The sequence below is a fragment of the Mustelus asterias genome, unplaced genomic scaffold (genome assembly GCF_964213995.1).
Source record: "Mustelus asterias unplaced genomic scaffold, sMusAst1.hap1.1 HAP1_SCAFFOLD_2165, whole genome shotgun sequence".
In the NCBI taxonomy this organism is placed as follows: domain Eukaryota; kingdom Metazoa; phylum Chordata; class Chondrichthyes; order Carcharhiniformes; family Triakidae; genus Mustelus; species Mustelus asterias.
In genome coordinates this window covers 1-63,137 of record NW_027592110.1, presented here as the reverse complement: position 1 = coordinate 63,137, position 63,137 = coordinate 1, and the positions used below count along the sequence as shown (strand labels likewise).

The window sequence follows — 63,137 nt, the reverse complement described above, 5'->3', positions numbered from 1 at the left end:
GTAATGACAAAATAATGTTGGACCTGACTAGCTATAGCGGCAGTTTGCTGAGGAGATGAGATGAACCATTATGAAATGCCTATTGTAAGTTCATGTTTCTCATTAGGCGCAACGTAGTTGGTAGCATTCTCACCTCTGAGTCAGGTGGTTATGGGTTCAAATACCACTCCAGTGACTTCAGACTAGAAATCCAGATTGACACAAGGATAAAGTACTATACTGTCAAAGGTGCCGCCTTTCGGATGAGACACAACCGATTCTTCCCTCTTGTTCCGGTATAAAGGTTCCTAGGGCAGCATTTTGAAGTGTCCTGTGCCCTGTCTCGTATTTATTACAGTAAGAAGTCTCACAACACCAGGTTGGAATGCGAGTGGAGAGAGGGTTAAGCACGGGTGCTTACCCTGTGCTTAACCCCCTCTCCACTCACACTGTCTGTACCTTTAAGAATTGATTGCCTGTAAAGACTAGCATTCCAACCATTACTTTGTAAATTGAGTTTGTGTCTTTATATGCCCTTTTTGTGAACAGAACTCCCACTCACCTGATGAAGGAGCAACGCTCTAAAAGCCTTTGGCTTGTGCTACCAAATAAACCTTTTGGACTTTAACCCCTGGTGTTGAGACTTCTTACTGTGCTTACCCCAGTCCAACGCCGGCATCTCCACATCGTATTTATCACTCAGTTAATACAGAGTATTGAGGTCATGAAAGGTACTATAGAAATATAATTCTTTGCTTTTTTTTATCTCTACCCTTTGAGATTAGAGATTTGGCAAAATAGGGTTTTGAATCAAGATTCATTCTCAAGACAAAAGCTGGTTTTATTGTCTTAAGCATTTTCTTAGGCAAACCTGTCATCTACTTTACCCAATTTAAAGGGAGAGAGAACATTCCCTCAGTACCAAATAGCATTGGCTCTGTGTGGAACGTGTATTGTTCTGCTTGGAAGTCCAGCTGATAAATGAAAAATCAGCGGGTGTAATATTTATAATGCAGTGTCATTTGGATGAATAAGTTTTCCACTCTGCAAGTTTCTGTTTGTGATAGACCTGTTTATTGACTGTTCATCTAATTTTTTCTGTACTAGATGGACAGTGGGTGATGCAGCATTTATATTCAAAGACAGCTACAAGAGTAGGTCAGAGGCTGGGAATTCTATGGCGAATGACCGATCACTTAAATCCCCAAAACCTACCTATAATCCGTAGGCAGGAGTCAGAAGTGTGAAGGAATATCCTTAATTTGCCTGGATGAGTGCAGTCCCAACAACATTCAAGAAACTCAGCACCTTCCGAGGCAAAGCAGCAACTTGATTGTCACTCCATTCACCACCCATAAATTGGCAGCAGTGTGAAACATACGCAAGATGCACGACAGTATCTTTTCAAGGCTCCTTTGCGAGCACCTTCCAAATCCATGACCTCTAACACCTAGAACAACAAGGACAGCAGATGGAAGACAACACTAGGAGGGGCAAGAGTAGACCACATGGCTCTTCGAGCCTGCTCTGCCATTCAGTTTGATCATTGCTGATCTTGGGCTTCAACTCAATTTCCCCGTCCATTGTTGGTGTACGTACCACACAGACTGCAGCTGTTCAAGAAGGCTGCTCACCACCACCTCCACCTTGAGGGTAATGGATGCCGGTCGGTCGAGTGATGCCCACGTCCCATGACCCTCCTTTTTGTGGGGTGCGAAAAGTGGAGTTGTGACCTATTCAAATCAGCGATTAGTTGCCTTTTTGCATTGTTCAACTGTATAAATATAAACTATATAAATATTCCCCAGTGCTTCATGGATGGAACCAATCATATTTTTAATCTCTCAAAATTGAACAGGTTTTGACTTTTTAAACTTGGACACTCTTGCTTTGGCTTTGCAATATCCTCTGAGCAAATGGAGCAATTTTAGCATCAGGGTAGTGGCAGCAAACCATTGGAAATGCTATAGAATAGAGGTTATTCTCTACTAAGCTATTTCAGAAATATGATGGTAGATACATGGCTGCGTTTACCATCAGATTGTAACCACCAAGCTTCCTCCTCTGGCCCACACAAACATTCTACTAACTTGTGCTTTTAACACTTTTGTATCGAGAGTTGGATTAACATCAGTCGAGATACAGTCAGTAACACAGGGTGCTGGGGGAGAGAGGATACCGAGTGACAGTGTGAGGGAGCTGGATTAACATCAGTACAGACACAGTCAGTAACACAGGGTGCTGGGGGAGAGGGGTTACTGAGTGACAGTGTGAGGGAGCTGGATTAACATCAGTACAGATACAGTCAGTAACACAGGGTGCTGGGGGAGAGGGGTTAGTGAGTGACAGTGTTAGGGAGCTGGATTAACATCCGTCGAGATGCAATCAGTAACACAGGGTGCTGGGGGGAGAGGGGTTACTGAGTGACAGTGTGAGGGAGCTGGATTAACATCAGTACAGACACAGTCAGTAACACAGGGCGCTGGGGGAGAGAGGTTACTGAGTGACAGTGTGAGGGAGCTGGATTAACATTAGTGCAGATACAGTCAGTAACACAGGGCGCTAGGGGGAGAGGGGTAACTGAGTGACAGTGTGTGGGAGCTGGATTAACATCAGTACAGATACAGTCAGTAACACAGGGTGCTGGGGGAGAGGGGTTACTGAGTGACAGTGTGAGGGAGCTGGATTATCATCAGTACAGATACAGTCAGTAACACAGGTTGCTGGGGGAGAGGGGTTACTGAGTGACAGTGTGAGGGAGCTGGATTAACATCAGTACAGACAGAGTCAGTAACACAGGGCGCTGGGGGAGAGAGGTTACTGAGTGACAGTGTGAGGGAGCTGGATTAACATTAGTGCAGATACAGTCAGTAACACAGGGCGCTGGGGGAGAGGGGTTACTGAGTGACAGTGTGAGGAAGCTGGATTAACATCAGTACAGATACAGTCAGTAACACAGGGTGCTGGGGGAGAGGGGTTACTGAGTGACAGTGTGAGGGAGCTGGGTTATCATCAGTACAGATACAGTCAGTAACACAGGTTGCTGGGGGAGAGGGGTTACTGAGTGACAGTGTGAGGGAGCTGGATTAACATCAGTACAGACAGAGTCAGTAACACAGGGCGCTGGGGGAGAGAGGTTACTGAGTGACAGTGTGAGGGAGCTGGATTAACATTAGTGCAGATACAGTCAGTAACACAGGGCGCTGGGGAAGAGGGGTTACTGAGTGACAGTGTGAGGGAGCTGGATTAACATCAGTGCAGATACAGTCAGTAACACAGGGTGCTGGGGGAGATAGTGGTTACTTAGTGACAGTGTGAGGGAGCTGGATTAACATCAGTCCAGATCCAGTCAATAACACCAGTTTCCACATCCTTCCTCATTACAGGAAGGATGTGGAAAAGATTGAAAGGTAGCAGAGGAGATTTACAAAGATGTTGCCTGGATTGAGTGGCATGGCTTATGAGGATAGGTTAAGAGAGCTCGATCTTTTCTCCTTGGAGAGACGTAGGATGAGACGAGACCTAATAGAGGTATATAAGATGTTGAGAGGCATAGATCGGGTGGACTCTCAGAGGCTTTTTCCCAGGGTGGAAATGGTTGCTAGGAGAGGACACAGGTTTACTGTGTTGGGGGGATAGGTACAGGGGAAATGTTAGGGGGAAGTTTTTCACACAGAGGGTGGTGGGCGAGTGGAGTCGGCTGCCGTCAGTGGTGGTGGAGGCAAACTCAATCGGGTCTTTTAAGAGACTCCTGGATGAGTGCATGGGACTTAATAGGGTGGAGGGTTATAGGTAGGCCTAAAAGGTAGGGATATGTTCGGCACAACTTGTGGGGCCGAAGGGCCTGTTTTGTGCTGTAGCTTTTCTATGTTTCTATGTTTCTAAGCATGACCAGTGCTAAATTTGAGGCTGTCAAGTATAGTACTATACACATTTGTGTACTATCCTGTATGTAGAAATATAGGTTCTGTTTGAAGATCATTTTTGAATTTACGAGCACAAAGTGAAATCTCAATTACAGTGACAATGATTTAATAGCACCACAGCAGAGAGGGTTGTCTTTATTCTTCTTTCCCCACCTCACCCAAATGTTACTCAGTTGCCCAAATTACAAAGTAATAACAGGTGAAGGGCTGTTTTCCAAAGACACGTACTGTTCTGCCTCAATAAAAACAAATCTGCAGCCCCCACCAGGAGAACTGTAGATTGACTGTCGATTAAATGAGATGTGTTTGCACACTCTTGTCACGTTAATTCTCAATGTTTATTTTCTTATTAACATTTATTTTTCTTGTTCGACAGATTTGATTATCTGCTGCAAAAGACCGAGCTTTTTGCCCACTTTATCCAACCTGCTGCACAGAAAACTCCAACGTCTCCTTTTAAAGATGAAACCCGGGCGTCCTCGATTAAAGAAAGATGAGAAACAGACGCTTCTGTCGGTTGGACGGTAAGATATATTCCAGGCAATGTGTTTTTGGATTCATGATGCAAATTCTGAGAGATTTCAACTTGGAAAGTGTTCCTGGCGTTTGAAGGCCAAAGAGGCGTTAATGTTGGGGTCAAAGTAGAATGGTGGAAGTAAAGCTTTCATTCCTCCTTGAGGTTTTGGGGCCTCGGCTTTCAGTGAGTTGGATATAAATCTTTACTGCTTCATACACATTTGCATACTGGGTTAGGAGCAACCACAAATTGGGATCATATGATGGAGTTGCAAAGAGGGCACAGCCCAGTGAGTGGGCAAAGCTGTGGCAAATGTCGTTCAGTGTGGAGAAGTGTGAGGCCACCCACTTTGGAACTGAGAAAGACAAATCTAAGTGTTTTCGACAAGAGAGATTAGCTGTGGAGGAGCAAAAGAGATTTGAGTTTCCATATATACAAATAACACGATATTACTGCGCTGTTACAAAAGATAATGGAAGATGCTAAGAGGAAGCTGGCATTTATCACAAAATAGATTGGGATGAAAAAATGAGGAAGCTGCACAGAGCCTTGGTCAAACCTCAGCTGGAAAACTGCCTTTGGTTCTGGGAAACGAACCTCAGGAAAGTAATATTGGTCTGGCACCGGAATGCTATCTGGTCTTAGTGTTAGGTTATGAGAACATAACATGTTCCAAAATTGGGCTTTGATTCCGTTGAGTTTAGAGTAACAAAGAGTGACCAAATTGAGGTGTTTAAAATGATTAGGGGATTTGATAGGGTAGATACAGAGACTAATTTCTTTTGAGGGAAATCTGGTTCAAGGGGGCATATCTTAAAATTAGAACGAGGTTAGTTAGGATTGAAAGTGAGGGCTATTTCGTTCAACTTGGTGGAAAGCTCTGCCCCAAATGGCGATGGGTGTTAAATTTTCTGAATGGATTTTTTTCTTTCTTGGCTGCACTATCAAGTGATATGAAGCAACAGCAGGCATGATTTAATTGAATAAACAGATGTCTGAGGTTGCATGGCCGACACCTTTTCTCTGCCTTTTTAAAGTTGAAACAGCATCTTAGTCAATAAGTGTTCAAATATCCTGCATCCGTATAACAGGCGTGGAATTCCTGTCAACCTTGCAATAAAAACACTGATGTTCTTCAATGTGTCACATGTATGATTGAAGAGTCTGCTGACAACTATTGGCACAAAAGATTATACATGTGTTATTACCTAATTAAATTAAAAAGTACTAATATGCTGTGTAATCTACCAGGGTCTTCGAAGAGTATTTACATAACAGTAGATTTCAAAGTTTATGTTTGGAATCAACTTTAAATTAAAACAATGGCCATCTGCATGAATTGCAAATTTGAATCTTAGTTCAATACCATGCTGTACGTAGGGCATGGTGGCACAGTAGTTAGGGTGGCAGTGTGGCAGTGGTTAGCACTGCTGCCCCACAGCGCCAGGGACCCAGGTTCGAGTCCCGGCTTGGGTCACTGTCTGTATAGAGTTTGCACACTCTCCCCGTTTCTGCGTGGTTTTCCTCCGGGTGCTCCGGTTTCATCCCGCAGTCCAAAGATTAGGGTTAGGTGAATTGGCCATGCTAAATTGCCCCTGACTGTCAGGGGAACTAGTGAGGGCAAATGCATGGCATTATGGGGATAGGTTCTGGGTGGGATTGAGGCCGGTGCAGACTCCATGGGCCAAATGGCCTCTTTCTGCACTTTAGGATTCTATGTACTAATCTTCACCACAAAAGTGATGCACAATCTCCAAAATAATGTGTACGGTGCTGTTTATTCTGAAGTGATTGTGATTTGAAATTGACTGCAGTAACAGCTCTTTTAAAATGGTTTGGAAAGTAATAGTAACCCCTCGCACAAAACAATTCACTTTTAATTCTTAGCTATCGGCATCGTCGTACGGAACAGGAAGAGGATGAAGAGCTACTGTCAGAAAACAGCAAGACAACCAATGTCTGCACAAGGTTTGAAGAATCCCCATCATGTGTGTAAAGCCATTTTATTCATTATTTCATACATGAGTTAATGTAGCTCAGTTTTCACTAACTTTTCCCAATTGCTTTCACATTTTCAGTCACCATTCATCGATGTGCAGTATTCAATTTTGTCAAAATTAGACTTGTGGGAACATTTGAGACTGTTGTAATTAAATCTCCCAAAAACAGCACCTCCCGTTCTCCTGGTTTAATTGGCTGTGTTTATTGGCATAAGGGGTCTTTTTAATGGAACAATCTACTAATGCTGACAGACACCACGGACTCACTCCAACCTAACTTGTAATCTGACATAATATTTTCTGACTGGATATTGTCGATATTGAGTATTTTGAGGTCAGATACAGCATGAATAAAATGCAGGGTAAAGCTGAAAGATCTCCCTCATGTCAGTGTGACATGTGTTTCAAACATGAGCCTTTCACCTTGTTCTTTGTTTTGTTCAGCTTTGCCCTCTCAACCAGTGCTCCCAAGGAACTGAGTTGAAACTGCTGCAACTTATTTTTCTTGGGGTCCTAGCAGCCATTTTAACATGTTAGTGTGCGCCACATGTAAAGCAACCATCTGTTTTCATTTGGAATAATTGGATTATCATACAGATTGCGTCCATGTAACATGCTGTCCTTTTGGTGTTGAGAATCATGTATAATCAGTTCCTTACCCTATGAAATGGTAAGCTGAATGATCTGTTCTCCCAAATGGCATTTCCCCAATGAAAGAACAAAGAAAAGTACAGCACAAGACAGGCCCTTCAGCCCTCCCAGCCTGTGCCAATCATGATGCCCTTACTAAAATAAAGAAAAACCCTTCTGTCCTTATTTGGGTCTGTATCCCTCTATTCCCTCCCTATTCATTTACACATTGAAATGCCTCTTAAATGTTGCTCATGTGTTTGCTTCCATCACCTCCCCTGGTAGTGCATTCCAGGCATCCACCACTCTGTGAGAAACTTCCCCCACACATCTCCCTTAAATTTTATCCCTCTCACTTTGAACCTGTGCCCCCTTGTAATTAACACTTCCACCCTTGGAAAAAAGATTCTGACTATCCACCCTGCCTATGCCTCTCATCATTTTGTCCACCTCTATCAGGTCTGTCCTCAGCCTCTGTCTTTCCAATGACAAGAATCCTAGGTTATTCAACCTCTCCTCATAGCCAACACCCTTGAGACCAGGCAACATCCTGGTGAACCTTCTTTGCACTCTCTCCAAGGCTTCCACGTCCTTCTGCTCGTGTGATGACCAGAACTGCACGCAATGCTCCAAGTACTCATAACATCTTTAAAATCACAGTAATGTCCATGCAATGATTTCTTACAAAGCAGTCAAAGCCCAGTAAACTGGTTCCTCACCATCATTCCTTCTCTCTACCCTCCCAATCTTGCTCATACTTGCCTTAGTGAAGTTTAGGTGCTCTGTTTCACAGTTTATGTTTCTGTATATACTTTGGCCTTGTTTTATTGGTCAATATAGCTGCTATAGAATGGCAGTAGTCGTGGTGAAAATCACCACCTTTGTTTGGGAGCCTTCGTCTGAACGCTGACACTCTTTATCCAAACATTGAGACCCTAATACCAAATGGATTGTGCTGCTTGCTTTTTGTTGTCTCAAGCTATCATGGTGCTCTCAGTTCAATGGTTCCTGAAACACTAATACTTTTCCTTTTGGTCATGGCACTGATTTCATTTCCCCTTGAGCAGTCTTCTTTGCAGACTCTTGCAACGGTTGAAGCCTCTAAATGTTTGGGGTCTCTTCCACAGATGTAAAAGGAGGGAAACTCCGCGACTATCAGATCCGTGGACTGAATTGGCTGATTTCTTTATCTGAGAATGGCATTAATGGTATCCTGGCAGATGAAACGGTATGAATACACATTGATTGTAGACATAACAATTGTTTGGTGGAGGCATGTGAGATGTTTAGTTTAAAGGATATAATAAGATAAATGCCTCTGTAGTGTACTGGTTAACACGTTCGCCTCACGTGAAATGTTCCCGGTTCAAAACGGGGCGAAGCATTCATTATATGTATTCACGACGCAGCTCGGTAAAGCACTTGGGGTGAATGGGATCAAAAGTTATTCGTTGGGGCGGGGGGTGGGGGAAGCAGGATGAGGCTATTGAGTTGGAAGGTCTGCCATGATCGTAATGAGTGGCGGAGCAGGCTCGAAGGGCCAAATGGCCTCCTCCTGCTCCTATCTTCGATGTTTCTAAATAGGGAACAAGTATCTTCTCCCGGATGTTCGAGGGTGTACCATTCAAAGATTAGCGGAAACTTGGAATGTTTGTTTTCTCCTCCTTCCTGCCAAAACCTAAGTGGAACTGATTCGCTTCAGATCAGCCATGATCTTGTTGAATGGCGGGGCAGGCTCGAAGGGCCAGATGACCTACTCCTGCTCCTATTTCTTATGTTCTTATGTTCTAAATGGCCGCAGTCTGTGTCTTAATTTGTCCACCTGCCCACATTTTGTGAGCACTATATTCACCATATGTGTGCCGATGCAGAGTCCAATTGGTGATGTCTGCTCCTCTAACCCTTCAAACTGCTGTTGACCATTCCTGATGCTCAGTGTCACATCTGCCTTACACTGCGAAGCGTATTTAACATGCTTGATGTTTCCTTGAGAAGAACTGTCACCTTGTGTCACAATTCTAAACTTACATTAAAAGCATGTTGGGGTGTGAGCTTACTTTATAGAGTCACAGAGTCAAAAAAGTTTACAGCACGGAAACAGTCCCTTCGTCCCAACTTGTCCATGCCGCCCTTTTTTTAACCCCCTATTCTAAGCCCGATCGCCCGCATTTGATCCATATCCCTTTCTTCCCATCGTACCCATGTAAGGATCTAAATGCTTTTTAAAAGACAAAATTGTACCCATCTCTACTACTACCTCTGGCAGCTTGTTCCAGACACTCACCACCCTCTGTGTGAAAACATTGCCCCTCTGGACACTTTTGTATCTCTCCCCTCTCACCTTAAACCTATGCCCTCTTGTTTTCGACTCCCCTACCTTTGGGCAAAAATGTTGACTATCTCGCTGATCTGTGTCCCTCATTATTTTATAGACTTCTATAAGCTCACCCCTCAGCCTCCTACGCTCCAGGGAAAAAAGTCCCAGTCTATCCAGACTCTCCTTATAACTCAATCCATCAAGTCCAGGTAGCATCCTAGTAAATCTTTTCTGCACTCTTTCTAGTTTAATAATATCCTTTCTATAATAGGGTGACCAGAATTGTACACAGTATTCCAAATGTGGCCTTACCAATGTCTTGCCCAACTTTAACAAGACGTCCCGACTCCTGTATTCAATGTTCTTACCGATGAAACCAAGCATGCCGAATGCCTTCTTCACCACTCTGTCTACCTGTGACTCCACTTTGAAGGAGCTATGAACCTGTACCCCGAGACCTCTTTGTTCTGTAACTCTCCCCAACGCCCTACCATTAACTGAGTAAGTCCTGCCCTGGTTCAAACTACCAAAATGCATCACCTCGCATTTGTCTAAATTAAACTCCATCTGCCATTCGTTAACCCATTGGCCCAATTGATCAAGATAATTGGAGATAACCTTCCGCACTGTCCACCATGCCACCAATCTTGGTGTTATCTGCAAACTTACTAACCATGCCCCCTATGTTCTCATCCAAATCATTAATAAGAACAAAGAACAGTGCAGCACAGGAAACAGGCCCTTCGGCCCTCCAAGCCTGTGCCGCTCATTGGTCCAACTAGACCACTCGTTTGTATCCCTCCATTCCCAGGCTGCTCATGTGACTATCCAGGTAAGTCTTAAACGATGTCAGCGTGCCTGCCTCCACCACCCTACTTGGCAGCGCATTCCAGGCCCCCACCACCCTCTGTGTAAAAAACGTCCCTCTGATATCTGAGTTATACTTCGCCCCTCTCACCTTGAGCCCGTGACCCCTCGTGATCGTCACCACCGACCTGGGAAAAAGCTTCCCACCGTTCATCCTATCTATACCCTTCATAATTTTGTACACCTCTATTAGGTCTCCCCTCATTCTCCGTCTATCCAGGGAGAACAATCCCAGTTTAACCAATCTCTCCTCATAGCTAAGACCCTCCATACCAGGCAACACCCTGGTAAATCTTCTCTGCACTCTCTCTAACGCCTCCACGTCCTTCTGGTAGTGCGGCGACCAGAACTGGACGCAGTAACTCGAAATTTGGCCTAACCAGCGTTCTATACTTCTGCATCATCAGACTAGCTTTTATACTCTATACCCCGTCCTATAAAGGCAAGCGTACCATAAGCCTTCCTCACCACCTTCTCCACCTGTGCTGCCATTTTGAATGATTTGTGGACTTGCACACCTAGGTCCCTCTGTGTTTCTATACTCTTGATGGCTCTGCCATTTATTGTATAACTCCCTCCGACATTAGTTCTTCCAAAATGCATCACCTCGCAGTTATCTGGATTAAATTCCATCTGCCATTTCTCCCCCCAATTTTGCAGCCTATCTATATCCTGCTGTATTGTCCGACAATGTTCATCGCTATCCGCAAGTCCAGCCATCTTCATGTCATCCGCAAACTTGCAGATAACACCAGTTACACCTTCATCCAAATCATTATATTTATCACAAATAGCAGAGATTCCAGTACAGAGCCCTGTGGAACACCACTGGTCACAGACTTCCAGCCGGAAAAAGACCCTTCGAATGCTACCCTCTGTCTCCTGTGGCCAAGCCAGTTCTCTCCCCATCTAGCCACCTCTCCTTGTATCCCATGAGCCTTAACCTTCTTAACCAACCTGCCATGTAGGACTTTGTCAAATGCCTTACTGAAATCCATAAAGACGACATCCACAGCCCTTCCTTCGTCAACTGTTTTTGTCACTTCCTCAAAAAACTCCACCAAATTTGTAAGGCACGACCTCCCTAACATAAATACTGCATCAGAATCTGAGACCAATAGACTGTAATGTTGCACGAAAGGATCGTAATCTGAGTACAATAGACTGCAATGTTCCAATAAAGGATCAGAATTTGAGAAAAACAGACTGTGATGTTCCAATCGTTGATCAGAATCTGAGTACAATGGACCGGGATATTACAATGATGGATCAGAACATGAGAACAGTAGACTATAATGGTCCAATACTGGATCAAAAGCTGAGAGCAATAGACTGCAATGTTCCAATACTGGATTGGACTCTGAGAATAAAACAGAATGCAACTTTCCAATAATGGATCAGTTTCTGTGAACAAGAGATTGTAATGTTCCAATACTCGATCAGAATATGAGAACAATAGACTGCAAAGTTCGAATACTGGATCGGACTCTGAGAACAATAGGCTGTAATGTTCCAATAGTGGGTCAGAAACAAAGAATATTGGACTGTAATGTTCCAATCCTGGTTCAGAGACTGTGAACAATGGAAAGGGATGTTCCAATTATGGATCAGAATCTGAGATCAATACACTGAATTGTTCCAATACTGGATCGAAATCTGAGAACAATAGACTGCAATGGTCCAATAATGGATCAGAATCTGAGAACAATAGACTGTAAAGTTCCAATACTGGATCAGAGTCTGAGAAAAATAGTCTATAATGTTCCAATAATGGATCAGAATCTGAGATCAATAGGCTGCAAAGTTTCAGTCCTGCATCAGAATCTGAGAAAAAGAGACTGCAATGTTCCAATACAGGATCAGAATTTTGGAACAGTTGTCCGGGTTGTTCCAATACTGGATAAGAATCTGAGACAAATAGACTGTAATGTTCCAATACTGGATCAGAATCTGAGACAAATAGACTATAATGTTCCAATACTGGATCAGAATCTGAGACAAATAGACTGTAATGTTCCAATAATGTATCAGAATTTGAGAACAACAGACTGTGATGTTCCAATCGTTGATCAGAAGTTGAGATCAATGGACTGCAAAGTTCGAATACTAGATCAGTATCTGGGAACAATGGACCAGGATGTTCCAATCATGGATCATATTCGGAGAACAATACACTGTCATGTTGAATTACTGGATCAGAGTCTGAGAACAGTAGACTGCAATTTTCCAATAATTGTTCAGAATCTGAGAACTATAGGCTGTAATGTCCCAATATGGAGTAGAATCTGGGAACCAATGACCGGGATGCTACAATACTGGATCAGAATCTGAGAACAATAGAATGTAATATTCCAACACTGTATCAGAATCTGAGAAGAATGGACCGGGATATTACAACGATGGGTCAGAATCTGAGATCAATACACTGTAATGTTCCATGATGGATCAGAATCTGGGAACAAAAGACTGCAATGGTCCAATACTGGATCAGAATCTGAAAACAATAGACTATAATTTTCCAATACTGGCTCAGAATCTGAGAACAGTAGGCTAAAATGTTCCAATAATGGATCAGAATCTGAGAACAATTGACTGAGATGTTCCAATAATGAATGAGAAGCTGGAAACAATGCACTGGGATGTTCCAGCAATGGATCGGATTCGAAGAACAATACACTGTAATGTTCCAGTCCTGGATCAGAACCTGAGAACAGTAGACTGCAATGTTCCAAGAATGGACCAGAAGCTAGAAGCAATGGACCGGGATGTTCCAATAATACATAGAACATTACAGCGCAGAACAGGCCCTTCGGCCCACAATGCTGTGCCGAGCTTTATCTGAAACCAAGATCAAGCTATCCCACTCCCTATCATCCTGGTATGCTCCATGTGCCTATGCAAAAACCGCTTAAATGTTCCTAAAGAGTCTGACCCCACTATCACTGCAGGCAGTCCATTCCACACCACAACCACTCTCTGCGGAAGGAACCTACCTCTGATATCCTTCCTATATCTCCTACCATGAACCCTATAGTTATGCCCCCTTGTAATAGCTCCATCCACCCGAGGAAATCGTCTTTGAACATTCACTCTATCTATCCCCCTCATCATTTTATAAAACTCTATACAGTCTCCCCTCAGCCTCCTCCGCTCCAGAGAGAACAGCCCCAGCTCCCTCAACCTTTCCTCATACGACCTACCCTCCAAACCAGGCAGCATCCTGGTAAATCTCCTCTGCACTCTTTCCAGCGCTTCCACATCCTTCTTATAGTGAGGTGACCAGAACTGCACACAATATTCAAAATGTGGTCTCACCAAGGTCCTGTAAAGTTGAGGCATAACCCCACGGCTCTTAAACTCCAACCCCCTGTTAATAAAAGCTAACACACTATAGGCCTTCTTCACGGCTCTATCCACTTGAGTGGCAACCTTTAGAGATCTGTGGATATGGACCCCAAGATCTCTCTGTTCCTCCACAGGCTTCAGAACCCGACCTTTGACCCTGTAATCCACATTTAAATTAGTCCTACCAAAATGAATCACCTCACATTCATCAGGGTTAAACTCCATTTGCCATTTTTCAGCCCAGCTTTGCATCCTATCTATGTCTCTTTGCAGCCTACAACAGCCCTCCACCTCATCCACTACTCCACCAATCTTGGTGTCATCAGCAAATTTACTGATCCATCCTTCAACCCCCTCCTCTAAGTCATTAATAAAAATCACAAAGAGCAGAGGACCAAGCCCTGATCCCCGTGGCACTCCGCTCGCAACCTGCCTTCAATATGAAAATTTTCCATCGACCACCACCCTCTGTCTTCGATCAGACAGCCAGTTACATTTCCAATCGGCCAACTTTCCGTCTATCCCACACCTCCTCACTTTCATCATAAGCCGACCATGGGGGAGCTTATCAAACGACTTACTAAAATCCATGTATGTGACATGAACTGCCCTACCTTCATCAACACACTTAGTTACCTCCTCAAAAAATTCAATCAAATTTGTGAGGCACGACTTGCCCTTCACGAATCCGTGCTGACTATCCCGGATTAATCCACATCTTTCGAAATGGTCGTAAATCCCATCCCTATGGACCTTTTCCATCAATTTACCAAGCACCGAAGTAAGACAAACCGGTCTAAAATTACCAGCGTCATTTCTATTCCCTTTCTTAAACAGAGGAACAACATTCGCCATTCTCCAGTCCTCTGGCACCATCCCCGTGGACAGTGAGGACCCAAAGATCAAAGCCAAAGGCTCTGCAATCTCATCCCTTGCCTCCCAAAGAATCCTCGGATATATTTCATCAGGCCCAGTGGACTTATCGACCTTCAGTTTATTCAAAACTGCCAGGACTTCCTCCCTCCGAACATCTATTTCCTCCTGCCTATTAGCCTGTAACACCTTCTCTTCCTCAAAAACATGGCCCCTCTCCTTGGTGAACACTGAAGAAAAGTATTCATTCATCACCTCGCCTACCTCTACTGACTCCATACACAAGTTCCCACTACTGTCCTTGACGGGCCCTAACCTCACCCTGGTCATTCTTTTCTTCCTCACATAAGCGTAAAAAGCCTTGGGGTTTTCCTTGATCTGTCCCGCCAAGGACTTCTCATGCCCCCTCCAAGATCTCCTAAGCCCCTTTTTCAGCTCGTTCCTTGCTAACTTGTAACCCTCAATCGAGCCATCTGAACCTTGTTTCCTCATCCCTACATAAGCTTCCATCTTACTTTTCACAAGACATTCCACCTCTTTCGTGAACCATGGTTCCCTCACTCGGCCATTTCCTCCCTGCCTGACAGGGACATACCTATCAAGGACACCCAGTATTTGCCTAATCGCATCATAATTACCTCTCCCCCAATTATAAATCTTGCCCTGTCGTACGGCCCTATCCCTCTCCATTGCAATAACAAAATACACCGAATTGTGGTCACTATCTCCAAAGTGCTCTCCCACAACCAAATCTAACACATGGCCCGGTTAATTTCCCAGTACCAAATCCAATGTGGCCTCACCTCTTGTCGGCCTATCCACATATTGTGCCAGGAAACCCTCCTGCACACACTGCACAAAATTTGCCACATCCGAACTATTTGACCTACAAAGGTTCCAATCAATATTTCCAATCCATTCCGATTCCGTTCATGTGGCTATCTCGATAAGTCTTAAACATTCGCAGTGTGTCCGCCTCCACCACCTTGCCCGGCAGCGCATTCCAGGCCCCACCACCCTCTGTGTAAAATACGTCCTTTTGATATCCGTGTTAACCACCCCCCCCCCCCCACACCCCTCACCTTGAACCATGACCCCTCGTGAACGTCACCACCGACCTGGGAAAAAGCTTCCCACCGTTCACCCTATCTATGCCTTTCATAATTTTATACACCACTATTAGGTCATCCCTCATCCTCCGTCTTTCCAGTGAGAACAACCCTAGTTTATCCCTGCTCCTTAAACACTCTGTCCATGTTCCTCATAATCTTGAACACCACGATCAGGTTGCCCCTCAGTCTTCTCTGCTCCAACGAAAACTGCTCAAGCCTATCCAACCTCTCTTCATAAAACCTTGAGATAGAAGAACAGATTTCGGCCATTCGGCCCATCGAGTCTACTCCGCCATTCAATCATGGCTGATATGATTCTCATCCCCATTCTCCTGCCTTCTCCCCATAACCCTTGATTCCTTTATTGGTCAAAAACCTATCTATCCCTGTCTTAAAGACACTCAATGACCTGGCCTCCACAGCCCTTTGTGGCAACGAATTCCACAGATTCACCACCCTCTGGCTGAAGAAATTCCTCCTTATCCCCGTTATAAATGATCGTCCCTTTACCCTGAGGTTGTGCCCTCTGGTTCTCGTTTTTCCTACCAGTGGAAACATCCTCTCCACGTCCACTCTATCCAGGGCTCGCTGTATCCTGTAAGTTTCAATAAGATCCCCCTCATCCTTCTAAGCTCCAACGAGTACAGATCCAGCGTCTTCAACCGTTCCTCATACGACAAGCTCTTCATTCCAGGGATCATTCTTGTGAACGTCGTCTGGATCCTTTTCTAGGCCAGCACATCCTTCCACAGATACTGGGCCCAAAACCACTCACAATGCTCCAAATAGAGCCTTAGACAGCCTCAGAAGTCCATCCCTGCTCTTGTATTCCAGCGCTCTCGACATGAATGCTAACATTGCATTTGTCTTCCCGACTGATAACTGAACATTTAAGAAAAACTTGGACGGGTTCATGGATGAGAGGGGTGTGGAGGGATATGGTCCAAGTGCAGGTCAGTGGGACTAGGCAAAAAATGGTTCGGCACAGACAAGAAGGGCCAAAAGGCATGTTTCTGAGCTGTAATTTTCTATGGTTCTATGAACCTCCACGTTAACCTTAAGAGAATCTTGAACAAGGAGTCCCTCGTCCCTTTGTGCTTCTGATTGCCTTCGCATTTCCCCAATTAGAAAATAGTCTATGCCTCCATTTCTCCTTCCAATGTTTATAATCTCACACTTTTCCACGTTATATTCCATCTGCCACTTCTTTGCCCACTCTCCCAGCCTATCCAAGTCCTTATGCAGTCCCCCTGCTTCCTCAATACTATCTCTCCCTCTGCATATCTTTCCATCATCTGCAAAGTTGGCAACAGTGGCTTCATTTCGTTCTTCCAAATCGTTAATGTGTATTGTGAAAGGTTGTGGTCCCAGCACCGACCCCTGAGGCCAAACACTAGTCACCGGCTGCCATCCTGAAAAAGACCCGTTTATCCCCACTCTCTGCCTTCTGCCAGTCAACCAATCCTCTATCCATGTCAGGTTCTTACCCTTAACACCACGGGCTCTTAAATTCTTGAAAAGTCTCCGATGTGGCACCTTGTCAAAGACCTTTTGGAAATCCAAATAAATCAGGTCCACTGGTTCTCCTTGATCTAACTTCCTTGTTACCTCCTCAAAGAACTCTAACAGATTTGTCAAACATGACCTCCCCTTGACAAAGCCGTGCTGACTCAGTCCTACTTTATCATGCACTTCCAAGTACTTTGCGATCTTATCTTTAATAATGGACTCTAAAATCTTGCCAATGAACGAAGTCAGTCTAACCGGCCTATAATTTCCCATCTGCTGCCTCCCTCCCTTCTTAAACAGCGCTGTTACTTCAGCTAATTTCCAGTCGTCTGGTACCCTCCCTGCCTCCAGTGATTCTTTTGCTTTTATGCCGTCCTTTACTTTCCTCGTCAGCCATGGAAGCTTCGTCCTCTCTTTATCAGGTTTCCTCCTCCTTGGGATGAATTTCTGTTGTGCCTCTCGAATAGCCCCCCCCACCCCCCCCCCCCCAAAACTCCTGTAATTGCCGTTCCACTGTCTCCCCTGCTCGGCTCCCTTTCCAATCAACTCTGGCCAGATCCTCCCTCATGTCTTTGCAGTTACCTATATTTAATTGTCATATTCTTGCATCTGATTCCAGTTTCTCCCTCTCAAACTGCAGGGTAAATTCTATCATATTGTGGTCACTGCTCTCTCAGGGTCACTTCACCTTAAGTTCCCTAATCAAATCTGGCTCATTACATATCACCAACTCCAGAATTCCCGTTTCCCCAGTAGGCTCTGTCACAAGCTACTCCAAAAAAGCATCTCTTAGACATTCCACAAATTCCTTTTCTTGGGAAACACTACCTACCGGATTTTCCGAGGCCACCTGCATATTGAAGTCCCCCATAATTATTGTAATATTGCCTTTTTATGTGCCTTTTCTATCTCCAGATTTATTTTCTGCCCCTCATCCTGACTACTGCTTGGAGACCTGTACATAACTCCCATCAGGGTCTTTTTACCATTGATTCTCCTCAACTCTACCCACAGAGATTCTGTCCCTTCTGATCCTGTATCGCTTCTTGCTATTGATTTAACGCCATTCCTTACGAACAATGCAACCCCGCCTCCTTTGCCCATCTGCCTGTCCTTCCAATAAGACACCTATCCTTGGATATTTAGATGCCAGCACTGCTCCCCTTGCAGCCACGTCTCTGTGATGCCCACAACATTGTACCGGCCAATTTCAATGTGCGCAACAAGCTGACTGTCTGTCCCAGTGACCCTCTCACACTCTCCTCAAGGTGCTGACTGTATGTCCCGGTGTCCCAGTGTCCCCTCTCAAACTTTCCTCCGTGCTGACGTTCTGTCCCGGTGTCCCACTGTCCCCCGCTCACATTCTCCTCAAGGTCCTGACAGTCTGTCCCGGTGTCCCAGTGTCCCTCTCTCACACTCTCCTCAAGGTGCTGACTGTCTGTCCCGGTGTCCCTCTCATACTCTCCTCAAGGTGCTGCTGACACTGTTCAGGTGTCCCGCTGTCCTTCTGCCACACACTCCTCAACTCACCCTTGCCTCCTTACAACCTCAGAACAGAAAATGCTGAGAAAGATGTGAAGCTTGTTGATCAGCTTCTTCTGTACATAACACTGAGAGATAGTTCTATCTGACGCCTCAGATTTTACTGTACATGACACTGAGAGATAGTTCTATCTGAAGCCTCAGATTGTACTGTACATAACACTGAGAGATCGTTCTATCTGATGACTCGAGCTAAGACTGTACTGTACGTAATGCTGACAGATTGATCCGTGTGAAGTCCTATACTAAGATTGTTCTGTCCATGAGCTGTACATAAGATCTGCTACAACCTGGATTAAGCAGACTATATCAACCCTGATTGACGTTAACTTCATCTAAAAACCACGAACCTGATACCCAGAAGACAATAAGATATAAGAGCAGAATGAGGCCATTCGGCCCGTCGAGCCGGCTCCACCATTCAATTCTGGCTGATAAATTTCTCAAACCCATTTTCTTGCTTTCTCCCCGTAACCCTTGATCGCTGTACCAGTTCAGAAGCTATTTATCTCTTTATTAAATACATTCAATGATCTAGCATCCACAGCCTTGTGTGGCAATGATTCCACAGATTCACCACCCTCTGGCTGAAGAAATTCCTCCTCGTCTCTGTTCTGAAGTAAGAAGTCTCACGGTAGCAGGTTACAGTCCCACATGTTTATTTGGAATCACGAGCTTTCGGAACGCTACTCCTTCATCAGGTGAGTAGGAAACTGGTGTTGTGAGACTTCTTACTGCGCACACCACAGTCCAACAACGCCATCTCCACATCACATTTCTAAAAGGCCATCCCTTCCCTCTGAGTCTGTGCCCTCGGGTCCAAGTCTCCCCGACTCATGGAAACATCTTCCCCAAGTGCACTCTATCCAGGCCTTTCATTATTCTGTAAGTTTCAATTTTATCCCCTTCCTCATACTTCCAAACTGCATCGAGTATGGACCCCCAGTCCTCAGACGCTCCTCATGCGTCAAGTCTTTCATTCCCCGAATCATTCTTGTGAACCTGCTCTGGACCCTCTCCAAGGCCAGCACATCATTCCTTAGAAACGGGTCCAAAATTGCTGACAATATTGTGAATGCGGTCAGACCAGTGTCTTGTAAACCCTCAGCAGTCCACCCCTGCTTTTGTATTCTCGTCGTCTCGAAATTAACGGTCGCAGAGTGATCTCTGCTGTACCGAATTAATATTGACCCTACATGATTTCCAACTTTCCATACGTCCCTGACCCTCAACACCCCATCGAGGCTGTAACTGTTCTACTTTGGGTATAAAAAGTGTTGGATTGAAGGGGGTTAAGTGAAGCTGCTTGTTTAGTGACTGGAATTGATGTGAGTCTCCATGGATCCGATTAGTGTGCCTGGAGGGAATTCCCTCTTCTATTAATAAGGGATTCCGTTCAATGTTTTGTCCCATTGAGTCAGCGGGAGCGGCAACTCCGACACCAACAGAGATCAGCGGCTGTGGAGAGAGAGAGAAAGAGGGAGAGGAGAGATCAGACTCTGGGAGCAATGGGTTGGAATCTTCCAACAATGGATCAGAATCTGGGAACAATGAACCGGAATGTTTCGACAATGGATCAGAATCTGGGAACAATGGATTGGAATGTTTCAACAATGGATCAGAATCTGGGAACAATGAACCGGAATGTTCCAAGCAAGGACAGGAGTTTATTCTATTGGATTTCTCAGTTTACTGCTGATGATTCGTGGTTGACATCAGCTGATCGGTTTGAATATCTACTGAGGGTGATTCAATGTTTTTACTATCCCCTCCTAGCGATTGTTGGTGTTCCGGGTAAGTCTCTGACTGGAATTGGACCGGCCCGACCGCCACGGGAATCGGAGCAGGCGAAGGGCGGAGGATGGGAAGGTCTGTTGAACACGGGTGGGATTTTGCAGCTTGGGGACGAGTGAGGCTGGAAAGTCCCGTCCCCTGTGTCCAGTTCCTAATTCTAGAAAGGCTGTTTAACTGTATTGATTTTCTTGTCATTTCCTGGACTGGGTTTGCTGCTCTTGTTGAATCTCTGTATCCAGTTATTAATTCTTTCAGCCACTGACAATTGTCTCAGGGTCTATGGGCTGGGTGTCTTCTGAGTGCTGTGACTTTCATAGACATGTGACCTCAAACACTATTCCTTCGTGCGTAAAATATTGAGACAGAATCCTTTTCACCCTCTGCATATAACACCAGTTCACCGACCCGATCACCAGGCCGCAGAATCAATTTTATTGGTCATATCTGCACAGCAGAATCTCACAGAGAGAAAACATAGTTCATTAAATTTGAAATTTATTCATCAGTGTCCAAGTATGCGAACATTAACATTGCAATGAAGTTACTATAAAAATCCCAGAGTCACCAAACTCCAGCGCCTGTTCAGGTACACTGAGGGAGAATTTAGCACGGCCAATGCACCCAACCAACACAACTTTCAGATAGTGGGAGAAAACTGGAGCACCGGGAGGAAACCCACGCAGACATGGGGAGAACATGCAGAATCTGCACAGACAGTGGCCAAGCCTGCAATTGAACCAGGACCTCTGGTGCTGTGAGGCAGCAATGCTATCCCCTGTGCCACCACAAGCTCTCCGAGAGCAACAGGAACACAAACACACAGACACACCCAAAACACACATACATTAATACACACATTTGTTGATAGAAGCAATCAGATTTAGACACTTCCTCCCACTCACACACAAATTCAAGAACCAAAATTGCTGCAACGCTCCAGAATAACGCACACTTAGGAACACTCTTCAGGTACTGTGTTGCTCACACACACACGCACACACACATATGCATACTGGTGCAGACAATATAGACACACGCAACACACACACGGTCGGGGGGCAGGATAACAGCTACTCCCTGTCCATTGATGGTGGGGTGATCAAGTAAAACCGCGTGACAGCTTGGAACTCAGGTCCACGTCCCATTTCTCACCTCTTGCAACCTTCACCGGCAATGGATAAACAGCGGATTCAGTCTCCTGCCCATTTCCGGCAAGAGGCTGAATAAATTATTTCAATTTATTTTAAAACAAATTTAAATGAAATTAGCGAGCCTGGGATGGAATTGTGCGCCACACTTGCCTTTGCAGCCTCACCGGGAGAGGTTGGGTCCGTTGAGGAAAACAGCTGGCCACATATATGAGGACGAGTCATGATGACCTCGCCGGGAGAACTGAAGGCCATTGAGGGCACCGGGCAAGGTCGAGGGCAAAAGTAGGTGCCCCTTTGGCAATGCCCACCGGGCAGTACCAGGGAGTGGGGCATGAGGTTGCGGGGTCTACAGGGGCGGAGGCTGAAAGTAGCGGGGCCGACTCTGAACGTAGTTGCTGGGTCGGAGAGGGTCCCGTTACCACTCTGCCCGCTGTCTGTGGGGTGGGGTGGTCCCCGGTGCCACTCTGCACGTGATTGGTCTTGGTAGGAAGGGGGGCATCACTGCCTCTCTGCATGCACAGTGGGGCAGGGTGAGGGTCTCGCTGCCTCTCTGCATGCACAGTGGGGTAGGGAGGGGGTTTCGCTGCCTCTCTGCATGCACAGTGGGGTAGAGAGGGGGTCTCGCTGCCTCTCTGCATGGACAGTGGGTTAGGGAGGGGGTCTCGATGCCTCTCTGCGTGCACAGTGTGTTAGGGAGAGGTGCCCTGCTGACACTCTGCATGCAGTTGGTGTGGGGGAGTGGGGGGTGATTGGTCCAGGTGGTGGGGAGGGGGCTGGGTCTATATCTGGTCGGGGGCTGCTCAGAAAGTGCTGAGGACCCCCGGACTACCTGGGGGCAGCTGTTGTGTTGAAACGAGCTGCAGCAGCAGAGAGCAGACAGCTGTCTCTCTCAGACTAGGCAGCTCACTGCTGGCTGCAATTGCGTATTTGCAACCACATAGGTTTGGGAGGTGGTCGGTATCCCAGCCAGCGCTGTGAGAGCTGCAAGTGATGGGGCCACTGCTGTGGGTGGTCCAACAGCCATCGAGTTTTAACAGCACGAAATGAGGCCATTCGGCCATTATGTCTGAACTGGTCATCAAACACCTATCCAATCGAATCCCATTTTCCAGCACTCGATCCCGAGCCTTGTCATAGAGTTTACAGAATGGAAACAGGCCCTTTGGCCCATCTTGTGCATGCCGCCCTTTCTTTTTAAACCCCTAAACTAATCCCAATTGCCCACATTTGACCCATATCCCTCTTTACCCATCGTGCCCATTTAACTATCTAAACGCTTTTTAAAAAATAAAATTGGACCCGCCTCTACTACTGCCTCTGGCAGCTCGTTTCAGACACTCACCACCCTCTGTGTGAAAACATTGCCCCTCTGGTCCCTTTTGTATCTTTCCCCTCTCACCATAAACCTGTGCCCTCTAGTTTTAGACTCCCCTCCCTTTGGGAAAAGATATTGACTATTGAGCTGATCTGTGCCCCTCATTATTTTATAGACCTCTATAAGATCACCCCTCAGCCTCCTACGTTCCAGGGGAAAATGTCCCAGTCTATTGAGCCTCTCCTTATAACTCAATCCATCAAGTCCCGGTAGCATCCTATTAAATCTTTTCTGCACTCCTTCTAGTTTAATAATATCCTCTCCGGTGACCGGAACTGCACACAGTATTCCAAGTGTGTCCTTACCAATGTCGTGTACAACTTCAACAAGGCGTCCCAACTCCTGTATTGAATGTTGTAATTTTGTTCATATCACTCAGTTCCGTCTCTGCTCTAAGGTAAAGAACCCAGCCTAACCAGCCTCTCCTCATAGCTGAAACTCTCCAGCCCAGGCAGCATCCTGGTGAATCTCCTCTCCACCGTCTCCAGTGTAATCACATCCTTCCTGTAGTGTGATGACCAGAGCTGTACACAGTTCTCTTGCTCTGGTCTAACCAGCATTTTATACACTTCCATCATCACCTCCCAGCTCTTATATTCTATGCTGCGGCTTCCAAAGGCAAGTATCCTACATGTCGTCTTAACCACCTCATCAACCTGTCTTGCTGCTTTTAGGGATCCCCATATATGCACCCCAAATTCATTCTGGTCCTCTGCACTTCCTCAGTCTCGACCGGACATGGTGCATTTCCTTGCCCGGATACTCAACCCAAATGCATGGCCTCACATTCGTCAGGTGTAAATTACATTTGCCCATTTGACCAGCCTTTCAGTTTCCTCAGCACGGTGGCACATTGGTTAGCACTGCTGCCCCACAGCGCCAGGGACGTGTGTTCGATTTCTGGCTTGGACCACATCTGTGTGGAGTTTGCACATTTTCCCCGTGTCTGCATGGGTTTCCTCTGGGTGCTCCAGTTTCCGCCCACAGCCGGAAGACTTGTGGGTTAGGTGGATTGGCCAGGATATACTGGACTTAGTGTCAGGGAGAATTGCTTGGGTAATTGCATGGGGTTCAGGGGATATCGCCTGGGTGGGATTGTGCTCAGTGCAGACTCGATGGGCTGAATGGCCTCCTTCTGCACTGTAGGATTCTATGATTCCTGCAATCTAAGGCTTTCCTCCTCAATATTTACCACACAACCAATTTTTGTATCATCTGCAAACTTACTGATCACACCTCACACATTCATGTCTAGACCATCAATGTACACTACAAACAGCAAGGGACCCAGCATCGATCGCTGTGGAACCCCACTGAACACAGGCTTGCAGTCACAAAAACAACCTTCCACCATCACCCTCTGCCACTCAGCCATTTTGAATATAATTTACCAAATTGACCTGGTTCCAGTCGGAATCACTTCCTTGTTCAGTCTTCCATATTTGTCAAAAGCTTTTCTGAAGAACACGTAGACTACATCGACTGCACTTCCCTCATCTCCTCATCCAGTCACCTCCTCAATATATTCCAGCGAATTGTTAGACATGATCTCCCCCTGTCAAAGGCACGCTGACTATTGTTCATAAATCCTTACCTCTCGAAGTGGAGATTAATTCTGTCCCTCAGATTGTTTTCCAATCATTTCCCGAACACGGATATGGTGATGATGGTGTCCTGGGCGTGATCTTGGATATCTCCAGGGCACCTTGCAGAATCGCAGTATGGCACAGTGGTTAGCACTGCTGCCTCACAGCATCAGGGATCCCATTTCAATTCCTGGGATTCCATCAGCACCAGTGAAGATTCTTTTTAAAACTTTGTTCCATTCTCACATATCGCCTGTTGGGATTTCTCCTATTACAAGAACGTGTGGTGTTCCTCAGGAAAGAATCCACTGTGAGCAAGTCCAGTTTCTCGCAGCTCCCCAATGTCCACATTCAGCCTTGTAAATTCAGTCTCGATCACAGCCGTCCCGTGTACTTCATCAACCTGCATAAGTTCATTTGTAAGGTCAGGGCACATCGTGCTGATGTTTCAGCTTGAGATGCAAAAGACTGATTTGATTTGATTTATTATTTTCGCATATAATAAATATGTGATCCAAGCCGGGAATCGAACTCAGGTCCCTGTGAGACATCAGTGCTAACCATTGTGCCACCATGCTGCCGACTCAAGAACAGCTTCTTCTCTGCTGCCATCTGACGTTTTAATGGACCCACATCGCATTCAGATGATCTTATTCTACACCCTAGCTCTGAGTCCAACATTACATTCTGCACTTTCTCCTTCTCTATGTTCAGGGTTACAGTGTTACAGAGTTCAGTGTTGGGCCAGGGAGATGGTGTCTGTGGACCTGTTGGGGAGGTAGGTGAACTGTAGTGTATCCAGGAAATCTGGGAGGCCGGAATTGATTCATGCCATGACTGTCCTTTTGATGCATTTCATAACATTGGATATACAGTGAAAAATGTTGTTGCTTGAGTGCCATACAGACAAAGCATACTGTACATAGAGAAGGAGAGAGTGTAGAATGTAATGTTGCAGTCAAAGCTAGGATGTAGTAAAAGATCATCTTAATGCAATGTGGGTCCATTCAAACGTCTGGTGGCAGCAGAGAAGCTGTTCCTGAGTCGGCAGCATGGTGGCACAATGTTTAGCGCTGCTGTCTCACAGGAACCTGAGTTCGATTCCTGGCTTGGATCACTGTCTGTGTGGAATTTGCACATTCTACCCGTGTCGGCATGGGTTTGCTCCGGATGCTGCGGTTTTCACCCACATTCCAAAATGTGCAGGCGAGGTTGATTGGCCATGTTAACTGCCCATTAGCGTCCTGGGATATGCATGTTTGGGGGATTAGCAAGGTACATCTGTGGGATTTCGGGGATAGGGCCTGGGTGGGATTGTTGTCGGTGTAGACTCGATGGGTCAAATGGCCCCCTTCTGCACTGTAGTGATTCTATGATTCTCTGAGTCGGTTGGTCCATGTCCTCACACATTTTTTATCTTTTTCTCTGATGGAACAAGTGGGAAAAGTTGATGTCCGTGGTGCGCTCTTCCTGAATTAGGCTGGTTACTTTTGTGAGGCAACGGGAAGTTTGGACAGAGTTAATGAGTGGGAGGTTCGTTTGAGTGATGGACTGGTCTGCATTCATCAAGCTTTGAAGTTTCTCGCAGTCTTGGACAGAGCAGGAGCCATACCAAGCTAGAATGTTATTTATGGTGCATCTGTAAAAGTTGGTGAGAGTCGCAGCTGACATGTCTGTAAACCTCTGAGAAAATAGAGGCGTTCGGAGACTTTTTTAATTATGGGGACGTCATGGAGGAACCAGGAAAGGTTTTTCGTGATGTGGACCCTAAAACGTGAAGCTCTCGACTATTTCAAATTCATCCCATTGATGGAGATAGGGGCATGTACTCCACTAGGCTTCCAGAAGTCAATTTGCTTTGTTGACATTGAGGAAGAGATTATTGTTGTCGCCCCAGTTCAACAGATTCTCTGTCTCTTCCTCCGACCCACTGCAGGTGTCATCAGCAAACTTGGAAATCGAGTTGGAGTAGAATTTGGCCACACAGTCACCAGTGTATAAGGATTATAGTAAGGGGCTGAGGACGCAGCTTTACGGGGCACCGCTGTTCAGGATGATTGTGAAGGAGATGTTGTTGACTGTCCTTAATTTTGCTGTCTATGGATTAGGAAGTTCAGGATCCAATTGCAGAGGCAGGAGCCAAGCCCAGGGCCACGGACTTTCGACATGAGTTTCGTAGGACTAATGGTGTTGCAGGCTGAGCTGTAGTTGATAAACACGAGTCTGTGTTCCAGGGTTCACTGTCGGGCCAGGGAGATGGCATTGTGGACCTGTTGTGGATGTCGGTGATCTGTCGTGGATCCAGGCAATCTGGGAAGCCGGAACTGATACATGCCATGACTAACCTTTTGATGCATTTCATAATATTGGATATCAGAGTCACCGGACGATAGGCATTAAGACAGCCTGCTTGGCTTTTCCTTTGGACCTGGCCTTTGTTTGAGTTTTACCTGGTGCATCGATTGGCAACCTTCCTGCCGAGAGAGGACTCATGCAGCTGCACTGGTCCAGTAGCCCAACGTGGGACAGCAGTAATCGCACTGAGTATTATGAACGATAGCTATTCGCTGAACCCTGAAGCTTTCTCCCACTCTTGAAAGCAAACACTGGAAGTTGTGTTCTGTGCCAATCGAGTGTGAGATTGCTATTTCTTCCTGTGTTGTGCTAACAGTGGCCACAATGCTATGATCTCCTCTCCAGGGTACAGTTCTGTGTAAATATAACAGAGATTCTGTGCTGTCAAGGCATCAGGATCTCCCTCTGCCAATTGTTAGTATTGTCCCGAGGCAAGGGTCAAACCAGCCCTCTTTGGTCCCAGCTCTGTTGCAAGGGTTGTCAGTGAACTGTCTGAGAGACGACAGATTACCACCTACAGGACTCCATTCTGGATTTTCTGTCAGGGTTCACTCCCTCATCCTTGTCGCTGAGTGAGGGTTAATGTTGTGGACTCTCCGGAAAGCTCTCTCCCAAATGTATACCACTGTGTTGCTACCATGGAGCAGCACGGTGACACAGTGGTTAGCACTGCTGATTCACAGCGTCAGGGACCTGGGTTCAATTCCAACCTTGGGTCACTGTCTGTGTGGAGTTTCGACCTTCTCCCCGTGTCTGTGTGGGTTTTCTCCGGATGCTCCACTTTCCTCTCACACTGCAAAAGACGTGCTGGATTTAAAACAAAACGATTTAAGTGACTTTATGTGTGTACATTCTTTTTTATTTCAACCCATCCTCAGTCCAAATGGTACCTTCTTTCCCTGAATCCTGTCTAATTTTATTCTTTATTTCCCTTCCTGACAGTGAACATCATCACAATTGTGACACTGACGAGCAGAAACTGTGGTCTGTCCAAATGTGTGACTCGCTATCTGGTGGCCATGTCAGCGGGGGATCTGCTGGTCGTTATCCTCGACCTGATATTCAGACACATTCCCATTCTTTATCCGGAACAGTTTGATTTCCTGTACTGGGTCCCCGTGTGTAACATCCACGCCGTCCTGCTTTATGCAGTCACTGACTGTTCTGTCTGGTTCACCGTCACTTTCACCTTTGATCGATTTGTGGCCATTTGCTGCCCCAAGCTGAAGAGTAAATATTGCAGTGAGAAATCGGCGGCTGTGGTTCTGGGAACAGTGACGGTGCTGAGCTGTTTAAAGAACATTTCCTGGTATTTTATGTTCTTAAATAGATATCGGCTGGGGAACGAACCCTGGTTTTGTGATGTCACAATGGATGTGATGGAATCTCCGGTCTGGGGACCAATCGAGTTCCTCCACAACATTCTAACCCCGACTGTCCCGTTCGCCCTGATTCTGCTGCTCAACGTTTTCACCGTCAGACACATTTTAATGAGCAGCAGAGCCCGCAGGGGACTCCGGACTCACAGCAGTGGGGAGAATCCCAGAGACACAGAGATGTAGAGTCGCCGGAAATCCATCATTTTACTGTTTGTTATCTCAGCCAATTTCATCCTCTTATGGTCGACATTAATGGTTTATTCTATATGGAGTCGGATGTATTATTTGGGATATCGGTCGGTATGGTTAGATTACTATGTTATGGAATTTGGTTTCATGTTCCAACTCACAAGTTGTTGTACAAACACTGCCATTTATGCTGTGACACAGACCCACTTCAGGCAGCAGCTAATAAATCTGCTGAAATATCCCCTTACTGCAATTCTTCAACTCATTAAACCCTGACAGGAAACTACAACTACAAGACCCCTGACCCTTTCTATTGGACTTTCAAATATAAATAACAAATAGCCTCACAGAGACAGAGAGAGTGACAGATAAAGGGAGAGAGAGGGCAGTGAGAGCAAAACTGGGAGTGATAGAGAGACGGAGGTTGACAGAGAGAGGGACGGGTACAAATACATGGAGCGTGACACATTTTGAAAGAGTTTCTAACAGATACAGGGAGAGAAACAGAGAGAGCGATAGAGAGAGAGAGAGAGAAAGAACAGAGATAGATAGGGACTCTCCCAGAGCGAGAAAAACAGGGATAGAGATTGGGGGAAATGGGGATGGAGATGGACAGGGAATGAGAAAGGGAGACAGATGGAAGGATGTAGCGAGAGAGGGAGACTGAAACGGAAAGGGAGACAGAAAGAGAGGCAGAGAGAAACAGAGACAGAGACAGAGAGCGTCAGCGAATTTGAAACAGTGAGACTGAATGAGTACAATGGACACAGCAAGAGCAAAAGAGAGAGCGAGGTAGAGAGAGAGAAAGACAGATATAAGAAAAGGGGGACAGAGAAGGAGAGGGAGAAGGAGAGTGAGACTGAGAGGGAGGAGGAGACACGGAGGAAGAGTGTAAAGAGGTGAATGAGGGAGATGCAGAGAGACAGTAAGAGACACAGAGAAACAGGCAGAGAGACAGAGAGACAGAGAGTGAGAGATACAGAGAGAGGCATGCACAGAAAGACAGAAAGAGACAGAGAGAGAGACGTACATAATGACTTTAACGATAACCATCAGGTGGAGTTATTGGAATATGAGCTCCCTGATTGAGACAGTTAATGCTGTCCAATCCGGGAGCCCTGCAGACGTATATAATATGGTGTGTCTAGGTTACCGGAACTCAGGGTGTGTACACTCTGGCTGTGGATGTGATGGACTGGTGGTTTTGTCACTCGACTATTAATACAGAAACTCAGCTAAAGTTCTGTGCATCCGGGTTCGAATCCCGTCACAGCAGATAGTGGAATTTGAACAAATATATCTATAATTCAGAATCAGCTGGTGACCATAAAAGCATTGTCGATTTTCGGAAAAACCCATCTGGTTCACCAATGTCCCAGGGAAGGAAATCTGTCGTCCTTATGTGGTCAGGACTAAATGTGACTCAAAGTGGTTGACACTTAATTGCCCTCTGAACATGGGCAACTAGGGATGGGCAATAAATGCTGGCCGGCCAGTGACACCCAAGTCCCAAGAGTGAATACAAATACTTTGTACTGGGAAATGTTAAACAAACGGTAAACTGTTTCTCACAGCTGGATAAATACCCAATCCCTCTGATCGAGCACCTAAACTCAAAGCTGGCAGGAGGATTCTCGTTTCCAATTATGAACTTATTCACGTGCACTTATACTGAAAGCTCGATGAGATTTCCCAGCGATATTCAACAATTCATACTCAGAGGAAGTTTAATATTTATAAAGTGTCAAATGCAGGCTTACATTAACACTGCAATGAAGTTAATGCGAAAATCGCCTAGTCGCCACTCACTGGTGCCTGTTCGGGTAACACTGAGGGAGAGTTTTGCATGGACACTGCACCGAACCAGCACGTCTTTCAGACTGCGGGACAAAACCGGAGAAACCAGAGTAAACCCACGCAGATACGGAGAGAATGTGCAGACTCCGCACAGACATTGACCCAAGCCAGGAATTGAACCCAGGTCTCTGGCGTTATGAGGCAGCAGCGCTAACCACTGTGACACCTTGTCTACGGTGATAGTTTGGGCAAAGAAATTCCAGAAGGACCTGCATGACGGTGCGGCCCATAATATTGGCCCATATCCAGCTGTGAACTTTATTACTGTCCGCCTACCATTATTGATTGGAACACCTTCCAGGAGGCCGAGTCGTTCAGGTAGGTGCCTTGAGTTGGCTACGATTAACAGACACTTGTCATATTCCCAATGGAAGAGATGGTAATCATGAACTTTCTCAAAACTCTCCCAGTGGCAGCCAATAATATTCGGCTGTGGACGTAAGATTACCCATTCCTGAATGAATTGAAGCAGCGAGTGCTGATGGGGGAATCCAAATGGCCATTACAGCCTGAATTGCACCCATATTGGAATGGAAGAGAGCAGCTGACTGTGGAAGATGGCACACGCCTTTGGGGTTCAAGAGTGTCATCCTGAGCCAGGGTCACCAACCCATGGTGAACTTTACCATGGCCACCCAGGAATGGCAAACTGAAGATCCTCCAAGTTGCCATGTCTGGTGGCCAGGTATGGATACGAATATTTGCCCGTGGGTCAGTGTTGACAATATCAACAAGGGCAGACGTACCACCAAATACTACTCTTCACACTTGGGAATGGCCAGGACATCCGTAGACGTGGCTGCACACGGAGAGTGCCGGTCCGTTCATGGGGTCTATGTTCCTGATAATGGTAGATGCTGATTCAAAATGGATGGCCGTACACAGGGTGAGTTACTCAAACACAAGGACAAGAGTGGAGAAATTTCATACCTCTTTCATGACACCCGGGATCCCGCAGGTGTTTGTTTCTGAAAATGGACCACTCTTCATCAGTCAGGAATTTGTGCATTCGATGAAGTTGGACAGAATTTGACACGTTAGGGCAGTGTCATATTACCCATCATCCAACGGCCTGGCAGAAAGAGCGGCCCAAACAGTAAAAGCAGGTTCAAAATACCATCCCTCAGTCTCTTTGGACACCAAACCATCCAGATTTCATCTTCAATTACAGAATGACACCCTCCAACCTCCCCCCGACCTCCCCTCTTCAACAACTGGAATAGCCCCAGCAGAGTTGGTCATGGGAAGTTCACTCCGCCCAGTGTTAAGTCTGACCTTCTGAGGGCGGGAGCTAACACCCAGTGCCGTTCCCACCAGCCGGTAGAGGCACCTAAAGGCAGGTGATAGGTTATTGGTAAAGAATCATGTCAATGGATCCACGTGGTAATGAGGCACGGTCGAGTCTGGAACAGGGCCAGTTTCCTACCAAGTCCGCTTGGGTGATACCATCCTGTGGGACTGATTCAATCATCTACAAGCGATGAAGCCCCAACCCATGCAGAAAAAATCAATTCCCAGCAGAGCGGGAACTTCGGAAAGAATTCCAGGCACTCCGGCACCTCTTCCCCATCTCCGTCAGTGGGAACGTCGCAGTCTCAAATGGACACAGCTGGCTTTATCCTCTCGACAACACTTTATCGGGTGACAGGGAACTCGGGCCACACGCTCATGGTGGAAGAGGTGAGCTCCGGTCTGCTGAACCCCACTCACTTCCGAGGCTGAGCAGCAGGAACCGGACCCAGCATTGAAACTCCAAAAAAGGCTTCCAAGGTGGTCAGCCCTCGGCGGTTACTCAGACCTAGGAGGGGGAGGGGGAGCAATGACTTCAATCAGGTTCAGGAGTTGGACAAGGGCAAATATAAACTAACAAACTGAGGCCTGTGAAATGTGCCCACTCACGGAGCTCCACAGAGTGCAAGCTGCAGAGAGTGAAGCACTGAGAGCTGGGGTAAGTGTGGGAGTTTCGGGACGTGGGTGGAGAGGTATTGCTGTGTCTTGTGTCCCTTACTGCCCGGTCCCTTACGGCCAGTTCCAGTGTGGGTAGGTGTCCCCCAGACATTACTGTTCAGAAAGTGACGTGAGCAGATGTGTTTATTGAGACTTTCAGAAGGCTTTCGACAAGGTCTCCCATCGCAGACTGCCATGCAAGGTGAAAGCACATGGGATGACAGGCCATGTTTTGAGACGGATAGAAAGCTGGTTCACTGATAGAAAGCAAAGAGTTGGCAATAATTGGGCCTTTTTCTGATTAGCAGTCAGTGTCTAGTGGGGTTATGCAGGAATCTGTGCACGGACCCCAACTTTTCACATTATATATTAATTATTCTGAAAATGGAACTAAATGTATAATCTCCAAATTTGCAGATGATAAAAGGTGGGTGAGGGTGAGCTATGAGAAACATGCAAACATGCTTCAATGTGATTTGAACAGGCTCAATGTGTGGGCACGTGCAAAGCAGTTGCAGTACAATGTGGATAAATGTGAGGTTATCCACTTTAGCAGCAATAATAGGAAGACAGATTATTATTTGAATGGGTGTAAATTGAGAGAGTTGGATACTCAGCGAGACCTTGGTGTCCGTATGCAGCGGTAAGTGAACGTAAGCGCGCATGTACAACAGACAGTAAAGAAGACAACTGTCATGCTGCCCTTCATAGGGATACGATTTGAGTACAGGAAGAGAGATGTGTCACTGCAGTTGTACAGGGCATTGCTGAGGCCACACTTCGAGTATAGTGTGCAGTTTTGGTGTCCTTAACTGAGGAAGGATATCCTCGCTATAGAGGGAGTACAGTGAATGTTTACCAGGCTGATTCCTGGGATGGCAAGTCTGTGATATGAAGAGAGACCAAGGCGGTTAGGGCTTCATTCATTGGAGTTCATTCGAGTGAAACATATAATATTGGAACAGGTTTAGACAGGGTAGATTCAGGAAGAATGTTCCTGATGCTCAGGCAATTGAGGATTAGGGTTCATGGTTTGAGGATAAGCATCAACCTTTTGGAACAGAGGTGAAGAGAAATTTCTCCAATCTGATGATCTATGGACTTCGCTACCACAGAAAGTAGCTGAGGCCAAAACCTTTCGTGATTTCAGGAATAAATTATATTTTGCTCTTGGGGCTAAAGTGATCACGGGATATGGGAGCAAGCGATGATAAGGATATTGAAGTTGGTGACGATCCATGATCAAACTGAATGTCGGAGCTGGGTCGAAGGGCCGAATGGCCGGCTCCTGCTGTCCCTGTATTTCAATGTTTCTATGATTGGCAAGCTGAGGTGAACCTGTACACGGTGTGAATCTGAACATGATGCGAGTCTGAACCTTGTGTGAATCTGAACAGCGTCTCTGTCTGTACCTGGGTGGGTCTGAACCTGGTGCGGGGCCTCTCGACATGATTGCCAGTAATCCACTTGCCTTCCTAACTGCCGATTCAACCTGCAGGTTAACCTTTCGAGAATCTTGAACAAGGCCTCCCAAATTCCTTTGTGCATCTGATTTTCTAAGCATTTCCCCATTTAGAAAATAGTCTCTGCCTCCATTCCTCCTTCCAAAGTGCAGAACCTCACACTTTTCCTCATTGTATTCCATCTGCCCCCTCTTTATCCACTGTCCTAACCTGTCCAAGTCCTTCTGCAGCCCTCCTCCTCCCCCTCCCCCCGCCCACTTCCGCAATACTCCCTTTCCCCTGCATATCATTGTATCATCACCAATCTTAGCAACAGTGCCTTCATTTTATTTTTCCAAATTATTTATGTATATTGTGAAAAGTTGTGTTCCCAGCACCGACACCTGAGGCGCACCACTAGGTTACTGGCTGCCATCCTGAAAAACGATCCCTTCATCCCCACTCTCTGCCTTCTGCCAGTCAGACAATCCTCTATCCATGCCAGGATCTTGCCCTCAACACCATTGACCCTTAACTTATATAACAGTCTCCTATGCTGCGCCTTATCAAAGGCCTTCTGGAAATCAAAATAAATCAGGTTCTCCATATCTAACTTCCTTGTTACCTCCTCAAAGAACTCTAACAGATTTGTCAGATATGAGCTCCCCTTGACAAAGCCGTGCTGACTCAGTCCTACTTTATCATGCACTGCCAAGTACACTGCGATCTCACCTTTAATAATGAACTCTAAAATCTTGCCAATGACCGAAGTCAGGCTAACCGGCCTATGATTTCCCATCTGCTGCCTCTCTCCCTTCTTAAACAGAGGTGTTACATCAGCTACTTTCCAGTCCTCTGGTACCCTTCCTGCCTGCAGTGATTCCTGAAAGATCACCTCCAATGCCTCCACAATTTCCTCAGCTGACTATTTTAGAACCCTGGGGTGTAGTCCATCCGGTCCAGCTGATTTATCCACCTTCAGACCTTTCAGTTTCCCCAGAACTTTCTCCTCAGTAATGACCACTGCACTCAACTGTGCCCCCTGACTCTTCTGGAGCTTCGGCATCCCACTGGTGTCTTCCACCGTGAAGACTGATGCAAACTAATCAGTTCCTCTGCCATTTCTTTGTTTCCTATTATTCCTTCTCCAGCCTCATTTTGCAGTGATCCAATGGTTATTTTTGCCTCTCTCTTAACTTTTATATATTGGAAAAACTCCTCCTGTCTTTCTTTTGTAATACGAGCTTGCTTACACTCATATTTCATCTTCTCCCCCCTTATTGCTTTTTTTAGTTGTCCTCTGCTCACTTTTAAAGGCTTCCCAATCCTCTGCCTTCCCACTAATCCTTGCCACTAAGGATGCTTTCCCTTTTGTGTTTCTGCTGTCCGAGACTTCCTCGTCAGCCATGGATTCCTCGTCCTCCCTGTGGCATGTTTCCTCCTCCTTGGGATGAATTCCTGTTGTGCCTCCCAAATAACTCTCAAGAACTCCTGTCATTGCTGTTCCACTGTCTCCCCTGCTCGGCTCCCTTTCCAATCAACTCTGGCCAGCTCCGCCCTCATGTCTTTGTAATTACCTTTATTTAATTGTAATACCGTTACATCTGATTCCAGCCTCTCCCTCTCAAACTGTAGGGTAAATTCTATCGTATTGTGATCACTGCTCCCTGAGGGTTCATTCACCTTAAGTATTGAAAGAAATGTCAGAGGTAATAGTGGATGCGTTAGTGATTATTTATCAATACTCGGTGCATTCTGGGGTAGTGCCGGTTGATTGGAAAACGGCTAATGTTACGCCGCTGTTTAAAAAAGGAAGGAGACAAAAGGCGGGTAACTATAGGCCGGTCAGCTAAACGTCTGTAGTAGGGAAAATGCTGGAATCCATTATTAAAGAGGAGGTAGCAGGGCATCTGGATAGAAATGGTTCGATCAATCAGACGCAGCATGGATTCATGAGGGGAAAGTCGTGCTTGACGAACATGATGGATTTTTATGAAGATGTGACTAGGGCGGTTGATGGAGGAGAACCGGTGGATGCGGTGTTTTTGGATTTCCAAAAGGCGTTTGATCAGGTGCCCCATAAAAGGCTGCTGAAGAAGATTAGGGCACACGGAGTTGGGGGTAGTGTGTTAAAGTGGATTGGGGACTGGCTATCCGACAGGAAGCAAAGAGTCGGAATAAATGGGTGTTTTTCCGGTTGGAGGAAGGTAACTAGTGGCGTGCCGCAGGGATCGGTACTCGGGCCGCAACTGTTTACCATTTATATAGATGATCTGGAGGAGGGGACGGAGTGCAGGGTAACGAAGTTTGCAGACGACACAAAGATAAGTGGAAAAGTGAATCGTGTGGAGGACGGAGAAGATCTGCAGAGAGATTTGGACAGGCTGAGTGAGTGGGCGAGGATATGGCAAATGGAGTATAACGTTGGGAAATGCGAGGTTATGCACTTTGGAGGAAATAATAGCAAATGGGATTACTATCTCAATGGAAACAAATTAAAACATGCTACCGTGCAAAGGGACCTGGGGGTCCTTGGGCATGAGACGCAAAAGCCCAGTCTGCAGGTACAACAGGTGATCAAGAAGGCAAATGGGATGTTGGCCTATATTGCGAAGGGCATAGAATATAAAAGCAGGGATGTCTTGATGCACCTGTACAGGGCATTGGTGAGGCCGCAGCTGGAATACTGTGTGCAGTATTGGTCCCCTTATATGAGGAAGGATATATTGGCATTGGAGGGAGTGCATAGTAGGTTCACCAGGTTGATACCGGAGATGAGGGGTTTGGATTATGAGGAGAGGCTGAGGAGATTGGGTTTGTACTAGTTGGAGTTTAGAAGGATGAGGGGGGATCTTATGGAGACTTAGAAGATAATGCGGGGGCTGGATAGGGTGGAGGCGGAGAGATTCTTTCCACTTCGTAAGGAAGTTAAAACTAGAGGACACAGCCTCAAAATAAAGGGGGGTCGGTTTAAGACAGAGTTGAGGAGGAACTTCTTCTCCCAGAGGGTGGTGAATCTCTGGAATTCTCTGCCCACTGAGGTGGTGGAGGCTACCTCGCTGAATGTGTTTAAAGCGCGGATGGATGGATTCCTGATCGGTAAGGGAATTAAGGGTTATGGGGATCAGGCGGTTAAGTGGTACTGATCCACGTCAGATCAGCCATGATCTTATTGAATGGCGGGGCAGGCTCGAGGGGCTAGATGGCCTACTCCTGCTCCTATTTCTTATGTTCTTATGTTCTTAAGTCCCCTAATCAATTCTGCCTCATTACACATCACCAAATCGAAAATTACCTGTTTCCTAGTAGGCTCTGTTAGAAGCTGCTCCAAAAACCATCTCTTCGACATTCCACTAATTCCTTCCCTTGGGATCCACGACCTACCTGATTTTCCCAGTCCACCTGCATATTGAAGTCCCCCATGATGATTGTAATGTTGCCTTTTCTATTCCTGATGTATTTTCTGCCTCTCATTCTCTCACTATCCTCATCCCTACCCTCAGACTGTACTTTACCCTTTACCTCCGCCAATCGTACCCGATGTTTACATTTGAAGGCCAGTTTCCGAAGTTCAAAGTCTCTCTATTTTTCCTTGTCCCCTGCCTCCTTTTTCCCTTTTGCCTGTAATTCAGATTGATTTAATTATTTTGCTTGCTGTTCCTCTCTTTCCTTTTCTTTTCCCTGTAATTCAAATAGTTTGAACAGCCCAAGGCAAGTGGAGGAACGGATATGTCAGGAGATACTGGATCGGTGCAGGAAAAATAGGGTTGTTGTAGTGGGAGACTTCAATTTCCCTGGGAAAGACCGGAAATCGCTGAGAGCTGGGACTCTGAATGGGGAGGAATTTGTAAAATGTGTACAGGAAGGTTCTTTGGAACAATATGTAGATAGCCCGACTAGCGAGGGGGCTATACAGACAGGCTGAGTGAGTGGGCGAGGATATGGCAATTGGAGTATAACGTTGATAAATGCGAGGTTATACACTTTGGAGGAAATAATAACAAATGGGACTACTATCTCATTGGAAACAAATTAAAACATGCTACCGTGCAAAGGGACCTGGGGGTCCTTGGGCATGAGACGCAAAAGCCCAGTCTGCAGGTACAACAGGTGATCAAGAAGGCAAATGGGATGTTGGCCTATATTGCGAGGGGGATAGAATATAAAAGCAGGGATGTCTTGATGCACCTGTACAGGGCATTGGTGAGGCCGAAGCTGGAATACTGTGTGCAGTATTGGTCCCCTCATATGAGGAAGGATATATTGGCATTGGAGGGAGTGCAGAGAAGGTTCACCAGGTTGATACCGGAGATGAGGGGTTTGGATTATGAGGAGAGGATGAGGAGATTGGGTTTGTACTCGTTGGAGTTTAGAAGGATGCGGGGGGATCTTATGGGGACTTATAAGATAATGCGGGGGCTGGATAGGGTGGAGGCGGAGAGATTCTTTCCACTTAGTAAGGAAGTTGAAACTAGAGGACACAGCCTCAAAATAAAGGGGGGTCGGTTTAAGACAGAGTTGAGGAGGAACTTCTTCTCCCAGAGGGTGGTGAACCTCTGGAATTCTCTGCCCACTGAGGTGGTGGAGGCTACCTCGCTGAATATGTTTAAAGCGCGGATGGATGGATTCCTGATCGATAAGGGAATTAAGGGTTGTGGGGATCAGGCGGGTAAGTGGTACTGATCCACGTCAGATCAGCCATGATCTTATTGAATGGCGGAGCAGGCTCGAGGGCTAGATGGCCTACTTCTGCTCCTATTTCTTATGTTCTTATGTTCTTATACTGGACCTCGTACTGGGGAATGAGCCCGGTCAGGTCTTCAAAGTTTCGGTAGGGGAACTTGTGGCAAATAGTGACCACAATTCTGTTAGCTTTAGGATAGTGATGGAAAAGGATGAGTGGTGTCCCAAGGGTAAGGTGTTGGATTGGGGGAAGGCTAACTTTCGTGGGATTAGGCAGAAATTGGCAGCTCTTGATTGGGAGAGGCTGTTTGAAAGTAAATTCACATCTGGCATGTGGGAGTCTTTTAAGGAACAGTTGTTAGGGCTTCAGGACAGGCATGTGCCTGTAAAAAAGAAGGATAGGAAGGGTAGGATTCGAAAACCGAGGATAACCAGGGAAATTGAGGGACTGGTCAAAAAGAAAAGAGAGGCGTATGTTAGGTCCAGGCAGCTAAATACGGAGGGAGCTCTGGAGGAGTACAAAGAAAGTCGGAAATAATTCAAACGGGGAATTAGAAGAGCAAAAAGGGGTCAGGGAATGTTCTTGGCAGACAGGATTAAGGAGAATCCCAAGGCATTTTATTCATACATTAGGAACAAAAGGGTTGTCAGGGAAAAAAATCGGACCTCTCAGGGACAAAAGTGGGGACTTATGCTTGGAGCCCAAAGAAGTAGGGTAGATCCTAAATGAATACTTTACGTCGGTATTCACAAAGGAGAGGGATGTGTTGACTGGGAGTGTCTCGGAGGGGAGTGTTGAACCGTTGGAGAAAATCTCCATTACAAAGGAGGAAGTGTTAGGTTTGTGAGAGAATATAAAGACTGACAAATCCCCAGGGCCTGATGGAATCTATCCAAGGCTGCTCAGGGAGACGAGAGATGAAATCGCTGGGCCTCTGACGCAAATCTTTGTCTCGTCACTGGACGCAGCTGAGGTCCCAGAGGATTGGAGGATAGCTAATGTGGTCCCGTAATTTAAGAAGGGTAGTAAGGATAACCCGGGTGATTATAGGCCGGTGAGCATGACGTCCGTGGTGGGGAAGTTGTTGGAGAAGATTTTTAGAGATAGGATGTATGCGCATTTAGAAAGGAATAAACTCATTAACGATAGTCAGCATGGTTTTGTGAGAGGGAGGTCATGCCTCACTAATCTGGTGGAGTATTTTGAAGAAGTGACCAGAATGGTTGACATGGGAAGGGCCGTGGATGTCGTCTATATGGACTTTAGTAAAGCGTTTGACAAAGTCCCTCATGGTAGGCTGGGGAAAAAGGTTAGATCTCAAGGGACAAAGGGGGAGGTGACTAGATGGGTGGAGAACTGGCTTGGTCACAGAAGACAGAGGGTGGTAGTGGAAGGGTCTTTTTCCGGCTGGAGGCCTGTGACTAGCGGTGTTCCGCAGGGCTCTGCATTGGGACATCTGCTGTTTGTGATTTATATAAATAATCTGGAAGAAGGTGTAACTGGGGTGATCAGTAAGTTTGCGGACGACACAAAATTGGCAGGACTTGCAGATAGTGAGGAGCATTGTCAGAAGCTACAGAAGGATATAGATAGGCTGGAAATTTGTGCAAAGAAATGGCAGATGGAGTTCAATCCTGATGAATGCGAAGTGATGCATTTTGGTAGAAAGAATGTAGGGAGGAGCTATAAGGTAAATGGCAGAACCATAAAGGATGTAGATACGCAGAGGGACCTGGATGTGCAAGTCCACAGATCCTTGAAGGTGACGTCACAGGTGGAGAAGGTGGTGAAGAAGGCATATGGCATGCTTGCCTTTATAGGACGGGGCATAGAGTATAAAAGTTGGGGTCTGATGTTGCAGATGTATAGAACGTTGGTTCGGCCGCATTTGGAATACTGCGTCCAGTTCTGGTCGCCACACTACCAGAAGGACGTGGAGGCTTTGGAGAGAGTACAGAGGAGGTTTACCAGGATGTTGCCTGGTATGGGGTGGTCTTGGATATGAGGAGAGATTGGGTAAACTGGGGTTGTTCTCGCTGGAAAGACGGAGGATGAGGGGAGACTTAATAGAGGTGTATAAAATTATGAAAGGCATAGATTGGGTGAACGGTGGGAAGCTTTTCCCCAGGTCGGTGGTGACGTTCACGAGGGGTCATAGGTTCAAGGTGAAGTGGGGGAGGTTTAACACAGATATCAGAAGGACATATTTACACAGAGGGTGGTGGGGGCCTGGAATGCGCTGCCAGGCAAGGTGGAGGAGGCGGACACACTGGGAACGTTTAAGACTTATCTCGATAGCCATATGAACGGAGTGGGAATGAAGGGATACAAAAGAATAGTCTAGGTTGGACCAGGGAGTGGCACGGGCTTGGAGGGCCGAAGGGCCTGTTCCTGTGCTGTATTGTTCTTTGTTCTTTGTTGTTGTTGTTGACAACCTCAGTTTACCTTTTCTCTCCTCATAACTAAGCCCCTCCATACGAGGCAACTTCCTGGTGAACCTCCTCTGTACTCTCTGCAAAGCTTCCACGTCCTTCTGGTAGTGTGGCGACCAGAACTGGACGCAGTATTCCAAATGCGGCCGAACCAACGTTCTAGACATCTGCAACATCAGACCCCAACTTTTATACTCTATGCCCCGTCCTATAAAGGCAAGCATAGCCATATGCCTTCTTCACCAACTTCTCCCCCTGTGGACGTCACGTTGAAGGATCTGTGGACTTGCACACCCAGAGATACACTCAGTAACACAGGGTGCTGTGAGGAGAGAGGTTACTGAGTGACAGTGTGAGGGAGCTGGATTAACATCAGTACAGATACAGTCAGTTACACAGGGTGCTGGGGGGACAGGGGTTACTGAGTGACAGTGTGAGGGAGCTGGATTAACATCTGTACAGATACAGTCAGTTACACAGGGGCTGGAGTAGGGGGGCGACTGAGTGACTGTGTGAGGGAGCTGGATTAACATCAGTACTGATACAGTCAGTAACGCAGGGTGGTGGGGGAGAGGGGTTACTGAGTGACAGTGTGAGGGAACTGGATTAACATCAGTACAGGTACAGTCAGTAACACAGAGTGCTGGGGGGAGAGGGGTCACTGAGTGACAGTGTGAGGGAGCTGGATTAACATCAGAAGAGATACAGTCAGTAACACAGGGTGCTGGGGGCGAGAGGGGTCACTGAGTGACAGTGTGAGGGAGCTGGATTAACATCAGTACAGATACAGTCAGTAACACAGGGTGCTGGGTGAGCGGGGTTACTGAGTGACATTTTGAGGGAGCTGGATTAACATCAGTACAGATACAGTCAACAACACAGGGTGGTGGGGGGAGAGGGGTTACTGAGTGACAGTGTGATGGAGCTGGATTAACATCAGTAGAGATACAGTCAATAACAGGGTGCTGGGGGAGAGGGGTTACTGAGTGACAGTGTGAGGGAGCTGCATTAACATCTGTACAGATACAGTCAATTACACAGGGTGCTGGCGGAGAGAGGTTAATGAGTGACAGTGTGAGGGAGCTGGATGAACTTCAGTCGAGATGCAATCAGTGACACAGGGGTGCTGCGGGAGAGGGATTACTGAGTGACAGTGTGAGGGAGTTGGATTAAATTCAGTCCAGATACATTCAGTAACCCAGGATGCTGGGGAGAGGGGTTACTGAGTGATAGTGTGAGGGAGCTGGATTAACAATCCGTCGAGATGCAATCAGTACCACAGGGTGCTGGGGAGAGAGGTTACTGAGTGACAGTGTGAGGGAATTGGATTAACAATCCGTCGAGATGGAATCAGTAACACAGGGTGCTGGGGGACAGGGGTTACTGAGTGACAGTGTGAGGGAGCTGGATTAACATCAGTACAGATACAGTCAGTAACACAGAGTGCTGGGGGAGAGGGGTTACTGAGTGACAGTGTGAGGGAGCTGGATTAACATCAGTACAGATACAGTCAGTAACACAGGGTGCTGGGGGAGAGGGGTTACTGAGTGACAGTGTGAGGGAGCTGGATTAACATCCGTCGAGATGCAATCAGTAACACCGGGTGCTGGGGGGAGAGGGGTTACTGAGTGACAGTGTGAGGCAGCTGGATTAAAATCAGTAGAGATACAGTCAATAACACAGGGTGCTGGGGGAGAGGGGTTACTGAGTGACAGTATGAGGCAGCTGGATTAACATCAGTAGAGATACAGTCAGTAACACACGGTGTTGGGGGAGAGGGGCTACTGAGTGAAAGTGTGAGGGAGCCGCATTAACATCTGTACAGATACAGTCAATTACACAGGGTGCTGGCGGAGAGAGGTTACTGAGTGACAGTGTGAGGGAGCTGGATTAACAATCCGTCGAGATGCAATCAGTACCACAGGGTGCTGGGGGAGAGAGTTTACTGAGTGACAGTGTGAGGGAGCTGGATTAACAATCCGTCGAGATGCAATCAGTAACACAGGGTGCTGGGCGGAGAGGGGTGACTGAGTGACATTGAGAGGGAGCTGGATTAACATTAGTAGAGATACAGTCAGTAACACAGGGTGCTGGGGGAGAGGGTTACTGAGTGACAGTGTGAGGGAGCTGGATTAACATTAGTAGAGATACAGTCAGTAACACAGGGTGCTGCGGGGAGAGGGGTTCCTGAGTGACAGTATGACGGAGCTGCATTAACATTAGAACATCGAACATAGAACAGTACAGCACAGAACAGGCCCTTGGGCCCACGATGTTGTGCCGAGCTTTATCTGAAACCAAGATCAAGCTATCCCGCTCCCGATCATCCTGGTGTGCTCCATGTGCCTATCCAATAACCGCTTAAATTTTCCTAAAGTATCTGACTCCATTATCACTGCAGGCACTCAATTTCACACCCCAACCAGTCTCTGCGTAAAGAACCTACCTCTGATATCCTCCCTGTATCTCCCCCCACGAACCCTATAGTTATGCCCCCTTGTAATAGCTCCATCCACCCGAGGAAATAGTCTTTGAACGTTCACTCTATCTATCCCCTGCATCATTTTATAAACCTCTATTAAGTGTCCCCTCAACCTCTTCCGCTCCAGAGAGAACAGCCCTAGCTCCCTCAACCTTTCCTCATACGACCTACCCTCCAAACCAGGCAGCATCCTGGTAAATGTCCTCTGCACTCTTTCCAGCGCTTCCACATCCTTCTTATAGTGAGGTGACCAGAACTGCACACAATATTCCAAATGTGGTCTCACCAAGGTCCTGTACAGTTGCAGCATAACCCCACGGCTCTTAAACTCCAACCCCCTGTTCATAAAAGTTAACACACTATAGGCCTTCTTCACAGCTCTATCCACTTGAGTGGCAACCATTAGAGATCTGTGGATATGAACCCCAAGATCTCTCTGATCCTCCACAGTCTTCAGAACCCTAACTTTGACCCTGTTATCCACATTTAAATTAGTCCTCAAAATGAATCACCTCAAATTTATCAGGGTTAATCTGCATTTGCCATTTTTCAGCCCAGCTTTGCATCCTATCTATGTCTCTTTGCAGCCGACAACAGCCCTCCACCTCATCCACTACTCCACCAATCTTGGTGTCATCAGCAAATTTACTGATCCACTCTTCAGCCCCCTCCTCTAAGTCATTAATAAAAATTACAAAGAGCAGAGGACCAAGCACTGATCCGCTAGCAACCTGCCTCCAGTCCGGAAATTTTCCATTCACCACCACCATCTGTCTTCGAACAGATAGCCAGTTACCTATCCAATCGGCCAACTTTCCGTCCATCTCACACCTCCTTACTTTCATCATAAGCCGACCATGGGGGACCTAATCAAACGCCTTCCTAAAATCCATGTATATGACATCAACTGCCCTACCTTCATCAACACATTTAGTTACCTCCTCAAAAAATGGAATCAAATTTGTGAGGCACGACTTGCCCTTCACAAATCCGTGCTGACTATCCCGGATTAATCAGCATTTTTCTAAATGGTCGTAAATCCCATCCCTAAGGAACTTTTCCTTCAATTTACCAACCACCGAAGTAAGACTAACCGGTCTATAATTACCAGAGTCATTTCTATTCTCTTTCTTAAACAGAGGAACAACATTCGCCATCCTCCAGTCCTCTGGCACCATCCCCGTGGACGGTGAGGACCCAAAGATCAAAGCCAAAGTCTCTGCAATCTCATCCGTTGCCTCCTCAAGAATCCTAGGATACATTTCAGCCTGCCCAGGGGACTTATCGACCTTCAGTTAATTCAAAACTGCCAGTACATCCTCCCTCCGAACATCTATTTCCTCCAGCCTATTAGCCTGTAACACCTTTTCTTCCTCAAAAACATGGTCCCTCTCCTTGGTGAACACTGAAGAAAAGTATTCATTCATCACCTCGCCTATCTCTACTGACTCCATACACAAGTTCCCACTAAAGTCCTTGACCGACCCTAACCTCACCCTGGTCATTCTTTTATTCCTCACATAAGAGTAAAAAGCCTTGGAGTTTTCCTTGATCATACCCGCCAAGGACTTCTCATGTCGGCTCCTGGCTCTCCTAAGCCCCTTTTTCAGCACATTCCTTGCTAACATGTAACCCTCAATCGAGCCATCTGAACCTTGTTTCCTCGTCCCTACATAAGCTTCCCTCTTCCTTTTCACAAGACATTCCACCTCTTCCGTGAACCATGGTTCCTTCACTCGGCCATTTCCTCCCTGCCTGACAGGGACATACCTATCAAGGACACCCAGTATTTGTTCCTTGAAAAAGTTCCACTTTTCATTAGTGCCTTTCCCTGACAGTTTCTGTTCTCATCTTATGCCCCCTAATTCTTGCATATCGCATCATAAGTACCTCTCCCCCAATTGTAATACTTGCCCTGCCGTACGGCCCTATCCCTCTCTATTGCAATAACAAAAGACACCGAATTGTGGTCACTATCTCCAAAGTGCTCTCCCACAACCAAATCGAACACTTGGCCCTGTTCATTTCCCAGTACCAAATCCAATGTGGCCCCTCCTCTTGTCGGCCTATCCACATATTGTGTCAGGAAACCCTCCTGCACACAGTGCACAAAAACTGCCCCATCCGAACTATTTGAACTACAAAGGTTCCAAATCAATATTTCGAAAGTTAAAGTCCCCCATGACAACTATCCTGTGACCCCCACACTTTGTTTTTGCACAGCGTACGTTAACTGGCTGTTCACACTCTGTGGAAGATTGCAGAGGGATTTAATGTTGATTTTTGCATTTTTTAGGACCATTTCACCAAAAGTCAGGAATACATATGCCAGATTGCACAGTTCCAGGTGGTATGTCCTAATCTATTGTAATGATAATTAATTTTAAAATCATTGACGATTAGTGAAGTTAGCTGTGAATATATTGAAGTTTAATTTTAAAATGTTCTGCGGTATTAGAAAAAGAACAGGTTAGTGAGGGAGTATCCAATGCATTCACAATCCCCAACACAAAGTTTTAACATCCGTGCCATAACTCAGTCGGAGAAAAGAATGCAAGAAAAAATTCTGGAGTTAAGGCTGGGAATGATTGACACTTCTCCGGGGACCCCAAAGTTACACCGATGCCATTTAAAGTTAATACCTCAAAGCACCGAAACAGACTCAGGAAACATACTGGGAAAACTTTAAGAAACAACAAAGAACGATTAAGAAAGCGATAAAGAAAGGAAAGATAGGTTATGAGGCTCGTCTAGCTCTAAATATAAAAAAATGATAGTAAAAGCTTTTACAAATATATAAAAAGAGAGTAGCTAGAGTGAATTTTGGACCCTTGGAGGACGAGAGGGCGCATTTAATAGTGGGAAATGAGGAAATGGCTGAAACATTTATAGTTTTTTGTACAGTTTTTTTATGTCGGTCTTCACGGTGGAAGACACAATTTGTTTACCAAATATTAACGATAGAGTGTTGGTAGGAGGAGAGGTACTCAATACAATTAATGTTACCAGGGAGGCAGTGCTTGGTCGACTAACGGGACTGACGGTGGACAAATGTAAGGTTATTCACTTTGGAGGAAATAACAGCAAATTGGATTATTATCCAAATGGAAAAAAATTACAACATGCTACTGTGCAAAGGGACCTGGGGGTCCTTGTGCATGAGACGCAAAAACCCAGTCTGCAGGTGCAACAGGTGATCAAGAAGGCACATGGGATGTTGGCCTATATCGCAAGGGGATAGAATATAAAAGCAGAGATGTCGTGCTGCATCTGTACAGGGCATTAGTGAGGCCGCAGCTGGAATACTGTGTGCAGGATTGGTCCCTTAATTTGCGGAAGGATATATTGGCCTTGGAGGAAGTGCAGAGAAGGTTCACCAGGTTGATACCAGAGATGAGGGATGTTCATTATGAGGAGAGACTGAGCAGATTGGGTTTGTACTCGTTGGAATTTAGAAGGCTGAGGGGGGGCGGGGGGATCTTATAGAGACCTATAAGATAATGAAGGGGCTGGATAGGGTAGAGATGGAGAGATTTTTTCCACTTAGAAAGGAAGCTAGAACTAGAGAGCACAGCCTCAAAATAAAGGGGGGGGTCAGTTTAGGACAGAGTTGAGGAGGAGCTTCTTCTCTCAGAGGGTGGTGAATCTCTGGAATTCTCTGTCCACTGAAGTGGTGGAGGCTACCTCGTTGAATATGTTTAAATCACGGACAGATGGATTCCTGATCGGTAAGGGAATTAGGGGTTATAGGGATCAGGCGGGTAAGTGGAACTGATCCACTTCAGATCAGCCATGATCTTATTGAATGGCGGGGCAAGCTCGAGGGGCTCGATGACCGACTCCTCTTTCTGTTTTCTATGTTCTCCCCATGCAGTTCCCACCCAAATAACAACCAACTTCAACACCCACCTTGCTGAATTACAATAGAGTCCAGTCTAAGTTTCATTTCAGCATGTTCCACTATCCTTTCCTCCGTTGTCAGTTATAAATCGGAACACTCTGACTACTTTTATTTGATCAATTCTGTGGGCGCGATCCTAAAAAAGAACACAATTAAAGTTACATGGCAGGTCCACACAATCAAGTAACAATTTCAATTGACATTCCTCTACATTCAGCTGTAAAAACAGGACATTCATATATTTCCCAGCAAACATTGTTTCTATAATAAGAAATCCAAGAATTTCAAACAAAAACTCTGATTATCAAAACCTTAACATGGGGATAGGGAATAAATCAACTTCCTAGAAATCTCCAAGCTGATCATAAGCTGGCAAAGATATGATGTCTGGATGGCTATCTCCTGCATGTTTTAACCCTCTCTAATTACTCAGTCAACATCAACAATTGTTGCAGCAGGGGAAAACAAAGGAAGCACCTGGACCTATTTCATTATTTCTCAGATGCATTGATTGCAATCCAGTTACTGGCTGGTGGATCAATGAAGCAATTGAGAAACATGCCACTTCACACTGGAGGGGAATTAGAATCACCACTGTGTTTGTGGAATGGAGTCAAGTACTGAAAGATGCTCTTCCCTGAAGCATATTAGTGAACCAGCTGAACAATTGGGGATCCCTGCACCCTTTTGCTGCTCACTATAAACTTTAATTCAAACTTCGAAAATGAGTGAGATTTGAATTCATGGGCCCTTGGTACACGAGGCGACCTTGCGGCGAGCTTTTGGAAGTGTGGCCGCCGGGAGGAGCGCTTTGGTCGGCGTGAAGTTTCTGTTTCAAGTGCCTGGGTTCGTGACTTGTGGAAGAACTTTTTGTCTCCGCTGGGCCTTGTTGAATGCTGCTCTCGCTGGGACTTCTCTGCCTTGAAAGGTGTGGCCCAGGTAGATGCAATCTCGGAAGACCCAAGCCAGGGAGGAGCGATTTGGGATCTATGGTTTGAGAAGGTTCAGCCGCGGGAGGTGTGACCCCAGACGGTGCAGCCCCAGTGGGTGTGATTTTGGAAGATCTGGCCCAGAGTGATGGTCTTTGGAAGACTGTATTTGAGCTTTGTCGACTTCGGACGGTGTAATATTGATAGACGATGCTCTGGAAGGCGATGCCTTCAGGGTGGTGAAGCCCCGGACATAGGAACACCGGAGGGATGTTATTCTCCGGGAGAAAGATTGGGAAGGCGACCCGAACTGAGTATCCCGGAGAGCTTTTCCCACTGCCCCAGCTGAAACTCCGGAAGGGATTCCGGATAGAGTAGGTTCGGGGTGGTTTTCCCCATTTCCCCCTGATGCGCCTCTCAAACACGAGGCCTGAAGCTCGGTAAATGAAAGGCTTTTATTTACTGAAATGAAGCAGCCAGTAATTATATACACTACCCCAGACTGAAGGGGTCCCGGCCAGAGCAGGGACTCTTATACCTCTCCCAGGAGGCGGAGCCCGACTGGGATGTGCCATAACACTACAGTACAAAGGTGTAACAACCCCACCCTAACCCCAACAGCAACAATAGCACAACCCAACAGTAACATATGTACATCCTTGTAGTACTGGCCAGCTCCTGGCTCAGTACTATCCAGTAGGAACCAACGATGGTTCACCACACCCCCCCCTCCGGCCGAACATCCGTCAGGTGGTATCCCCGGACCTGGGAACCTCCTGGAGGGTTGCATCCCCCGGCAGGGGAAAAACCCGGGAGGCGGTGCCGGGGGGGGGCGGGGGGGCGATTCCTGCAATGTTTATTCTTGTTGTGTTGGACGAATGTTTGTCATTTTATAGGTTATGATTTGTAAATGGAGGTGTATTTGGAGGGCCAAGGCCCTGGATAATTATGACCGTGAGTGAGCCCTTCCTAAATAGAAGGTAGTAACTGATAAATGGATGGCTTTAGCCATTGGTAATGTATTTTTCACATTTGTTCTTTGTGTATTTGAAATTGTTTTGTACTAACGTATTTGTAATGAACGAAAAATTTGGTACACGAGGCAATCACGAAGCACTAATTAAAATCCGTGCATCAGTTGTTTTGTGTAAATCTGAATCAAGGAAGGCAGTTCCTGACAGAGACACCTCAGCATTCCTGAAACTTAAAATGGATTTCATTTCCAAACTGTCAATTGGATTTGGAAGTTAATTGGAGAGGAGAAACAAGATGCCCAGTCAGCTGAAATCATACCACGCCAATTCTGAAAACAACCGCACGCTCCATTCAAATAAAGAGAAGCAAACTGAAGGCATTTGCTGAAATATTTCCACCAGTTCAGTCGAGCGGAGTTTTAAAGAAACCATGGGAGCAACACACGGAAGATTTGAGGGGGTATCAGTGGCTGCAAAATACCAAATGCCGCTTGGTCAGTGCACTTGGATGTTAAAACCAGCTATAATAGTTATATATTCAACAGTACGTGGGGTTCAGAACACAAATAATTAATCGCTCAGTAACTTACCACAGCTTGGAGGTCTACCTGATGGTTCCAGTCTGAGTCCTATTGGATTACTACATCTGCCGTGGCTAGATTTATACCAAGACCCCCAGCGCGTGTGCTGAACATGAAGATAAACTTTGAGCTCCCAGGACTATTGAAAGCAGAAATAGAATCCTGGAGGGATGAGAGAGAAAAGTTAAGCCAGAATTGAACAAACGATTGGGACCAATCTTTTTACTCATTGTTGGAAAGTTTCATTTTTAAAAATACAAATAGATGCTAGATTCAAATTGAATATTCATATTTCTTGTTTGAAAACCTTGAGTCAGTTTTGTAACCTTACGTCTAGAATTCTTACTTAGATAATCCCGCCTCAGATCAATTTAAGAGGTGAGAACTTTCCTCAAACAAACTCAGTTTTGAAAGCACAGGGCAAGAAACATACCTGTCTCTCCTCATGCGGTGTCTGTCCATCCAGTCTACAATCCTCGTAGTTTCGCCACATACAATAATCTTCCAAAATATCCAGCACCCTGGTCATCTGGCTGAAGATCAACACCCGAGAACCTGTGGAAAAGGAGATCATTCATCAAGGTGATCAGTTGATCGTTAGCCAAGAACACAGCGCAGATACACAAATGCTTCAAAAACCTACATCTACTGATGTGGCGAATGGAAACCAAATTTCAGTGGTAACAAGCAGGATGTAGAGTAATCTCGTAAAATAGTTATCGTACAGGAGGCATAAATGAACACACATAATCAAATCCAATTTTATAATTCATACAATGTGAACTGTCCATGTGACCCAGCTGCCTTGATTGATGGGAATGATTTCAAAGGGTTTATATTCCAGGTGGATTCTAGACGGTGCTGCAGTTTGGGCAGCAAAAATTAAACCCGAATCAAAAAATAGCTGCAATCCCAAACCATGTAATTATTCCATTCACCTTCTCCCAACACGTTAGCCCCCAATTTTCAGAATATTTGGCTCCTGTAACTATTCCCCCGGAAGGAGGTTGGGGCCCATCAAGCATTGCAGAGGCCTGTGATCCAACACTCCTCATGAAGAATATTTGATGGTAAATCGGCCAGTTTTTGGGAGGCCCCAGCCCCAGTGGATGGCGTGTGGCAGGCCAGAATGACTAAAACAGGATGCGATTTCAGATCAAGAAACACTATTGTTTTAAACAGTCACTAAAACTTGTGAAATAAAAGCTAAATAGATGAAAGCAAAGTTCTGGAAATACTCAGCAGGTCAGGCAGCATCTGTGGAGAGGGGAGTTCTGAAGAGTCATAGTTGAACCTTCCCTGATGCTCCCAGAATAGTTGAGTATTTTCAGCAGTTTATAATTCATTAAAACCTATGTTAATTTGTAACCCAAAACATCACAGCATGCAGTCTGATGTACCTTGCTGCACAGGTCAAATGCTGCCATGGTGTCATCAGTGATCATTTTCAAATTCTTTTTTAGACATCGTCGTGGAAATCCTTGCACGCTTACGAAGGCTCAACATCACAAACCCCTTTCATTTATTAAAAATCCTGTTCTATTTTTGATCAGTCTGCAGCACAGGTACAGTAGTGCTGCAGAGCATGACAAAGTCTGACATCGGACTCGGAAATGCACAAATAACCATGCAGGCGGTTGTTTACAGCCAATCTATACACCAGGATGTTTGATTTTCCACTCCACCGGATTTCCTTCTATATGGATTGGACTACACAGTAGTTTTTGTTCAATTCCTCCTGGTCTTCAGAGTCTCAACTAATTTGGTCATGGATTCGAGTTCGAGTGACTGGCATGCTCTTTGAATTTCCAATCGAATCTGAATCCAAACCGACATCCTCCCAAAATAGGAACTTTAACATTAAGCTAATTCTTAATCCATTGAGACAACGTCATCTATTTCACAAAGCGTGAAATTTATTACTATATTTACTCTCTAATCACAGATTTGTTGAACATATTCTAAAAACCTAAATTGCATTGTGTTTTATTTTGGTTATCTCCTCAAGGATATCTCAGGAAGCTTCTTTGCCTAATCTACTATAACTAAAACCATTGCTGATTCCAGAGTTTGTTGCATATTAATTTAGAACACATTTTGGAATATTTTCAATTAATTTCCCTTTACGGCCTGGCAATCGTTAATTTGGGCCTTATGTTGGCCACCCCCCACCCCGTCCGAGCGACTCATGTATCCACGAAACTATCAAATCACTACATGCCTCCTTCCTGTAGAAAGATTGAAAGACAGAAAGGGAAACAAAAGCCTTGACCAGGCCTGCGGCTGACCTTGCTCCTTCACTTTCGGCAACAGTTTGTCCAGTACCACCATTTTGCCACTGTTAACTACCAGGTGAATGTTAGTGATGTCAGGTGGGCCAGGTTCAGCTCCGTCAAACAGATAGGGGTGGTTGCAGCACTTGCGCAGTTGCATCAGCATATTCAATAGACGCATTTTGTCCATTTTCCCTGAGGAGTTCAGGATGTCAATATCCTTCATTAATATCCTGGTGTACCTGTCAGCAAGGCCAGGATTAAAACTCATCAGATCAACTTGGAGATAAATTTATTTTTTTAATGGAGCTCAACAGAAAGCAATTACAGCCTAAAATGAATGCTTTGTTCTATAGGTGCCTCGGACAAAGTCTAGGATCCACATTCCAACCCCTCTCACCTACCAGGGAACAGAGTGCTCCATCTAAGCCTCACAGATATAGAAACCCATTTCTTACGACTAATACACACTCAACATTTTGTTCTTTGATATAAAGTACAATTCGTCCCAGGTGGCCAGGGTTTAAAGGGATGGGAATATTCCTTTTCATGTCATTTGGATGCGAGCAATATGAAGTACTCTGGGATTAAGTATTTGTAACGCAGAAACAGGCCACTTCGATCAACAATTCCAGATCAGTGTTCATGATAAGAGTCTCCTCACACCTTCGATTTCTTTTTCCATTCTATGTTTAACAAACTTCCCTAAAATGCATCAATGTCATGCCTCTCCTTGTGGTAGTGAGATCCACACTAACCACTCTGCCACTTTCTTTTTTGAATCTTCTCCTAAATTCCTGTTTGATTTATTATTGACTATTTTATATTTATGGCAGCGATCCTGGCATCTCCGTGAGGCAATGACATTGTGTTACATCGGGTGCAGTTTCATTTTGAAGGGCTTTGCAGCGTTCTCCTTGACCAACTAGATAGACATGGTTAATAAGTTTGGAGGGGACACCTCACTAGTACCTGATCAAGTGGGTATCAATAATGGGCTGCATTGGGGTTTGAAAGGAGAAAGCCCAAAGATGAGAGCAAAGTAGTTTGAAAGCACTGTAACAATCACACTTGAATGGCAATCGTCCAGTCTGAATTCAATGATGATCTTCTGGTTCGGGCAAAAATAATTGAAATGATTGAGGGAAGTTAGAATTCCAAACACAAAAATCTTACAGATCAGACGGAAGCAAGATGGTCAATAGTAGGGAGTCAGCCTATTATTGGTGCATTGGGTAAAATCACACTCGCTTACACTGGTGAATCTATTCCCTTAGTTCTACAAATGCTCTAATTGTTGATTGAAGTGCAGGACAATTTCAATGAGTTTTTGCAAGATGATGCCATACTTCACAATGCAACACATTAAGATTCACAAGTTGTGCACTCGCCATTCTCGTTGCATTTTGCTCAGGCCGACATACATTTTGACTTCCTTTTTTGGCGGCAGGCTCTTTTCTACCTCAGCTTTAATATGTCGGAGGAGGAAGGGTCTCAATACCTAATTCAGGTGGGAATACATGCTTTTTACACACTGCTGATGCCCAAGAAGTTCAAGCAAAATAATGCAATGTTACAAAAGCTGAACTGAACAGTTCTGTGGACTGAAGCACAGGTTAAACAAAAACAGCTGAACGAGCCATGGGTTGAAGCACATCTACAGGTGTGGGCTGAATGTTGACTTGATGAAAACACCTACAACTTCAGATTAGATTGTCAACAGCTTTATTCTGCAACATAACAGATCAGACCTTGGAATCCAACACTTTATGAGAAAATACATTAACCATAGAACCATAGAAAATTACAGCTCAGTAACAGGCCTTTTGGCCCTTCTTGTCTGTGCCAAACCATTTTTTACCTAGTCCCACTGACCTGCACTTGGACTATATCCCTCCACACCCCTCTCATCCATCAACCCGTCCTAGTTTTTCTTAAATGTGAAAAGCATTCACCACTTTACCCGGCAGCTCATTCCACACTCCCAAAACTCTCTGCGTGAAGAAGCCCCCCCTAATATTCCCATTAATCTTTTCTCCTTTCACCCTTAACCCGTGCCCTCTGGTTATATTCTCCCCTAGCCTCAGTGGAAAAAGCCTGCTTGCATTCACTCTATCGATACCCATCAAAATCTTATACACCTCTATCAAATCTCCCCTCATTCTTCTACGCTCCAGGGAATAAAGTTCCAGCCTATTCAATCTCTCTCTGTAACGCATCTTGTCAAGTCCCGGCAACATCCTTGTGAACCTTCTCTGCACTCTTTCAACCTTATTTACATCCTTCCTGTAACTAGGTGACTTTCTTTTGTATATACTTGTAAGAGCTCTTATAGTTTACCCATATATTCCATTTTCAATCAATCTTCTGTGGCCTTTTGCTGGTTTCTCAAACACTCCCAATGCTCAAGCTTGTTACTATTCCTTGTCATATGATAAGCCTCTTCTCTTAATCTAACACAATCGTTAATGCTCTCAATAAGCCACAGATGGATGTTTTTGCAGAGCTTTTATTTCCCAATTTCATTGATAAACATTTAAAGAAAGAATTCAACATTTTCATTGTTCACTATCAACCTTAGCAGGCTCTCCTCTCAAACTTAAAGCCAATTAGATAGGGACAAGATTATTCTTTATGATTTTGGAAATATGTCACTTGCAGACCACCATATGGAATTTAATTGTGATATGAATATTTGCCTGTGGATCTTTTACTATGAGATTACCAATTAACCCTACCTCATTGCACAATACTAGATCAGGGCGGTATGGTGGCTGTGGTTAGCACTACTGCTTCACAGCACCAGGGACCAGGCTTCAATTCTGGCCTTGGGTGACTGTTTTTGGGGAGTTTACATGTTCTCCCCGTGTCTGCGTGGGTTTCCTTTGGGTGCTCCAGTTTCCCCTTTCAGTCTGATGTGCAGGTTAGGTGGATTGGCCATGCTAAATTGCCCCTTAGGTGTCCCAAGATCTGTAGGTTAGTGCGGTAACTAAGTGGGATTAAGGGGATAGTATCCTTAAATTCACTTTCCTCATTCCTCAACAATGTATATTTCTACCACACCTTTAACATAGCTGGCATGGTGGCACAGTGGTTGGCACTCCTGTCTCACAGCGCCAGGGACCCAGGTTCAATTCTGGCCTCGGGTCACTCTCTGTGTGGAGTTTGCGCATTCTCCCCGTGTCTGCTCCGGTTTCCTCCCACATTCCAAAGATGTGCGGTTAGGTTGATTGGCTCTGCTAAATAAACCTTTGGTGTCAGTGGGATTGGCGGGGTAAATCAATCGAGGGATTGTGTTTAGGAGTCCGGGGATAATGATGCAGCTATATAAGATCCTCGTCAGACCCCACTTGGAGTACTGTGCTCAGTTCTGGTCGCCTCATGACAGGAAGGATGTGGAAAAGATTGAAAGGGTGCAGAGGAGATTTACAAGGATGTTGCCTGGATTGAGTGGCATGCCTTATGAGGATAGGCTGAGGGAGCGCGGTCTTTTCTCCTTGAAGAGACGAAGGATGAGAAGAGACCAAACAGAGGTGTATAAGATGTTGAGAGGCATAGGTCGGGTGGACTCTCAGAAGCTTTTTCCCAAGGTGGAACTGGCTGCTACGAGGGGACACAGGTTTAAGGTGCTGGGGGATATGTACAGGGGAGATGTTAGGGGTAAGTTTTTCACACAGAGGTTGGTGGGCGAGTGGAATCGGCTGCCGTCAGTGGTGGTGGAGGCGAACTCAATAGGGTATTTTAAGAGACTCCTGGATGAGTACATGGAGCTTAATAGGATGGAGGGTTATAGATCGGTCCAGAAGGTAGGGACGTGTTCGGCACAGCTTGTGGGCCGAAGGGCCTGTTTTGTGCTGTAGTTTTTCTATGTCTGTTCCTAAACATGCGGGGTTGGTGCAGACTTGATGGGCCAAATGCCCTCCTTCTGCACTGTAGGGATTCTATGGTAATAAGATGTCTACAGGATCATCACAGGGGCAATTATCCGACAAATTTGACACCGAGCTTCCAAAAAACCATTGAGAGGTGTCTTAAATAAGGATGAGCTCGAGAGGCAGAGAGATTGAGGGAAATAATTCCAGTCCTTTGGGTTAAACAGCTGAAGGTCGACCATCAGTGATGCACAAATGGAGCAGTGGACAGAACTTGGTTCATGTCAGCAGCAGTTCTGATTAATTGAATCTTCCACGTGGTGCAAGGTGGGAGGCTGTTTAGGAAAATCTCGTGCTAATTAAGGGTTTGAACTAGGGCGGGCGATATTATCGTGGTGGTATTGGTAATATTGAGAATATGGGGTTGGAAACGTAGTTCAGGCTCAATTAGGATATCATAATTGCAAAGAGTTTGGTGAAGCCTCAGACAGACAGTAACCAGACAGAGGTTTGGAGTGAATGGTTAGGAAATGGAGCTTGTAGTGTGAACAGAAGAGGAGATAAATCCGAGTCATTGTAACCTACCATTCCTCCTCTCCCCCAACCCATTTCCGCTTCTGAAATAGTGGATAGACATTTAAGCAAATAAAAATTATTCTATTTCCCTTACACTGCAACTCGCAAAATGTGACAAAAACACTTTAATTTAGCAAGTCTTCCTGATCAGGAAGCAGTTGTACTGGAGATCCAGCATCAATTGAAATGCTCTTATCAAGGTCGGGAGCAGCAATTGGAACAGCCCGTGGGGATGCTTAATGGGCCTTCGCCCATTCAGCATCCCCACGGGCTGTTCCAATTGCCAAGGTCAACTGAGGAGTTCAATATATGGCGACAGAAAAAATAATTGAGAGGAAATGAAGCTGAAGAAATCTCTCCCCCTTCACCATATTATGTAATATCTGAAGTGATTCAAATTATTCAGATCTGGGTAAAATGTCCACCCTAATTAAAAACACCTGTGGTAGTTGCCTACATCGAGTGAAAGGCAATAATTATCTATTCGTGTCATCAATTTCTAAGTTGCCTATTACAGCACCTTAAATGCCATGTTGACTTCAAGCACTATTTACTGAATGCAAGAACACCTGGTAAATGTTCATTTAGCTTTGTGCCCTTTAACATTTCTAATCCATTCTCAGTGGGATGCAGCTGGACTGGGCAGAAACCATTCTCGTTACACGAAAAAAGCCACCACTTAATTCCAGTGGATCGCAGGTGTCTGCAAGAAGTGGTGGCAACTAGAAAATGCTGGAATCCATCAATAAAGAAGAAATAGCAGGCCATCTGGGTAAGAATGGTTCGATTAAGCCGACGCAGCATGGATTCATGAGGGGAAAGTCGTGCTTGACGAACTTGTTGGATTTTTATGAAGATGGGACTAGTGCGGTTGACGGAGGGGAACCGGTGGATGCAGTGTTTTTGGATTTCCAAAAGGCGTTCGATAAGGTGCCTCACAAAAGGTTGCTGAAGAAGGTTGGGTCACACGGAGTTGGGGGTCGGGTGTTAGTGTGGATTGGGGATTAGCTATCCGACAGGAAGCAGAAAGTCGGAATAAATGGGTGCTTTTCTGGTTGGCGGATGGTAACTAGTGGCGTGGCACAGGGATCGGTACTGGGGCCTCAACTATTTACCATTTATATAGACGATCTGGAGGAGGGGACTGAGTGTAGGGTAACAAAGTTTGCTGACGACACAAAGATAAGGGGAAAAGCGTATCGTGTGGAGGGCGTAGAAGGTCTGCAAAGAGATTTGGATTGGCTGAGTGAGTGGGTGAGGATCTGGCAGATGCAGTATAACGTTGACAAATGCGAGGTTATTCACTTTGGAGGAAATAATAGCAAATTGGATTATTATCTCAATGGAAAAAAATTTCAACATGCTACTGTGCAAAGGGACCTGGGGGTCCTTGTGCATGAGACGCAAAAACCGAGTCTGCAGGTGCAGCAGGTGATCAAGAAGGCAAATGGGATGTTGGCCTATATCGCAAGGGGGATAGAATATCAAAGCAGAGATGTATTGCTGCATCTGTACAGGGCATTGGTGAGGCCGCAGCTGGATTACTGTGTGCAGTATTGGTCCCCTTATTTGCGGAAGGATATATGGGTCTTGGAGGGAGTGCAGAGAAGGTTCACCAGGTTGATACCAGAGATGAGGGGTGTTGATTATGAGGAGAGACTGAGCAGATTGGGTTTGTACTCGTTGGAATTTAGAAGGCTGAGGGGGGATCTTATAGAGACCCATAAGATGATGAAGGGGCTGGATAGGGTAGAGGTGGAGAGATTCTTTCCACTTAGAAAGGAAGCTCGAACTAAAGGGCGCAGCCTCAAAATAAAGGGGGGTCAGTTTAGAACAGAGTTGAGGAGGAAATTCTTCACTCAGAGGGTGGGGAATCTCTGGAATTCTCTGCCAACTGAAGTGGTGGAGGCTACCTCGTTGAATATGTTTAAATCACGGATAGATGAATTCCTGATCGGTAAGGGAATTATGGGTTGTCGGGATCAGGCGGGTAAGTGGAACTGATCCACTTCAGATCAGCCATGATCTTATTGAATGGCGGGACAGGCTCGAGGGGCGAGATGGCCTACTCCTACTCCTATTTCTTATGTTCTTATGTTCTTTTTCACTTCATAAAAGTCAAATTAATTTGTAATTCACACGCAGTAACTCAAAATTTAACACTGCTCGGGATAAACAGTTCGTAGAATATAGATCCTCAGTTTTTGCCATCACATTTTTAATCAATGAATTAACAGTTCTAAATCTACCAGGGCAAGTCAAAGGCCAGGAATCCTGCGGTGAGTAACTCGCCTCCTTACTCCCCAAAGCTTCTCCACCAGATACAAAGCATAAGTCAGGGGTGTGATGGATACTCTCCATTTGCGTGGATGAGTGCGGCTCCAAGAACAGTCATGAAGTTCAACACCATCCAGGACAAAGCAGCCCACTTGATTGCTGCCCCTTCCACAAACATTCACTCCCTCCACCACCGTTGAACAGTGACAGCCGTGTGTACCATCTACAAGAAGCACTGCAGGAATTAACCAGGATTCCTGAGGTTGCACCTTCCAAACTCTCAGCCACTGCCACCTAGAAGGCCAAGAGCAGCAGGTACCTGGGGACACTACCACCTGGAGGTTTCCCTCCAAGTCACTCACCATCCTGACTTTGGAAACATATCGTTGCTTGTTCACCGTTATTGGGTCAAAAAACCTGGAACCCCTTCCCTAACAGCACTGTGGATGTACCTAGAACTTCAGGGACTGCAGTGGTTCAAGAAGGCAGCTCACCACCACCTTCTGAAGGGCAACTTTGGGATGGCCAATAAATGCTGGTCTAGTCAACGACATCCACACCCAGTAAATGAAGAAGAGAAACCTTGCTGTTTCTTCAAATTAGCCGCAAACACTCTCAAGGCACATCACTTCATCACACAAATATACAACTTTTTGAATAATATTTCTGAGGGCGATGGGCCCGAAATAACTTTGCATTTTAATGACGTACCAGCATCAGAATACAGATAAGATAAGAAGCTTACCATGTGCAATCGCTCAATGAGCTTCTGGTCCCCGAAGCAGTTGTTTGTGTCAAACCAAGAATCAAAGACCTGCAAAGAACAACAAGTGGCTCTAGTCATGCCAAACCCAAACGTTTTAGCATATTGTGTTACTTCCATCAACGCCACATCCAATGGTTTCAATTATTACATTGTTTATCACTAGAAGATCAAGAATGGCAATTTAAAAGGGTAGCTTCCAAATTAGATCGTTCACAAATGATATCATCAAACAGATGCACCGCTGCTCATAACAATTGCAAATCAGTTTCAGCTGGTCAGCATGTGAGCAATTTAACATGGAAAAAAATCATTTTTTCCCTTGGACCACCTACTTCCATCTCTGTAACAAGCTACAGGACACCCACACAGGAAGAATGAGCAGTTAGGCATTCAGTTAGAAACATAGCTTTTCATTCTTGAACAAAAATAAATACTAAAATACTTCTGATAGCTAATTTGTGGATTGAGATAGATATGGATAAAGTAAGCTCTCACGCCAGCCTGCTTTTAATGTAAGTTTAGAATTGTGACACAAGGTGACAGTTTTGCTCAAGGAAACATCAAGCATGTTAAATACGCTTCACAGTGTAAGGCAGATGTGACACTGAGCATCAGGAATGGTCAATAGCAGTTTGAAGGGTTAGAGGAGCAGACATCACCAATTGGACTCTGCATCGGCACACATATGGTGAATATAGTGCTCACAAAATGTGGGCAGGTGGACAAATTAATACATAGACTGCGGCCATTTAGCTACCTGGCTGCTCCCAATGCAAGGAACAATGGTGTCACACAACACCCTCCAGCAAGTTGGACAGCTTCCCCTGACACTAGCTTCAAAAATGAAAAAGACACAACTTTGCAGCATTCTCTCATGCCTTCCAAAAAGAAATAGGTTGAAACACTGTAATTGAACCTTAGACAAACGGTACAGTCACTGTCAAGCTGCTTTTCTCATTACTTACTGCAGACGAATTGAAGACATCCAGGAGGAGGAAGTTGAGCAGAGCCCAGAGTTCTTGCAGGTTGTTCTGAAGTGGTGAACCCGTGAGCAATAATCCATTTGTTGTTTTGAATTCTCTCACTATTTCAGAGAGCTGTAAATTTAGCAGAGTTAAAAACATGACTGTACAAACTGGGTACAAGTTCGAATCATACTACTGGCACAACTGTAGATTCAGACTGCATTTAAAAGTTCGCTGATCTTTTAGGTGTTTATCCGTGTCTGTCATTTCTCCAATGAATTCAGATATAGTGGCACCAAATGCTTTGCATTAGGAAGCAAAAAGCAAGTGTAGTAATAGTCCATCAAGATTACAAACGGGTATCTATAACTTGCAAGACGGGAATATGGAAACTTCCAGAGCCGTCCACAATTGAATGGCATTTCTTTCAAATCGAAGCAATGGTTGTGGAAGGAGCAGCTGGTTAAAAAGCAATGGTTGTGGAAGGGACAGCTGGTTAAAACGCAATGGTTGTGGAAGGAGCAGCTGGTTAAAAAGCAATGGTTGTGGAAGGGGCAGCTGGTTAAAAAGCAATGGTTGTGGAAGGGGCAGCTGGTTAAAAAGCAATGGTTGTGGAAGGGGCAGCTGGTTAAAAAGCAATGGTTGTGGAAGGAGCAGCTGGTTAAAAGGCAATGGTTGTGGAAGGGAAAGCTGGTTAAAAAGCAATGGTTGTGGAAGGAGCAGCTGGTTAAAAAACAATGGTTGTTGAAGGAGCAGCTGGTTAAAAAGCAATGGTTGTGGAAGGGACAGCTGGTTAAAAAGCAATGGTTGTCGAAGGAGCAGCTGGTTAAAAAGCAATGGTTGTGGAAGGGGCAGCTGGTTAAAAAGCAATGGTTGTGGAAGGAGCAGCTGGTTAAAAAGCAATGGTTGTGAAAGGAGCAGCTGGTTAAAAAGCAATGGTTGTGGAAGGAGCAGCTGGTTAAAAAGCTTTTAAAACAAGAGCACACTACAGTCTGAATCAGCAGATCTGACCTTTGATTTTCAATTCAAAAATTTCCACTCCACTCTTCCACTAGTGTTAAAACACAGAGATTAACGATCGAGCCTCAATAATTGATGGTGCAATAACTTTCCCAGACGTTTCTGAACCCCTGGAGTAATTTGGTTGAATATGGCACAGCGGTTCGCACTGGTGCATCACAGCAACAGGGACCAAAGAACAAAGAACAATACAGCACAGGAACAGGCCTTTCGGCCCTCCAAGCCCGCGCCGCTCCCCGGTCCAGGATTGAATCCTGAATCCAGGATCCCCGCCCAATTTTCCAGCCTATCTACATCCTGATATCCTATCCACCGAGCTGTCCCTCACAGCTACGATGCTTTGTTCATCACAACCTATTAACTCACCCCCACCCCCCCATTCCAGACCATGTGATCTCCAGGGAGAGGCGAAAACCCAGAGTGAAAACCCCAGGGCCAATATGGGGGGAAAAATCTGGGAAATTCCTCTCCGACCCCCTGTGGCGATCGAAACGAGTCCAGGAGATCACACTGGCCCTGATCAGAAAATGCTTCCCAACCCTATTCATTTCCACTTCTGCTTTACGAACACCATCTGAATTCCCTGCCCCCGAGACAGGTTCCCAACTATCCGCAGTCTCGCTCTGTACTGGCACCAGCAAGATGATCATAGAATGAAGCCTTGAAACGAGAAACAAAGAACAATTAGCACGCGCCGCTCCCTGATCCAAACTAGACCACTCTTTTGTATCCCTCCATACCCACTCCGTTCATATAGCTGTCTAGATAAGTCTCAAACGTTCCCAGTGTGTCCGCCTCCACCACCTTGCCCGGCAACACATTCCAGGCCCCCACGAACCTCTGTGTAAAATATGTCCTTCTGATATCTGTGTTAAACCTCCCCCCCTCACCTTGAACCTATGACCCCTCGTGAACGTCACCACCGACCCGGGGAAAAGCTTCCTACCGTTCACCCTATCTATGCCTTTCATAATTTTATACACCTCTATTAAGTCTCCCCTCATCCTCCGTCTTTCCAAGGAGAACAACCCCAGTTTCCCCAATCTCTCCTCATAACCAAGCCCCTCCATACCAGGCAACATCCTGGTAAACCTCCTCTGTCCTCTCTCCAAAGCCTCCATGTCCTTCTGGTAGTGTGGCGACCAGAACTGGACGCAGTATTCCAAATGCGGCCGAACCAACGTTCTATACATCTGCAACATCAGACCCCAACTTTTATACTCTATGCCCCGTCCTATAAAGGCAAGCATGCCATATGCCTTCTTCACCAGCTTCTCCACCTGTGACGTCACCTTCAAAGATCTGTGGACTTGCACACCCAGGTCCCTCTGCGTCTCTACACCCTTTATGGTTCTTCCATTTATCGTGTAGCTCCTCCCTACATTATTCCCACCAAAATGCATCACTTCGCATTCATCAGGATTGAACTCCATCTGCCTTTTCTTTGCCCAAATTTCCAGCCTATCGATATCCTTCTGTAGCCTCTGACAATGTTCCTCACTATCTGCAAGTCCTGCCAGTTTTGTGTCGTCCGCAAACTTACTGATCACCCCAGTTACTCCTTCTTCCAGATCATTTATATAAATCACAAACAGCAGAGGTCCCAATACAGAGCCCTGCGGAACACCACTAGTCACAGGCCTCCAGCCGGAAAAAGACCCTTGCACTACCACCCTCTGTCTTCTATGACCAAGCCAGTTCTCAGTGTTTGAT

At 45.7% G+C, this 63,137-nt stretch overlaps 1 pseudogene; it reads right to left on the bottom strand.

The window, feature by feature from the left end:
- Positions 1-47,237: 47,237 nt before the first annotated feature.
- On the bottom strand, positions 47,238-59,556 carry LOC144489421 (SWI/SNF-related matrix-associated actin-dependent regulator of chromatin subfamily A member 5-like; annotated as a pseudogene).
- Between the last annotated feature and the right edge of the window lie 3,581 nt (positions 59,557-63,137).